Below are 72,089 nucleotides of genomic sequence, written 5' to 3'. Positions count from 1 at the left end.
GGCTTAAACTCAGAAATCGAGCTATTTGGTTTTGAATAGCAATAATTGATACGGGGAGGAGGGAGAGAGGCACAGCATGCACTATAAATAATGAGAACCTACGTAGTGGGTGTAACGTTCCCAGACGAAGAGTACCGCCTGTACTCGAAACGCGTTGGAAGTTTGACTCCCACTACAACCCGTAGCTTACTTGCGGTGACGTCACTCGCTCAGACGTGAGCACTAACCCACAGGTAACGGGAATACTCTGCCACCGGCCGGGGCAAGATTCCCAATACTTATAATTATAAATAATATTAATACCAGACAGCCTATGCTAGCCATCCCCTCCCCTTGGATCTGCTTCTCCTGCTCTATACAGAGAATACTACAGGAGGACTGCTGCAGAACGTTGCACCGCTACAAATACACGTGCGCTAAGGTAGGACCTGGACACATTGTAGCGCTTCTGCGGCATTGCAGGATTGGGCGGAGGATGGTTATGCAGTTTGTCGGCTGCCCGTTTTAATTGATAGCGCGCAGTGTTGTATTTTTCATATATACAGATCTAGGATGTGTTATTTTTGTGTTCCCTTTATTTTTTTGAGCAGTGTATATATATAAAACAATGGCAGCACATCAGGCCAAATATCAATATGGAGGTGGAGGCCAATGGATCCGGCAACAAATCTAGGACAATATAAGAATTTAAAAAAATGGCGGCACTCTTACAAAAAATGAGTGAAAAGAAAAACACCCCTGTGGTCGCAACTAGGGATGAGCGAACTTGTGTTTCAATTTTGGTGTACAAGGTTCAGGTTCGGGTTATGTAAGAATTGCGTTATGGATTCTGCTACCACGGGCCATAACTAAGGGTTCATTCACACGTCCGCATAATGGGTCCGCATCCGTTCCGTAATTTTGCGGAAGGGGTGTGGACCCATTCATTTTCAATGGGGCCACAAAAGATGCGGACAGCACCACCATGTGCTGTCCGCATCCGCACTTCCATTCCGCGGCCCCGCCAAAAAAATAGAGCATGTCCTATTCTAGTCCGCAGCCACGGACAAGAATAGGCATTTCTATCATAGTGCCGGCCATGTGCGGTCCGCAAAATGCCGCACGCACATGGCCGGTGTCCGTGTTTTGCGGATATGCAATTTGCGGACCGCAAAACAGTTGCAGACGTGTGAATGCACCCTTATGGTCCGTGGTAGCAGAGCATAACGGGATTCTTAGATAACCTGAACCTTGTACGCCGAACTTGAAAACACAAGTTCACTCAACACTAGTAGCAACGTTTTAGCTCATGGCTTGAAAAGAGGCTCTGTGAATGAGCTGAAAACAGTGCGACCACAGGGGTGAAGAAAGTGTTTGAGAGTGCGGACATTTTTTTCTTATATGTCTGTAGTGTCCCCACTAGATAAGCGTGGGCACTACGCAAGGGGTCAATTGGTGTATGCGTTACTTCTCCTCACTAGGGACAGGGATGTTATCTCTCATTGTGCATTTTATGTCATTTATAAAGTATTGTTTGTATGCAATATTTCCTTATCAGGCCTAGTCTCTGTAGTTAGACATCCCATACACTAGAGGGAGATAGAGGCCCCTAGTATAAATATTTAGGCCCAGACAGGGGAGGAGAGTTCTGAGTCAGGAGTCTGCAGAGACAGCAGCTAGAAGGCACCAGCCAGTGTCAAGCTGAGGGCCTACTCCTGACATGCAGCTGGACAGCCCAGGCTGTTAGTTGTAACCAGGGGGCTAGAAGAGGGATCCTAGCCTACCTGTGCATCAAGAGAGCCTTAGTTAGCTCTGAAGACGCCCCAGTTGCAGGATAGTACCTCCTGGGAGAAAGCTGCAGTTCCCATCCAACTGAGTAAAGACACTACCAGACAGAGATTTTATAAAGTACAGCGAGTGCCTATATTGGAGAGAATTGCGATACCAAGGATAAAAGCCAACAGTTAGGCATCCGGGCCTTGGGAACCATCTAGCTAGAATAGCTGAAAAGGATGGAGCAGCGTAGCACTGCAAAGCATTAACCATTGGGTCCTCCACGCATCTTGCCTGTTTATCATCTGTCGCCATCTACAGTCTACCTGCTTGTAAGATATTGTCTATGAGACTGCATGACTATCCCAATCTATTGTCATTGTATGAAGTAAGTTGGACTGTGTTCATCAAGTAAAGAAACGTTTGGTTTATCCACTGATTCCTCAATCCTTTCACCTATCACTACACGGTGTGCCACCGTTCAATTGGCACTGGCGTCACGTACTTTAAAGGGACCTTGCCCCCAGGCACATAAAGTACCTGCAACATCCAGGGCACCTCATCCATCACCAGGCCTGGTCCCTAAATACAGAGTGTGCCCCAGAGGACTCTTGTGCCAGCCTCTCCTTCACTGCTGTATGCCTGCCCAGGGTTTCCCTACAAAACTGTGAGTAACCCTCGCTTGCCATTAACCGTGACCTCACAATCGCAATACCCTGCAGGTCTGGCGTACCGCATGTCATTTATCAAACTGGTGTAAAGTAGAACTGGGTTAGTTGCCCATATCAACCAATCAGATTCCACCTTTCATTTTTCACAGCTTCATTGGAAAATGAAAGGAGGAATCTGATTGGTTGCTATGGGCAACTAAGCCAGTTTTCCTTTGCACTAGTTTTGATAAATCTCCCCCGCTGTATACTTCTATGCGTACATAGCAATGTGTGTCGTCACACTGTACTAATCTGTGTGGGACAAGTGAGCGCTCACTGTGCGGACTGCACACAATACTGCACTGAGAAGAGAGCGCATGTAGTGGAGAGCGTCAGTAGTGAGATCTATATCCTTCCTGCTAATAACGCCTGGTTTTGACTGTAGATCGCTGCACTAACGTTATCAGCAGAAATATCTATTGTGTCCACAAATAATGGACTTTCTACAGAATGGAAAGTGAGAAATGGATCTGCTGATTACAGGCAGTCTGTATGGAAGTGGCTGATAGCTGTGCAGCTATGTGCTATGTAACAGGTTGTGGGGGCGGGGCAGCAGAGCTTGTGCTGGTGCATGTGAAATCCACAGGAACGCCCACAGAGCTGAGGAATCATGAGAAACTGTGAGTGAATCTCATAGAAGAGCTTTTCTGAGAGCATATGAAGCAAAGCTGATACCAGTAAACAAACAAGTGCAATTTTATTATGTGCTGCATTACGGTAAGATATGGAGTTATTGATTTTTATTGCACAAAGGTGTCCATAGCCTTTAATTTAGTCATAGAAGCAAGTCTAGCAGTTAACGATCTCTCACCAAAAGATACACTACCCAAAAGTAGCCTCTGAGAGTTTTTTTATAGTTCAGTTGGTGAAGCACTTTCACACCCTCTTGTGGCAAGACCCATTGTCTATTTAGACCAGACCTGTAATGATTTACATATCTGCCTGAGACCAGTGGCATACATAGAGAAGTAAGGGCTCCATAGCAAGAATCAAACCAGGCCCCCCACACTGGACAGAAGGGTTTCCGCCTATACCCCTTTCAATGACCCTTGGGCCATTTTTCCACTGCCTCAATTGCTAAAAGTTGTTCCTTTAGACGGTAGAGTCCTGACCAAGTTTTCACCTCCAGTAGAAGAGGAGATGATCCCAACTGGGCCCCTTCTTGCCCTGGGCCCCATAGCAGTCGCATTGTCTGCCACTATGGTAGTTACGCCCCTGCCTGAGACATAACTGCAGGACAAATTTTGCCACAATGTGTCCACCCACCACTTCTACATAACATTCAAGGCCTAACTCTGCCCCCTTTTCCCTGCTCCCAGCATGAGGGCGTGCCTGTAATATTATTACACTCCAGAAATACATCCAGGCCCCTCTTGAATTCCTTTATTGTACTCACCATCACCACCTCCTCAGGCAGAGAGCTCCATAGTCTCACTGCTCTTACTGTAAAGAATCCTCTTCTATGTTTGTGTACAAACCTTCTTTCCTCCAGACGCAGAGGATGTCCCCTCGTCACAGTCACAGTCCTGGGGATAACTAGATGATGGGAGAGATCTCAGTACTGACCCCTGATATATTTATACATAGTAATTAGATCTTCCCTCAGTCGTTTTTCTAAAGTGAATAACCCCAATGTTGATAATCTTTCAGGGTACTGTAGTCCCCCCCATTCCCATAATTACTTTAGTCTGAACGCTCTCCAGCTCTGCTAGGTCTGCCTTGTTCACAGGAGCCCAGAACTGTACACAGTCCTCCATGTGTGGTCTCATCTGCCACTTATCTGCCCAAGCCTCCAATCTATCCAGATCCATCTGTGGCAGTATACTGTCCTCTTTCGTGTCAATTACTTTACACAGTTTAGTGTCAGCTGCAAAAATTTATATTTTACTGTGCAAGCCTTCTACAAGATCATTAATAAATATATTGAAGAGAATAGGGCCCAATACTGACCCCTGAGGTACCCCACTAGTGACCCAATCTAAGTGTGTACCGTTAATAACCACCCTCTGTTTTCTATCACTGAGCCAGTTACTTACCCACAGACACTTTTTTCCAGTCCAAGCATTCTCATTTTATATACTAACCTTTCATGCGGTACAGTGTCAAATGCTTTGAACTGCCGCTGTCAAGTCTAGAACTTACCTTCTCATAGAAACTGATTAAATTAGTTTCACATGACCGATCCCTCATGAAGCCATGCGGATATGGCGTTATTTGCTTATTTTCATTGACGTACTCCAAGATAGCATCTCTTAGAAAACATTCAATTTACCCACGACAGATGTTAAACTTCCTGGCCTAGAGTTTCCGGGCTCTGTTTTTGGACCCTTTTTGAATATTGGCACCACATTTGCTATGCGCCAATCCTTTGGAACACTCCCTATCAGTATAGAGTCCTTAAATATCAGAAATAAGTGTCTGGCTATGACATTACTTAATTCTCTTAGGATACGGGGGTGTATGCCATCTGGTCCTGGCGATTTGTCTATTTTAATCTTTTTAAGATGCCGCTGTACTTCTTCCTGGGTCAGACAGGGCACTTTTAATAGGGAATTAACGTTTACATTCTGCATTTCATCTGACAGTTTATTTTCTTCAGTAAATACAGTGGAGAAAAAAAAATAGCTTTGCTTTCTCCTCATCGCTCTCTGCAACTCCCCCCTCATCACTCTGTAAAGGGCCGACACCTTCAGATTTATACTTTTTACTAGTTTTGCTCTCCTTGGCAATTAATTTCTCGGTCTCTAGTTTGGCTGCTTTTATATTTTTTTTACATATTCTATTTTTTTCTTATAGTTTTTCAGTGCTTCCTCGCTACCCTCCTATTTTAGTCATTTAAATGCTTTCTTTTTGTCATTTATTGCTTTCTTTACAGTTCTTATTATCCACATTGGTTTCTTCTTGTTCCTTAACCTTTTATTCCCATAAGGTATGTACCTCTCACAATTAGATTTTAGGATGCTTTTAAAAATATCCCATTTTGTGGCTGTATTTTTTATTTTGATGACTTTGTCCCAGTTAGTTAGGCCTATGGCCTCTCTTAGTTGGCTAAATTTAGCTTTTTCGAAGTTTGGTATTTTTGTTCCTCCCTGAAGAGACACTCTTATGAATGATAATTGGAAGGTTATTACTTTATGGTCCCTATTTCCCAGGTGTCCCCCAACCTGCACGTCTGTTGTTCTGTCAGGTCTATTGGTTAATACGAAGTCCAGTGTGGCCGTCCCTATAGTCGGGTCCTGAACCAGTTGGGAAAGGTAATTAATTGTTTTTGGTTATTGCCAAGAACCTGTTTCCTTTATGAGATGTACAAGTTTCAGTTACCCAGTCTATATCTGGGTAGTTGAAGTCCCCCATAATAACCACCTCATTATGATCTGCTGACTTGTCTATCTCGTTTAGTAGTAGATTTTCTGAGGACTCTGGTATATTAGGTGGTTTATAGTAAACTCCTATTAGTAATTTATTATTGTTTTTAGCTCCATGTATCTCTACCCACAGTGACTCCACATGTTCATGTCCCTCACTTATATCTTCTCGGACTGTGGGCTTTAGACAGGACTTTACATAAAAATGATTCACCAAATATATAAAACACACACATATATTGTAAATTCAATCTTTATTATTTAAAAATATATATAAAAATACATAATTGTGGACAATTTACATTAATGGCAGTGATTACAAGACAATACTGCGACAACACGAAAAGTTCCCCCCTTACTCCTGCTGGCGACAGTACAATATTTGCAGGATCTATGCACAATATCAATAATACTGTTGTACAGTCACTAATAACCGGTAAATTCCGGATTACCGTTAGTTAACTGTGCTCGTCAAAATCAATTGATTATCACCCTTTTATACTGTCAGAGCTGAACTTATACTCCATTACTTGGAGTTACCTAGGCATACTTCCATGTTTATTATCATACGACAGCTCAGTACATGATGGCACTACATGACCTATGTATTCTAATATCAACAGTGAATTCCCATTATCCAATCACAAGTATCAGAAAGATATAATAAATATACAGTATAAGGCCTCATGCACACGACCGTTGTGTGCATCCGTGGCCGTTGTGCCGTTTTCCGTTTTTTTTTCGCGGACCCATTGACTTTCAATGGGTCCGTGGAAAAAAAAAAAACGGAAAATGCACCGTTTTGCAGCCGCATCCGTGATCCGTGTTTCCTGTCCGTCAAAAAAATAGGACCTGTCCTATTTTATTGACGGACAACGGTTCACGGACCCATTCAAGTCAATGGGTCCGTGAAAGAACACGGATGCACACAAGATTGGCATCCGCGTCCGTGATCCGTGGCCGTAGGTTACTTTCATACAGACGGATCCGAAGATCCGTCTGCATAAAAGCTTTTTCTGAGCCGAGTTTTCACTTCGTGAAAACTCAGAACCGACAGTATATTCTAACACAGAGGCGTTCCCATAGTGATGGGGACGCTTCTAGTTAGAATATACTACGAACTGTGTACATGACTGCCCCCTGCTGCCTGGCAGCACCTGATCTCTTACAGGGGGCTGTGATCCGCACAATTAACCCCTTAATTGTTAACCCTCTTCCTATTGAAAAAACAAAAGTTGGATTCAAAATGGCCGACTTCAAAATGGCCGCCATGGTCACCACCCATCTTGAAAAGTTTCCCCCCTCACATATACTAATGTGCCACAAACAGGAAGTTAATATCACCAACCATTCCCATTTTATTAAGGTGTATCCATATAAATGGCCCACCCTGTATACTGAACGGAGCAGCTGGGCTCATTTATCTGTCTGACCGCTGCTATGACACCTCAGCCCTATGCCAGTCATTGCACTGGTTGCACATACAGTATAGGAATCAATTTAAACGTCTCATTCTCACCCATTAAGCTCTCCAGAGTGCTGTACCCCTACATCTCCTCCCTCATCTCTGTCTACCATCCTACCTGTGCCCTCGGTTCAGCTAATGACTTACAACTGACATCCACCATAATCTGAACCTCTCTCTCTCTCACCTCCAAGACTTCCCACGAGCTGCACCAGTTCTCTGGAATTCCCTATCCCAAGCAACTAACATACACAGTTTCAGGCGCTTCCTAAAAACATCTTTTTAGCCGCCCCTGATCTAACTCTCCTCTATTCAGGGCCCCTTTCCCCATCATTCTAAACCTGATCCATTGTCAAATATCCACACCCTATGCACTCGGAAGCTCTCCAGATATCGGCTGGTGACGGCTCACCATACCTTATATCTACTCCCCTATTGCCTTAAAGGGGTTGTCTCATCATAAACAATGGGGAATATCACTAGGATATGCCCCCATTATCTTATAGGTGTGGGTCCCACCGCTGAGACCCGCACCTATAAACGAGAACGGAGCCCTGCAAGGTGGTGGTTGGAGAAATCTGGTCTGGCCACCACCAAGTCGGCTCCCCATAGAAGTGAATGGGACCGTAACGCGCGGCCCCCGCTCCCATTCATTTCTATGGGGCTAACGGAAATAGCAGAGCCAGTGCTTGGCTATTTTCGCCGGCCCCATAGAAAAATTAATGGACGGCGGCTGCGCATGCGCCCTCCTTCACTTGCGGGGCTCCATTCTCGATATAGGTGCGGGTCCCAGCCATAAGACAATGGGGGAATATCCTAGTGATATGACCCCATTGTCCATGATGAGACAAGCCCTTGAAGATGAAGGACCATTGTACAAAACAAGCAATTGTTACCTTGTGAGTGTGTCACCCCCTTCTCCTCATAGATTGTAAGCTCTTGCAAGCCGGGCCCTCATTCCTCGTTATAATTGTTGACCAGTTAGTTGCTATGTCATTTATGACTCTGTTTGTACTTGAACCCCCTGATTGTAAAGCGCTGCGGAATATGTTGGTGCTATAGAAATAAAGATTATTATAAAGATTATTACGCGAACCAGTTTTCTGGTGCACATATTGATAAATTATTCCCGCCTGTGGCCCACCTCCCAAAAAGTAGCAGGGGTGGAGGAAAAAGCTAAAAGTCCACAAATGTTGTTGTAATTTGGCACTTGCTATCACAAATTAATTAATCTGGGCATAAAGCAATATAATTTTCCCTGACAAAGCCCACAAATTGTAATCACCAAAAAGCAACAGCCAGGGAATAAGTAACTTAATAAATCTTTATTATACAATTATCATAAAATCACATAATTAAAATAGATCCACAGTGGTCAAGAGATACATAAAGGCACATGGCCATGGCAAGGAACACAAACGGACGGTAACGGTTGACAATTACAAGTAGTAAATAGAACCTGGTATGTTAGTCAAAAGTGAAGATATAACAAATAAAGTGCCAGTGCATACAAATATACTTCAATAGATAAAGCTTAAGTAGGAAGGACACCAGATACAACCAGGAACCAAGTCAAAATGATAAATTACAAGTATACCATACCGGCTGCAGGACCCTGCGCCCCGATGCGCGTTTCGCTCAAAGCTTCATTAGGGGGTAAGAACCAATAGCCACAGAGTACCTATATATTGATCCAATCTAAAATAATCTAAAACACCTGTTAGGCTCACCTAAATTACATCATATATGGCATCTTCTCATGCTCCACGGCACCAAACTGGATATGACATACCGGAAGTGACGTTACGAGTTTCACGCTAGAACGCATACGATGCCCGGACCGTATATATATATATATATATAATATAATTGGTGTAAATTTACATATAATACACCAATAAATATCAAAGAGCGGTATACACCAGGCATATTATAGAATGTATGTATAGAAAATTAACAATAATCTAAACAGAAGCCTCTGCCTATAGAAACTGGGCATGCACCAATCGCATCAGCCCGAACCATCTCTCTTATCTATGTTCGGCCCTCCCCCGTATGCGTTCCACAGTGGAACGCAAATAAATCTTAGTCCCATAAAGTTCTATTTTGGTCTCATCTGACCACATGACCTTCTCCCATGCCTCCTCTGGATCATTCAGATGGTCATTGGCGAACTTCAAATGGGCCTGGACACGTGCTGGCGTGAGCAGGGGGATCTGGCGTGCTCTGCAGGATTTTAATCCATGATGGTGTAGTGTGTAATCTTTGAGACTGTGGTCCCAGCTCTCTTCAGTTCATTGACCAGGCCTTCCTGTGTAGTTCTGGGCTAATTCCTAACTTTTCTTAGAATCATCCGTACCCCACGAGGCGAGATCATGCATGGAGCCCCAGACTGAAAAAGACTGACAGTCATCTTGTGTTTCTTCCATTTTCTAATAATTGCGCCAACAGTTGTTGCCTTCTCAACAAGCTGCTTGCCTATTGTCCTGTAGTCCATCCCAGCCTTGTGCAGGTCTACAATTTTTTCCCTGGTGTCCTTAGACAGCTCTTTGGTCTTGGTCATGGTGGAGAGGTTCGAGCTTGATTGGTTGAGTGTGTGGACAGGTGTCTTTTATACCCAAGTTCAAATAGGTGCAATTAATACAGGTAATGAGTGCAGAGTAGGAGGGCTTCTTAAAGAAAATCTAACAGGTCTGTGAGAGCCAGAATTCTAGCTGGATGGTAGGTGATCAAATACTTATTTTATGCAATAAAATGCAAATTAATTATCTAAAAATGTGATTTTCTGGATTTTTTTTTTTAGATTCTGTCTCTCATAGTTGAAGTGTACCTACGATAAAAATCACAGACTCTCCATTCTTTGTAGGTGGGAAAACGTGCAAAATTGCCAGTGTATCAAATACTTATTTTACCCACCGTATACAGTTAGGTCCAGAACTATTTGGACAGTGACACAATCTTCATGATTTGGCTCTGTATGTTAATACATTGGATTTGAAATGAAATAACTGAGATGCAATTGAAGTGTAGGCTTTCAAGTTTAATGTAAGGGGTTGAACAAAAATATCCTGTGAAACGTTTAGGAATCGCAACCATTTTTCTACAAAACCTCCTCATTTTACGGGCTCAAAAGTAATTGGACAAATTAACATTACCATGAATAAAATGTTCATTTTTAAACACCTTGTAGAGAATCCTTTGCAGGCAATGACTGCCTGAAGTTTGGAACCCATGGACATCGCCAAACGCTGGGTTTCCTCCTTTGTGATGCTTTTCCAGGCCTTTTTCCTGAAGCTGTCTTCAGTTGTTGCTTTCTGCCTTTTGACTTAAGCAAGTAAAATTCATGCTCGATCGGGTTGAAATCTGGTGATTGACTCAGCCATTGCAGAATATTCCACTTCTTTGCTTTCACAGTATGTTTTGGGTCATTCTCAATCTGTACTGTGAAGTCTATCCCTGTACATGTCAGAATCCATCCGGCTGCTTCTTTCTTCAGTCACATCATCAATATACACTAGTGACCCAGTGCTATTGGAAGCCATACATGCCCATGCCATCACACTGCCTCCACCATGTTTTACAGAGGATGTGGTGTGCTTTGGATCATGAGCCGCTCCAAGCCTTCTCCATACTGTCTTCCTCCCAGATTGATCTTAGTGTCATCTGTCCAAAGAATGCTGTTCCAGAACTGGGCTGGCTTCTTTAGATGTTTTTTGGTAAAGTCTAATCTGGCCTTTCTATTTTGAGGCTGATTATTGGTTTGCACAGTGTGGTGAACACTCTGTATTTGCTCTCATGGTCTTTTTATGGTAGACTTAATTAGTGATACTTCTACTTCATGGAGAGAGTGTCCTTCACTTGGGTCGATGTTGTGAAGGGGTTTTTCTTCACCACGGAAAAGGATTTTGCGACCATCCACCACTGTTGTCTTCTTGTGGACTTCCAGGCCTTTTTTGAGTTCCCAAGCCCACTCCTAAACTTTTGGCTCTCTCTCTCTCTGATGGAATTTTTTCTTTAGCCTAATGATGGTCTGTTTCACTTTCATTGAGAACTCCTTTGACCACATGTTGTGGGTTCACAGCAATGGCTGCCAAATGCAAATGCCACACCTGAAATCAACTCCAGACCTTTTACCTGCTTTCTTGATGATGGATTAACCACAGAATAGCCCATGCAGCTTTTGAGATAATTGTCCAATTACCTTTGGTCCCTTGAAAAAGAAGCAGCTACATATTAAAGAGCTGTAATTCCTAACAAGCATCTTAATGGCAAAATTCACAGCAGGTGTTTGATTCATGAATCGCCCAATAAATTTCCTGGTTTAAATAGAACTGGTACTTAAACAGTCCTCCTCATCATGCGGTTTACATTTTGACATCATGAGACCAAGACGAAACCTAAATTGATCAACAGTACCTTGCTATTGCGAGGTTTCAAGCAGGATGTTCTCAGACAGAAGTGGTCACTGAGCTTAGAGTGTCACAGAGTCTCATCAGCAGGTTGTATCAGAGATACAGAGAGACTGGAGGAGTCACAGAAAGGCATAGAAGTGGACGTCCTTTGGCCACTTCCCACAATGACGACCACTTCGTTGTGAACAATGCTCTGCAGAACCAGAGGATAAATGTCACACATCTCCAGGCACATTTAAGGGAGGTGAGAGGCCCCCAGGTGTCAACTCAGACCATTCAAAACCATTTACATCATCATGGTCTGTGTGCTAGACGACCTGCAAGGGTACCTGAACACAGAAGTCATCGTCTTGCATGGACCAGGGATCATCTACGCCGAACCAGTGGGCCTCAGTGCTGTTCATGAAAGTCGAGTAACACTGAGCAGAATTAATGTCCGCCAACGATGCATGCTTCCACTTAAATAATATGACTGTAGGCAACTTGGAGCGGTTTGCTGTGAGTCGGACCTTACGCTCCCATAATTCGCCCACTGTCCCCTGGTACTGCCCGTACGGCACAGGTAGGTTAGCGTTAGTTCCCGTGCTACTTGAGATACCTTGACAGGATGCGCGGGCTCCGGTATGTTCTTAATATAAGGATATATTGGCTAAAGTCTCATTTTAACATCAGTGTGAGGGTTTAGCCAGATTTGGTTGATTGCATCCACCACAGTAGTGCACCTATTCTTGTAAATGTTTTTTTTTTCATGTGGCCCAACATACACCATGATTATTAAGAGGCATGCATCTCTTAATAGTGTAGAATCTCACTTCAGCACAGGGTAAATTAAGATCGTCAAAAATTTTCCCATATTTAAACAGAAGATACGACAAATTAAATGGTGTCATTGAAAATGCAACTTGTCCCGCAAAAAAAATAAGCTCTCAAAATATATGGTTCTTTATAGGCAGGGAGGGACGAAAAAAACCCCACAAAATTGACCTTGTCATTAAGGGGTTAACAATACACTACAATATTGGAGAGAGCCGAGACCTGCCACATCATTCATTTAAGGCAGCTCGATGCGGTATGAAGCCCCCATTCTTGTAATAGGTGGGGGTCCCCACGGTAGAACCCCCACCTATCTAATAGTTTCTCCTTCTCCTCTGGTTACTATCTTACTATGATGAAAACAAAGGGGCGATTTATCAAACTGGTGAAACGCAGAACTGGCTTAGTTGCCCATAGCAACCAATCAGATTCCACCTTTCATTTTCCACAGCTTCTTTGGAAAATGAAAAGGTGGAGTCTGATTGGTTGTTATTGGCACCAGTTTGATAACTGGCACCCAAAATGTCTACTACTAGCCCATAAGTGTGACTGACCAACTGACTGACATCAACAAGGTACTTTATCCGTATGGTGCAGATAAGTTTATTGTCAGGGTACATGTGACTTGTATTTTTTGCTATACTGTATAGTGTAGTGTATACGTTTCATGTAATATAACACTATGTATATACCAGAAGACATGTTTAGGCAGCAGGTCCTAGAATGAAGCACCAAACCTGCCATAGTTTCTACATTCTGAACATTACAATGGCTTCTCTCCTGTGTGAGTTCTCTGATGTGTAACAAGACCCGATTTCAGGTGATAACATTTTCCACATTCTGAGCATGGATATGGCTTCTCTCCTGAGTGGATTCTTAGATGTCCTACAAGAGATGATTTCTGATTAAAACACTTCCCACATTCTTGACATAAAAATGGTTTCTCCCCTGTGTGAGTTCTCTGATGTCGATCAAGATGACATTTTTTACTAAAACATTTCCCACATTCTGAGCATGAAAATGGCTTCTCTCTTTTGTGAGTTCTCTGATGATGACGCAAAGCTGATTTATGGGTAAAACAAGCTCTACATTCTGAGCATGAAAACGGCTTCTCTCCTGTGTGAGTTCTTAGATGTTCCACAAGAGTTGATTTTTGATTAAAGCATTTCCCACATTCCGGACATAAAAATGGTTTCTCCCCTGTGTGAGTTCTCTGATGTCTATCAAGATCTAGTTTTTGACGAAAACATTTCCCACATTCTGAGCAGGAATATGGCTTCTCTCTTGTATGAGTTCTCTGATGACGAACGAGATCTGTTTTATAGGTAAAACATGTTCCACATTCTGAGCATGAAAATGGCTTCTCTCCCGTGTGAATTCGTAGATGTTCCGCAAGAGATGATCTCTGTCTAAAACATTTCCCACATTCTGGACATAAAAATGGTTTTTCCCCTGTGTGAGTTCTCTGATGTCTATCAAGGGCCGATTTGGGACTAAAATATTTCCCACATTCTGAACATGAAAATGCCATTTTAGGTTTGTGACTTCTCTCGTGCAAAGAAAGATTAGAACAGTTAAGTCCAGTTATTTGTTTGCCAGTGAGTGATTGCTTAGATGAAGGTTTCCAGTGACCAGCGGTATCGGTGGATAGATCTCTGCTGTGTAGGACTGAGGGTACATGAGGAGTTACTGAATCATTTTGTGTGGTATTATATTCTGCTTCATGATGGGATGATAAATGGAGATGTCCATGGGAGCCGCTCATCCCGCCTTCACCTGGAAAATGAATCAAATGTTCTTATTCTACCAAATAACGTAATTCATCTTTTTTTAAATCTTTATTGAGATAATAGCAAGCCCAGAAACAAAGTATATAGGAGATGTAATAAAACCGGATAATGTACAATCTCAGTAAGTCAGATATACTTTTAAAAAATAAAAATTAAAAAAAAAAAGGAAGAAAGACATAGAAAACACCACACATTTTCAAGCCTCATTTTGCACAAATAAAAATTGGGTACTTTTTCCCTTGCCTCTGGGCAGGGTCGTGTTCATAAGATCTCTCTCTGTAGAGGTCCCAGAATATAATCCCTTGTAGAGAAAGTGATTAAATCCTTACCATGCAACAAAGTGAAAAAAAAAAAAAAGAAGTTCAAGGAGTCCACAAAAAGGATCTGAGGCTACCACAGCATGTACTGAATATAGGTGGCAATGGTAATTTATTGCAGTCAATTGGACAAGTGATCTAACATTCACATGTTCAAGTCCCCTCGGGGAACTTAAAGGGGTATTCCCATCTTGGACATTGGGGGCATATAGCTAGTGTGGCCACCGCTCTATTCACTTCTATGGGGCTGACGGAAATAGCCGAGCCAGTGGACAGCTATTTTCGGAGCTCCCATAGGAATGAATTAAGGGTGGACGCTTATGCGCAGTGAGCATTCTTGCACTTTGTGGGCTCCTTTTTAAGTATAAGTGCAGGTCCTATCAGCAATATGGCGCCAATGTCCGAGATGGAAATACCCCTTTAATATGTGTAAAGAAAAAAAAAAGTTCTAGAAAAATCTAAAACATGCAAATCACCCCTTTCTCCCCCATAATAAAAATAAACAATAAAAAATAAAGACTATTTAACCGCCGTGCCCTAAAACACCCATACTACTGAAATATAAATATATTTATCCAGCACTGTCAACAATGTAACGGGGGAAAAAAAAATATATAAAAAAATCAAAATTGTACTAATTACCCCCGCTGTTATTTTTTCTTAGCCTCTGCAAACCCCCCCCCCCCCCATTCCTTAATGTCCTCTCGACAACACTGGAGCCTGGAGAGGTGACCACTGGAATCCTGGTAGGAACAGGAGTTGTCAGCCTGTTACTAGACTTAGTGGCCAGTGTGAAAACTGCTGAATTTTTTTTTTTTTTTTTTTTAAATAATAGATTGTGACTTGGAAAATGAAAAACCACCATAAATCCTTAATAAACATGTTTAAAGGGAAACGTCACCATAAAAAGCAGTGCAATCTGTAGGCAGCATATTACAGAGCAGAGGGAGCCGATCAGGCCAATAACGTTTCAATATAACTTGGCATCACTCTTATGGGGGCCCTTTCTGTGGGTGTCACTCTTATGGGGGTCACTATGGGTGTATTTTGACCACACACAAACAAATGAAATAGACCCAGATGAAGCCATGTTTTTTTGCTAGTTACATGTAGGTGAAAAATGGCTACGTGTGACGAATGTTTTTGTAACAGCCGTAATATGGCCATTTTTAGAATCAATTGAAGTCTATGGGGCTATTCACATGCCTGTTTTTTGATGGGCAGTGAATAGTTGGTGTCAAAAAATAAATAAAAAATTCCTATTTTTGCCCGTTTTTACAGCCAGGCGGACCCCACTGAGATCAATGGGTCCATTTTAACTGCCGTTTAGACAGAAGTGCACACATCTAACGGCCATTTAAAATGGGTACTGTGATGGTGCATTGTGATTCTCAGTCATGTTTTTTGTGATCCCTAGTTATGTCATCCTCTGCGTATATGGAGTAACCATAGGTTGAAAAGGCATTGTCCAAAAAGGATAACCCTTTTAGAGAGAGGTGGGACTCCACATGTCTGTTTTACCACCTGCACACTAAAATAATAACAAAGATTGAGCAACTTTTTTTTAGAATTTGGCTTTATGCTGTTCCTGTTTTTCCTCCTGAAAATGTATGAATCCTGTACCTGTATATACTTATGGATAATATATGGTCCTTAGTGTGCTACCTTGTGCACCTACAGTATGTCTACCACATGAGTTTTTTGGGAATCAAAAACTGGCTACAATCTTGTTTTATACTATAACATGCCCTGTTTATGGATACGCTGTGACAAATGGCCCCATGGTCGGCCTGAAACAAGTAGGTGATCGTGTCTTTGTTGTGTCTTATTTGGATATCCGTTCCTCACCATGGAAATTGCAGCACCGAGAAGGACAAGCCGCAAAGTTTGCAAATCTAGGAAGTAGCGCCTAGCTCCAATCTGTGGTATGTGCAAGGGGCATCAAACCCAGATTGAAAGCAAAATACAATGTACAATGCAAACTGAGAGTGACAGAGTCCTCGAACTGAGAGGCCTTGGTTTATCACTGTGGCAGATCGCTACGTATCTAGGACAAGATGTAAGCACTGTTCAACGCTGCGTGTCTTGATGGTTGGGAGAACAACAACTAACTGGAATGACAGTAAGAGGTGCAGAGAGGAGAACCTCCGCACAGATGGATCGTCTGATTAGAAGAATGGCGCGTAGTAATCTTTTCTGACCTGCAAGTGAAACTGTCACATCTCAAACCCAGGGCAGCAAAGAGTGTCTACACAAACCACCTGAAGACATTTCCACTGACATCATGCCAACGCTCACAAAGACTAGCATGGCATGATGGAAATGGAGGTCTATCCTCTTCGGTGACGAGTCCCACTTTTGACACAGTGATAGCCGTAGATTGGCCTTGAGACCATGTGTGCAAAACCATGAAGACATCTTCACATGGGAACGATACGCTGGTCCTACCATTAGGACTATGGTGTGGGGTGGCATAATGTCCGGTAGCCAGATCCCTCTACTCTTCATTTTAGGTACACTAACATCTCAGCCTTACATTTATTTGGTTATGGAACCGGAGATACGGCCATTTCTCCAAAGTGTCCCAGGAGCCACATGATCCTTGTGCTACTGTGAGCAGCGTGTGTGTCCTAAATGTGCTACCACGGCCTGCATCATCTCCAGACATGTCTCCTGACTTGTCTCTCATAGAGCACAGCTGAGATGTTATCGATCAACAATTACAAAGGGAGCTGCCAGCAGCGGATTTTGAGGATTTGCAGGCTCAAATCCATTCAGCATGGCAGAACATTCCCCAAAAAAATGTTAACAAGTGCGTATTTCTGTGCATAGTGCTCATTAATTAATATTGAATAAATTGAGATGTTTTGAATATTTAGTTTCCATTTTTTAGCATTTGCATATCATTAACATGTCTATCGATCCTGTGATTTCCATATTTCCACGAGTTTTCCTTTTTGGGGCTGCAATTTCAATGTTGTGCTTAATGTGTGTCAGGGGCGTAGATCTAGTGGAAGCAGCTGCTACGGGGCCCAAACTCAGAAGGTGCCCATCCAGGAGGAGGGCTGAAAGATTGTATTGTCAAAGCCTCCTCAACAGCATTATACAGTGACACTATACAGTATATACACTGTATAAGTGTGGAAAAAGGATGGACTGGCTGCTGGGCCACGGGAGTGGAGGTAGCATGGGAGGAGGAGGAAGGGGGGTGTAGAAGTTGCTGGATGGGAGGGGCATTAAAAAATTTGCTGTGGGGCCAAGTAATTTCTAGTTACACCACTGATGTGTATCATGAAAACTGAAGTTTTATTATGTTCTTTGGATGCTGGACCCTCTTCATTAACCAATAGGAAACACACACAGTGACTGAATACATTGTCTATATGTGATGATCAGATGATGGAGGAATCTGACTCTCAGAACTGTTCTCTCCTCTACAGTCATGGAAGGTCTCCTCTTACCCGGTGATGTGAGGGACTGGTGATTCTCCATCAAGACGTCCTTGTACAGATCCCTGTGTTCTTCTAAATACTCCCACTCCTCCATGGAGAAATAGACAGCGACATCCTGACACCTTATAGGAACCTGACAACACAAGGATACAGTCATTACCAGTCCCCTCCCTTTGGCGTTATTGTTTAATGTCCCAGCATTCCCAGCAGCGCTCACCTCTCCGCTCAGCAGCTCAGTGATCCTGGTGGTAAGTTCTAGGATCTTCTGCTCATGTATCAGGGAATGAGGTGGAGGCTCGGTGATGGGGCTCTGGGTCCTGCTCCATCCTCCTGACACACGGGGTGTCACACACTCACCAGACGACTTCTTCACTACTGTGTAATCCTGTGTATGGGGAGACGCCGATCACTACAGAGATTCTAAGAATCCTTCACCTTTCCAGACATTTCCCTGTTTTATTACTAGAGATAAGAGTGATGTCATGTGAGACTCTCACCTCTCCAGTTATCAAGGAGATGATCTCTAGGGTGAGGTCCAATATCCTTGCAGCCATGTGGTTTCTGTCCTTGTACAGATCCTTGCATCCTTCTAAATACTCCCACTCCTCCATGGAGAAATAGAGAGTGATATCCCGACACCTTATAGGAACCTGACAACACAAGAATACAGTTATCTGGATCACGGACTTAGATTCAGGATGGTTGCCTGCAGAGTCACGCTGGACCTACCTCTATCAGCACTCCGTCATCCGAAACTAATCAATCTTAGCTTCCACCACTCGTCATATCAGGCTGACGAGACACCTTGCATTAAATAACACCTACATACTCTACAACTGCTAGCATTCACAGGTTAATACCACACTATAGGTATCGCTTCTTCTAAGGTCATGGAATCGTTAGAACACAAGAAGGTTCTTATTAAAGTGAAGTTATAATATTAAAAAAAGGACAGTGAATATAAACAATGGGGTCATCATAGAAAATACAACATAAAATATACAGACATATAAACACAGTGCAAAATAACAGTTTGGAAAATAAAAGGGATAAAAACAGAACTTAATAAGTTACGAAACGGTTAAGTCCGGTTGCCTCGAGAAGCAGAAATATTGGTCAGCCATCAAACTTGTGATCCCCAATGAAATGACAGTTTGCTTTTCTCCATGCCCGTGTTAAAAAGGGTCTGTAGATTCCCCCATAACATCCCCCCCCCCCTCCCCCGGTAAGTGTAATCTTAAATTTCCCTTACACCCAAGACAGCACCCTTGAGAGACGACTAGAATAGTAATAGCTTGGGGGGCTACAGCCTGCAGGACTTTCCTGCCAAAAGATAGCCTGTCCTTAGAGTCTAAATCTAATCTGTAGTGATGAAAAAAAGTACATGGAGACTTCCAGGTAGCAACCCTACAAATTTGTTCTAGAGATGCATTAGACCTCTCTGCCCAAGAGGTAGAAATGGATCTGGTTGAGTGAGCACCAAATCCCAAAGGAGGAGTTTCCCCCGCTGAGGAATAGGCTAAGGTAATAGCACCCACTATCCATCTAGTAAGTGTTCTAGAAGGAGCATTGAGACCAAATTGTACAAAAAGTCTGGAGGATTTTCTCCATTGACTAGTGAGTGACTTTCAAGTATTCAGACAGGCATCTTTTCACGTCTAGACAATGGAGCCTCCTCTCTTTCTCATTCTTTGGGGGCTGACACAAGGATGGAAGAACAATGTCTTGGGTTCTATGAAACAGTGAGACCACATTAGGTAGAAAGGAAGGAAGGATCTGGTTTAATGAGCGCTCGATCCTCCAAGATGTTAGTATAAGGAGGAGAGGCTGAAACGGTAGAAATCTCTCCCACGCTCCTGGCAGAGGTAATTGCCACTAGAAACACGGTTTTAAACGACAAATTTTTAATAGACAAGTCCTGTAGTGGTTCAAAAGGAGGCTCCATCATTCTAGACAAAACTAGATTAAGATCCCACGGACGAACTGAGGGTCTGATCACAGGTTTAATCCTACTAATTGCTTTAAAGAATCTCCTAATCCAAGGCTTATTGGCAATAGGGAAATCAAAAAAAGCACTAAAGGGCAGAAACTTGTACCTTTAGAGTGCTAGGTCTTAGGTTCTTATCGAGACCCCTTTGTAAAAAATCTAATATTTTAGACATAGGAGGAGAACTGAAGGGATCTACAGGGTTTTTAGAGAAGTTTAAGAAAGTCTTCCATATTCTGAGGTAAATGGTAGAGGTTACTTTTTTTCTACATGATAATAGGGTAGATACAACTTCCTTAGACAGACCTCTGCGCTCTAGGATTTCCCTTTCAAATACCAGGCTGTTAGATGAAGGTGTCTCACTTCTAGATGGAAGACAGGACCCTGAAACAACAGATCCTGCCTGTCCGGAAGAATCCAAGGATCTGTTAAGAAAGCTTTCTCAACCAGGTGAACCATGTTCTCCTTGGCTAGAAGGGGGCGATCAAAATGATACTCATCTGTTCCTGCCTCAGCTTTTGTAAGACTCTCAGAAGAAGCCTCAGCGGAGGGAAGGCGTACAGAAGCTGATTCGGCCACGGAAGGGGGAAGGCGTCTGTTGGAGAGTCTTCCGATTTTAGGGAAAAGAATAGGTTGCATTTTTTGTTTTCTCTGGTTGTGAATAGGTCTACTTGAGGATGGCCCCAGAGCTGAATTATCTGGTTGAAGACTTCTTGGTTTAAACACCATTCTCCCTGGTCTGCTTAGATAGTCTTCCAGCTTGTTTTCTGTTCCCTTTAAATGTACTGCTTTGATAAAAGGAACATAAGGAATAATCAGGGAAAAAATTTCTGCGGCTAAGGACATAAGATTTTTTGATCTGGTCCCTCTTTGACGGTTTAGGTAGGATACCACTGTGGCATTGTCTGAGAAGATTTTTATTCCCCTTCCTTGTATTATGGGTAATTCTCTTAAGGCAAATAAAACTGCTCTGAGCTCTGATCTTCTGGGAGTCCTGACTCTCTATTGAGCTCCATACCCCCTGTCGAACGCCCCACTGACTACAGGCGCCCCACCCGGTCGGACTGGCGTCTGTGGTGATGGTTATCTGCTCCTGTAGATCCCAAGGGAGGCCCTGAGACAGATTTGAAGGATCCAGCCACCCGATTAAGGATTGTATCACCTAAGGGGTGAGAGGAAGTGGGGCATTCAATGGGGATAGTGATTCCTGCCACATCCTTAGAATCTGCCATTGAAGTGTTCTGGAGTGAAACTGGGCCAAATTGACTGCGGGAAATGTGAAGATCATTCTGCCTAATACTGCCATTCCCTGTCTGATGGTTCGATCTTTTGAGGCTACCAGGGACCGCACATCTTCTCTTAAATCGGGATATCTTGTGCTGAGGAAGGATACAACGTAGGTTTACCGAGTCCAGAATCCGTCCTAAAAATACACAACTTTGGGAAGGGGGTCAGTTTTGACTTTCCCCAGTTTATCTGCCATCCTAGTTTTGTCAAAATTTGCAATACTTCTTGGAGATGAGAGGTTAAAAGGTTTTCTGATTCTGCCACCACTAGAAGATCATCCAAATAAGGAATAACCAAAATGTCTCCTTCCCTTATGTGGGCCATAACCTCTGCCATCAACTTTGTAAAGAGTCTGGGGGCCTGAGATATTCCAAACGGAAGTGCTCTGTATTGTAGATGATGGACTTGGCCTTCCATGGAAACTGCCACTCTGAGATATTTTTGGAAATCTGCATAAATTGGGATGGGGTAATAGGCACCTTTTATATCTATGGTGGCCATGACACAGTCTTTGAATAGATGTTTTATTGCAGACTGTATAGATTCCATTCAGAATTTTTTGTATCTTAGGAACGGATTTAAGTCGCTCAGGTTTATGATCATTCTGAATGCTCCTTCTGGTCTGGGTACAAGAAAAAGGGACGAATAAAAACCCGTCTAGAACCTTTTTCTCTAGAAGGGAAAAAAACATATTGTTTTAGTGCTAGGTTTCTCGTAGAATTTTACATAAGATTTGTACTCTTTAATCTTTCCGGTGGGGGAGAGAAACTCTAGACGGAACCAGTCTTTTATAATACCAAGAATCCACAGGCTTGATGAGATTTTTTCCCAAGCCCGAAAAAAAAAAATCACGGGACAGAAACAATCATTGTTGACCAACTTTGGACCCTGAAGTGGACTGTGAATTAAAGAGAAATCCTTTTATCCTTCTTATTTCTGTTTTCTTGTCGAAAATTCTGTCATTTGTCTCTATTGAAAAAAATATATATTTCTACGAAAAAACTGTTGTCTTTTGGGAGGTCTGGAGACAGAAAACCCCTTTTTGTTATCAGAGGCCTTCTCTAAAAGGTCATCCAAGACCGGTCCAAAGAGATAATCTCCCTGGCACGGAATAGAACAAAGTTTATTCTTTGAACCCATGTCACCAAACCATCCCTTAAGCCAAATAGCTCTCCTGGCAGAATTAGATAGAGCTGCTGACCTCGCATTTAATTTGAATGCATCCGCAGAAGCATCCGAGATTAAGTCTACTGCTTTAACCCCTTAAGGACCCATGACGTACCGGTACGTCATAACTTGAAATCTGTATTCCGGCGCCCCAGGGGTTAATCGGAACGGGATTTCGGCTGAAATCATTCAGCCGGCATCCCGTAACAATGCAGGGGGGGGGGTCATTTGACCCCCCCGCATCGGCGATCGCAGAAAACCGCAGGTCAATTCAGACCTGCGGTTTGCTGCGCTTTGTGCAGTTTCTGATCCCCGCGGGTCCTGACCGCGGGGATCAGAAGCTTTAGTGTCCCTAAAATATATATTTTACACCCCCCCCTGCACCCCTGCATGATTTTTTGCCGGCGGGTGGTGCAGGGGGGGGAGTTGGGGGCGGTGCGGGAGGCGGGCGGTGCGGCAGGCGGGATCGCGATCCCCCGCCCGCCTCCCCTTGTATAATCGTTGGTCTCTAGTGGGTATACCAGGGTGCCAGCACATTGCTGGCACCCTGGTATAAACGGCTGACATCGATGATGCGATGTCAGCCGTTTAACCCTTTCCATACAGCGGTCCGTAAGAGGGAGCTCCCTCCCTCTCCCATCGGGGGGCTGCTGTGCTTTTGCAGCCCCCCGATGGAGAGGGAGAGAGCCCCCAGACAGCCCCCCTCAGCCCTGTGCTTACCCTTCCCCGTCTGCAAAGTTCTGACAACTACTGAGCAGACGGGGAAGGTTCCCATGGCAACAGGACGCCTCTCAGGCATCCTGCTGTCCATGGTGCTGTGAACAGATCTGTGCTAAAGGCATAGATCTGTTCAGACAAAGTGTAAGTAAAATACAGTACTGTACAATATATATTGTTCTGTACTGTATTATACAGACATCAGACCCACTGGATCTTCAAGAACCAAGTGGGTCTGGGTCAAAAAAAAAGTGAAAAAAAGTGAAAAAAAAGTAAAAATCCAAAAACACATTTATCACTGATTAAAAATGAATAAAATAAAATTCCCTACACATGTTTGGTATCGCCGCGTCCGTAACGACCTGATCTATAAAACGGTCATGTTACTTTCCCCGCACGGTGAACGCCATAAAAATAAAAAAATAAAAACTATTAGGAAATTGAAATTTTGCCCACCTTACTTCCCAAAAAAGGTAATAAAAGTGATCAAAAAAGTCGCATGTACGCCAAAATAGTACCAATCAAACCGTCATCTCATCCCGCAAAAATCATACCCTACCCAAGATAATCGCCCAAAAACTGAAAAAACTATGGCTCTTAGACTATGGAAACACTAAAACATGATTCTTTTGGTTTCAAAAATGAAATCATTGTGTAAAACTTAAATAAATTAATAAAAAGTATACATATTAGGTATTGCCGCGTCCGTATCGACCGGCTCTATAAAAATATCACATGACCTAACCCCTCAGGTGACCACCGTAAAAAAATTAAAATAAAAACGGTGTAAAAAAAGCAATTTTTTGTCATCTTACGTCACAAAAAGTGTAATAGCAAGTGATCAAAAAGTCATATGCACCCCAAAATAGTGCCACTCAAACCGTCATCTCATCCCGCAAAAAATGAGACCCTACTTAAGATAATCGCCCAAAAACTGAAAAAACTATGGCTCTTAGACTATGGAGACACTAAAACATTTTTTTTGTTTTAAAAATGAAATCATTGTGTAAAACTTACATAAATAAAAAAAATTCTATACATATTAGGTATCGCCGCGTCCGTGACAACCTGCTCTATAAAATTACCACATGATCTAACCTGTCAGATGAATGTTGTAAATAACAAAAAAAAAAAACGTGCCAAAATTTTTTTTTCTTGTTACCTTGCCGCACAAAAAAGTGTAATATAGAGCAACCAAAAATCATATGTACCCTAAACTAGTACCAACAAAACTGCCACCCTATCCCGTAGTTTCTAAAATGGGGTCTTTTTTTGGAGTTTCTACTCTAGGGGTGCATCAGGGGGGCTTCAAATGGGACATGGTGTAAAAAAAAACAGTCCAGCAAAATCTGCCTTCCAGAACCGTATGGCATTCCTTTCCTTCTGCGCCCTGCCGTGTGCCCGTACAGCAGTTTACGGCCACATATGGGGTGTTTCTGTAAACTACAGAATCAGGGCCATAAATAATGAGTTTTGTTTGGCTGTTAACCCTTGCTTTGTAACTGGAAAAAAAATATTAAAATGGAAAATCTGCCAAAAAAGTGAAATTTTGAAATTGTATCTCTATTTTCCATTAAATCTTGTGCAACACCTAAAGGGTTAACAAAGTTTGTAAAATCTGTTTTGAATACCTTGAGGGGTGTAGTTTCTTAGATGGGGTCACTTTTATGGAGTTTCTACTCTAGGGGTGCATCAGGGGGGTTTCAAATGGGACATGGTGTCAAAAAACCAGTCCAGCAAAATCTGGCTTCCAAAAACCATATGGCGCACCTTTCACTCTACGCCCCACTGTGTGGCCGTACAGAGGTTACAGCCACATATGGGGTGTTTCTGTAAACGGCAGAGTCAGGGCAATAAAGATACAGTCTTGTTTGGCTGTTCACCCTTGCTTTGTTAGTGGAAAAAATGGGTTAAAATCGAAAATTAGGCAAAAAAAAGAAATTCGCAAATTTCATCCCCATTTGCCAATAACTCTTGTGCAACACCTAAAGTGTTAACGAAGTTTGTAAAATCAGTTTTGAATACCTTGAGGGGTGTAGTTTATAGAATGGGGTCATTTTTGGGCGGTTTCTATTATGTAAGCCTCGCAAAGTGACTTCAGACCTGTAGTGGTCCCTAAAAATTGGGTTTTTGTAAATTTCTGAAAAATTTCAAGATTTGCTTCTAAACTTCTAAGCCTTGTAACATCCCCAAAAAATAAAATATCATTCCCAAAGTGCTACAAACATGAAGTAGACATATGGGGAATGTAAAGTAATCACAATTTTTGGGGGTATTACTATGTATTACTGAAGTAGAGAAACTGAAAGTTTGAAATTTGCTAATTTTTCTAAATTTTTGTTAAATATGGTATTTTTTTATGCAAAAAAATTAACTTTTTTGACCCAATTTTAGCAGTGTCATGAAGTACAATATGTGACGAAAAAACAATCTCAGAACGGCCTGGATAAGTCAATGCGTTTTAAAGTTATGAGCACTTAAAGTGACACTGGTCAGATTTGCAAAAAATGGCCAAGTCCTTAAGGTGAAATAGGGCTGAGTCCTTAAGGGGTTAAGGATGGTGGGGAACACTGCTAGTAATTGGTTTCTGGAGGTTTTACTCTGGTAATGGGACTCCAGTTCTTGTAGCCATAACTTTAACGATCTGGCAGTAGAAGTGGTGGCAATATTCGGTTAAAATGCCTGGGTAGAGGCCTCCCATACCTTTTTAAAGGTAAACTTCTGCTCGTCTATCCACAGGATCTTTTAAGGTGCCAAGATCTTCAAATGGCAAATTTAGGAGGCCTGTCCCAGCAGGAGGACTCAGCCTCCTCAAAGGGGTATTTTCTTTTCACATTTTTGGGAATAAAAAAATGTCGTCAGGTTTTTTCCATCCTTTCTGAATAAATTTTTTTATGTTTTCATTTAATGGAAACATTCTTGATCTTTTGTGCCCCAGATCACCAAACATTATATCTTGGACAGACTTTTGTTCTCTACATTCATCCACTTTCACAATAGCCTTCAGCAGAGATTTCGTATCCTCAGGGAAAAAATAAAGGTCTACCCGTGGTTTCTTCATCAGAAGAAGAGTTTGAAACTTCTAAGATTTCTCCATGCTCGTTCTCGTCTGAAGAACCTGAATCAGATACCATGGCAGAGTGACTCAGTTTGCATGAGGCTGAGGAAGGGAGACTCTTCTTAAACATTTTTATTGAATCAGAAACTTCGGATTTGACAATATCCTTAATACTCTGAAGCAGAGATGGGGATTCCTCTTCTACCACCTTATCCACACAATGCAGACATAATAACTTAGACCAGGAAGGGGCGAGCTTTTTCTTGCATACAGAACACGCTTTCCCTCTGGTCTTTGTGGTAGCTTTCCTAGGGCCCTCTTTGACACTCTAAAATTAAAAAAATAAGAGAACAAGCCCTATTAGAACCTGACAGAGGAAAATAGAAGTTGGGGATTGACCCCCATACCCCACCAGTAGTATGGGTCTGGCGTCATGACCCTTCTGGACGTCGGCGCGCTGACTACTCTCCTCCTCCATTATAGCAGACAGGGATAGATCGTCTTCCATAAGAGATCCACCAATGCTTATAGGCTGGCTGGGTTCTTTCTAACCACGCGCTAAAGGGTTTTAAATACCCTAGGTCGGGTCCCTGCCGATGCTCCAATGCGGCCTCAGTAGGAGAAGTCCCTCCCCACTTCCGGAACGCTCACCGCTTGCGTTCCAAATACCATAAGTTGCGCAACTACCGGTTCATGCACAGGGCACGTGGAACAAAACTCTCCCCCCGCCTCTCTAAGTTTCCCAGGCAGGGAGGCAGGCAGAGAAAGGCCCCTGACTTCTTAAACACCGCCAGGAAGATTCGGCATGTCAGCATCACCTCACGGTAATGCTGGGACTGCCCAGGAACACCGGCCCGATGATGTATCTAGGACCCAGAAGGAAGACCCCAGACTTTGCAGGTGGCTCCTAGTGGAGACTTACGCCGAACCAGGTAACCCCTATCAAGAGGGTCTTCAGGGGCTCCTGCAGCCTAAATCTTGCTCTCCACAAAATATCGTCCTATCCATAGGACAGGAAACAGGAACTGGTGGTATAGGGGCAGGGCCCCTCCTTAAGAGCTCTCCACGAAAGTTCTTGTTTCCTGTCCTGGATGTAGGCGGTCTCTCAAGGGTGCGGTCATGGGCGTAAGGGAAATATTTGTATTGCAATATCTGTTCGGATTACCTACATCCACTCCGTCCTAATGTCCCGCACAAGTGCGTAACAAACATGGCGGAGGTAATGGCAGGATGGCTGGAGTTATCCAATTTCTCCCCGTTACTGAGCTGGGATCTATTTGATTTTGATACCATGAAAGCATATCCATGGCCTGAGTTCTTAAGAGGAAGCAAGTGGACCAAATATGGATTAGGCCACGTATTTCTTTGATGTATATTTCAAGATAGGGGGTTTCATGTGTGACCTCGGCTGGAGCGGACACTAGCCTTTTCCTGACCCCTCTATCGGTTCTGGTCTGTGTAAAGTTTTGTATATGAACCTCATGCCATCTTCATATTTAGGGGTCTCTGAAGTTGCTCCATCTTACTGATTTTATGGCTACAATCTCCTGACCTGGCTTTGGAGAGGGAACATGGACGAGGTGATGACCCAATGTAAAGGGAGGGGTTGCCTACTCCTAACAATAGTTTGGATATTTGGATACCTCTATCACCACAACAGTCTTTACCAGACCCCTCCCTTGGCGTTATTGTATAATGTCCCAGCATTCCCAGCAGCGCTCACCTCTCCGCTCAGCAGCTCAGTGATCCTGGTGGTAAGTTCTAGGATCTTCTTCTCATGTATCAGGGAATGAGGTGGAGGCTTGGTAATGGGGCTCTGGGTCCTGCTCCATCCTCCTGACACTCGGGGTGTCACACACTCACCAGACGACTTCTTCACTACTGTGTAATCCTGTGTATGGGGAGACGCCGATCACTACAAAGATTCTAAGAATCCTTCACCTTTCCAGACATTTTCCTGGTTTATTACTAGAGATAAGAGAGATGTCATGTGAGACTCTCACCTCTCCAGTTATCAAGGAGATGATCTCCAGGGTGAGGTCCAATATCCTTCCAGCCATGTGGTCTCTGTCCTTCTCCATCCTTGGTGGGTCATTGATGGAAAGAGTCCTGTAGCTAAGGAACGTGAAGGAAATAGGAAGGATTGAGAGCAAAATCACATTGGAAGAACATCTCATGAAGTAAAGAGTTTCAGGAATTGGGAATTATTAAGGGCCAAAGATAGAGCACAATGGAGATGACTTAGCTATTGAGGTGTCCTACATATATCAGACTGTTGATCATGAAATGATACATCAGCCAGTCGGCCACCCCTGCTATATGTGTAAATACTGTGACACAGGACACATGGCAGCGTCCCACATACAGCAGACATAGCGGCCTGGAAGATGATCTCTCTCATATCCCTTTACCCTGAAGTATTAGCATAATCCTCCAAAGACATTAGTGGAAATGTTTCCAGCCCTGATCTGCCCTTCAGGAAGCTCCTTACCACTCTCTACCATTTACCTTCACCTTGTGTATTTCTAAATTAGAAGACAGAGCTCCAGTAGTAGGGGCAGTGATACCGACCATTTTTGTAATATACTTTAATTACTAAAATTGTACATTTCTATTAGAAAAATAGCTATGAAGTGGCCCATTTTGCGCCTTGGCAACGCCCCTATCTTCAGCCAATGTTGAGCGTGTCTCCACATTTGAGTAAACAGAAGGGGGGGGTCGGCGTCACTTTAGAGCAATTTTTCTAATAGAAATGTACGATTTCAGTAATTAAAGCATATTACAAAAATGGTCAGTATCACTGCCTCTACACATTACAAAAAGAAATAAAATGAATGACTGTTACACTTTAAATGGTCAAACTTTTCACACAACTACACTTAAGTCAATAGTAGAGCTGAATGTAAGAAACTTTGTAATATATCTTATCAGAGAAAAATGCATCTTTCTCCACACATCAGCTCGTTGCTTCCTCTTCTCCCCCACGTCCTCCAAAATAATATTTTGCAAGACTGTAGTTTTTTTTGAGGGAACGACTTATAAACTAAAAACATGAGTAAAAATTTTATACAAATCATGTAAAAAACATAGAAAATGTTCCCTTTTGAAAGACCAGCCATCCCTGTCCCAAGGCTTGCTCTGATAGACGTGCAATATATCAAATAGAATGGAATTTTAGGGGAACGCTATAAGATTACAAAATTAATTTGAATAAATAAAAATAAATAAAAAATAGACTTTTGTATTTTTTTTTTTCCAAAACTATAAACTTAAATATTCTTTACCATACAGTCCTCCGTGTAAACCCTCAGCCTTCTCTCCTCCTGGATGCACACGTAAAGCACAGTCCTGTAATGGTCGTGTCTGATATAACTGATCACATGACTGACATCAAAGGTCCTACAGCTACCAACATTTATATTTCTGATCACATGACGGTGACATCATCAAAGGTCCTACAGACAGTAACATTTACATCCCTCCCATGTAACCGATCACATGACTGTGACATCATCAAAGGTCCTACAGCCGCTAACATGTACATCCCTCCCATGTAACCGATCACATGACATCATCAAAGGTCCTACAGCCACTAACATTTACATCCCTCCCATGTAACTGATCACATGACTGTGACATCATCAAAGGTCCTACAGCCACTAACATTTACATCCCTCCCATGTAACTGATCACATGACTGTGACATCATCAAAGGTCCTACAGCCACTAACGTTTACATCCCTCCCATGTAACTGATCACATGACTGTGACATCATCAAAGGTCCTACAGCCACTAACATTTACATCCCTCCCATGTAACTGATCACATGACTGTGACATCATCAAAGGTCCTACAGCCACTAACATTTACATCCCTCCCATGTAACTGATCAGTGACTATCTGAACGTAATAAGGAAAACAGCCGATCGGAGGAGCCAATCATTACCTCAGACCATTCAGGAGGAACGGGGCTGCCGCAGCTATGTTCCTATAAGGACCCTATGGCAGGGCTCCATAGGAACACCGTGAAATGCTCATTAAAATATTTATCCCATACCACGTAACGGAAAAATACATCAAAACGGCTGATTCGCCTTTTTTCCATTGCTTCACCTCCAAAAAATGGACTAAAAAGTGATAAAAAAAAAAAAAAGTCCCATGTAAAACCATCACTCCTCCACCTACCCTGTTGTGACGTCAGAAGGTCCTTACGGCGCATGGCGCTTACACATTACCTTATACCACTCTTCTCTCTCCCCTGGCACACACGCGAGCAGCTCTTTCCTTATCCTAGGAGACCCCGCCCCTTCACCCGAGAGGCACGCCCCAATCGCCTATCAGACCCCGCCCCTTCACCCGAGAGACACGCCCCAATCGTCTGACAGGCCCCGCCCCTTCCCGTGGCGTCATCACGGTCATGAAGCAGCAGCTCCAGGCCAGACAGGAGCGCGTGGACAGGCGGTGCCCGCGGCTGTGACGTCACTCATACAGTACCTGGCCTGTGTGAAGCCATGCACAAGCACGTGTTTCTGACCGGACCTCCAGGTGATGTGATGACGTCATACCTGCTGTAGTCACTTAGTCCTTTCGGGCGTCAGTCAGGAGGATGGGAGTGATAATGCTGCTGGTAATATAAGGGCAGGATACTCAATCACCTTGGAGATAGTCCCCCCCCTCCCCCAAATAATCTGCCCCATAATAAGTACATATGGCACACCTACCTCCAATTGTAATACTGCCCTGACATGACGAATAGTCACCGCCGTACACACACCTACTGGTCAGGTGATCTGTCCTGTAATTCCAGGTGATTTTCCCTTCTGGCCCAGACCACCATGACGACATTTCCCAGCAGTGACACGGCTCTGTAGTTTATTACATCGCACACTGGCCACGGCCACCAAAATACTGCTCGCAATGCGTGTAAACGCTGTACAAAATACAAATCCTCCCCTTTCTCCTGCTCTGTACACGATGCAGGTATACAGCATGACGCCGCTGCAGGTGTTGGGGCAAAACCCCCACCTCTATGATTGTCGGGGTCCCAGTTGTAGTTTTCTTTATGAGCGCTCAGGGAGCTGACACCGACACACTGCTGACTCAGATCCTCTCCTTTATTCCACATACGTCTACATCTATATAACACCACAGATAATCACAGACAAATCCGGCCCACCACCAAGGGGGTGCAAATCGAAACTAATGATTTCATTCGTTATATATAAAAGGCAATACTTCCGCACTATACTAACAGAATTCTAATAGTAAAAAAGTTTCTGCAGCATCTTATCTCAAAGTTGACATTCTTCAGCAGTACATCCCTGAGAAAACAAAACTTTCTTGGACATCAAACTCTGATAAGGGGAGCGAGGGAGCTGCTTACCTTGGCCTTGTAGCTAGAACATTTGGTTTATTCACAGAAACACCCCCCACCCTTCACAGGCAATCGCTGTCCTCATTACTATACTGCTGCAGACTATCACACAGTTCTCAGTACTATACTGCTGCAGACTATCACACAGTTCTCAGTACTATACTGCTGCAGGCGATCACTGTCCTCAGTACTATACTGCTGCAGGCGATCACTGTCCTCAGTACTATACTGCTGCAGGCAATCACTGTCCTCAGTACTATACTGCTGCAGACTATCACTGTCCTCAGTACTATACTGCTGCAGGCGATCACTGTCCTCAGTACTATACTGCTGCAGGCGATCACTGTCCTCAGTACTATACTGTTCCAGGCAATCACTGTCCTCAGTACTATACTGCTGCAGGCGATCACTGTCCTCAGTACTATACTGCTGCAGGCAATCACTGTCCTCAGTACTATACTGCTGCAGGCGATCACTGTCCTCAGTACTATACTGCTGCAGGCGATCACTGTCCTCAGTACTATACTGCTGCAGGCGATCACTGTCCTCAGTACTATACTGCTGCAGGCGATCACACAGTTCTCAGTACTATACTGCTGCAGGCGATCACTGTCCTCAGTACTATACTGCTGCAGGCGATCACTGTCCTCAGTACTATACTGCTGCAGGCGATCACACAGTTCTCAGTACTATACTGCTGCAGGCGATCACTGTCCTCCGTACTATACTGCTGCGGGCGATCACTGTCCTCAGTACTATACTGCTGCAGGCGATCACTGTCCTCAGTACTATACTGCTGCAGGCGATCACTGTCCTCAGTACTATACTGCTGCAGGCGATCATTGTCCTCGGTGGTATACTGCTGCAGGCGATCACTGTCCTCAGTACTATACTGCTGCAGGCGATCACTGTCCTCAGTACTATACTGCTGCAGGCAATCACTGTCCTCAGTACTATACTGCTGCAGGCAATCTGTCCTCAGTACTATACTGCTGCAGGCAATCTGTCCTCAGCAAAAAAAACACAGAATACAGCGATAATTTATTTTAAATGTTGCAACATTTCGGGAGCATTGCAAGAATTTGTATTTATCTCAGACAACACCTTTATTTTAAAGTGGTTTTCAGTGATACATGGTGAAAGTGTAAAAAAATCTAAGCAATTTTTTTTTAATTTTTATTTTTTCCCACTTTTTAATAGCACAAAATACAACTATTTTAGAATAATGTCCACTTTTTGTTATGGTCATTTTGATATAGAGGCAGTGGCGTATCTATCACGAGGCAAACAAGGCATTTGCCTAGGGCGGCACTTGCCAATGGGGCGGCAAAATGCCTTGTTTGCCCCTTGTCCCATCCGTCTTATATGCCGGTATACTCAGAAGATCCGATGGTATATTCTAACCCCCAGGCGTTCCCATGGTGACGGGGACGCTTGCCTGGGGGTTAGAATATACAGGGCCCCACCGCTCACAGGAGTACATTTATAAACTGTTATCGGTAACTTTAACTTTAATCATTACTGATCTCTTTACTTGGATACCTTACTCTGTCTTAGCTCCGGTAACAGCAGGCAGTGCGGGAGGGCGGCGCTCACTCACTGACGTCACGCGCCTGCTCCTCCCACTAGGCGGCGCAGGCGCACCTGCCCGCACTGCCTGCTGTTACCGGAGCTAAGACAGAGTAAGGTATCCAAGTAAAGAGATCAGTAATGATTAAAGTTAAAGTTACCGATAACAGTTTATAAATGTACTCCTGTGAGCGGCGGGGAGGGGGATCTGTGGATGGCACTGTTTAGGGGAGGGAGATCTGTGGATGGCACTGTTTAGGGGAGGGAGATCTGTGGATGGCACTGTTTAGGGGAGGGAGATCTGTGGATGGCACTGTTTAGGGAAGGGGGATCTGTGGATGGCACTGTTTAGGGGAGGGGGATCTGTGGATGGCACTGTTTAGGGGAGGGGGATCTGTGGATGGCACTGTTTAGGGGAGGGGGATCTGTGGATGGCACTGTTTAGGGGAGGGGGATCTGTGGATGGCACTGTTTAGGGGAGGGGGATCTGTGGATGGCACTGTTTAGGGGTGGGGGATCTGTGGATGGCACTGTTTAGGGGAGGGGGATCTGTGGATGGCACTGTTTAGGGGAGGGGATCTGTGGATGGCACTGTTTAGGGGAGGGGGATCTGTGGATGGCACTGTTTAGGGGAGGGGGATCTGTGGATGGCACTGTTTAGGGGAGGGGGATCTGTGGATGGCACTGTTTAGGGGAGGGGGATCTGTGGATGGCAATGTTTAGGGGAGGGGGATCTGTGGATGGCAATGTTTAGGGGAGGGGGATCTGTGGATGGCACTGTTTAGGGGAGGGGGATCTGTGGATGGCACTGTTTAGGGGAGGGGGATCTGTGGATGGCACTGTTTAGGGGAGGGGGATCTGTGGATGGCACTGTTTAGGGGAGGGGGATCTGTGGATGGCACTGTTTAGGGGGGATCTGTGGATGGCACATAGGAAGGGGTGGGGTTTAGAGAGGAAGGGGTTTGGCCTTGACAGGAAGGGGTGGGTCAAATTTATATTAGGGGGGTGCCCGAGTTTAGTCTTGCCTAGGGCAACACAAAACCAAGATACACCACTGTATAGAGGATATATAGTTTACATTTGCCAGGGTGTGGGCAGTGTGGTGGGGTTTATATACAGTACAGACCAAAAGTTTGGACACACCTTCTCATTCAAAGAGTTTTCTTTATTTTCATGACTATGAAGGCATCAAAACTATGAATTAACACATGTGGAATTATATACATAACAAACAAGTGTGAAACAACTGAAAATATGTCATATTCTAGGTTCTTCAAAGTAGCCACCTTTTGCTTTGATTACTGCTTTGCACACTCTTGGCATTCTCTTGATGAGCTTCAAGAGGTAGTCCCCTGAAATGGTCTTCCAACAGTCTTGAAGGAGTTCCCAGAGATGCTTAGCACTTGTTGGCCCTTTTGCCTTCACTCTGCGGTCCAGCTCACCCCAAACCATCTCGATTGGGTTCAGGTCCGGTGACTGTGGAGGCCAGGTCATCTGGCGCAGCACCCCATCACTCTCCTCCATGGTCAAATAGCCCTTACTTTCAAAGTTTTCCCAATTTTTCGGCTGACTGACTGACCTTCATTTCTTAAAGTAATGATGGCCACTCGTTTTTCTTTACTTAGCTGCTTTTTTCTTGCCATAATACAAATTCTAACAGTCTATTCAGTAGGACTATCAGCTGTGTATCCACCTGACTTCTCCTCAATGCCACTGATTAAACCTGACAGGGCACACCTGTGAAGTGAAAACCATTTCAGGGGACTACCTCTTGAAGCTCATCAAGAGAATGCCAAGAGTGTGCAAAGCAGTAATCAAAGCAAAAGGTGGCTACTTTGAAGAACCTAGAATATGACATATTTTCAGTTGTTTCACACTTGTTTGTTATGTATATAATTCCACATGTGTTAATTCATAGTTTTGATGCCTTCAGTGTGAATCTACAATTTTCATAGTCATGAAAATAAAGAAAACTATTTGAATCAGAAGGTGTGTCCAAACTTTTGGTCTGTACTGTACTTCCTACAAGTTCTTTTAAAAATGTGATTTTTATGTGGTATTTTTTTCTTCACGAGTGTGAAATGCATTTTTCCATATAGAGAAGGGATTGAAAAAATGAAGTTATTTAAAAAAAAAAGGAAGAAAAAAGTAACAGAAAGGCGTAAATCTTGATTGTGGCATTGCAGTTATGTAACATTCTCTTTACCCCTCCACGCATGGAGGTGCACAGTTTTTAACTAATTCTAATAGGGGGTGTCCTCTGCTCCCTCTCCGGCATTCCCCTAGAGAATAAATGGGGCAGACAACCGTTCTCAGGATCTGGTGCCATCAGCTGAGCTGCCTGATGGAAACAGCAAAAATACAGAGCCTTCTACTAGAGAATCTCAGGGCTATACAGAGAAAGGGATTTAACATTTTTTTGGCGATGCCTCTCTGGCGACGCCTGCTGGTCAATGTGAAAATAGCATTGCTATTAAAATGCAATGCATTATAGGGATAATGCATTGCATTTTAAAAGCAATCAAAATACTGTCTATTATAGTCCCCTTGTGGGACTATTAAGTGGTAAAAAAATCCATTAAAAAAAAAATACGCTTTTCAATGAAAAAAATAGCAAAAAAAAAAAAATCTCCTCCGTATATTTGGTATTGCTGTGTCCGTAACGACCCGTACTACATAAATATCACATAAATTATCCCCTATGGTGAACGCCGTAAAAAAAAAAACATAATAACAAGTGATCAAAAAGTGCCATTTACTCCAAAATTATACCAATGAAAGATGCAAGTCGTCCTGCAAAAATCAAGCCCTCACGCAACTCCATAGAAAGAAAAATAATTTCTTTTAAAAAAGGGGTTTCATTGCAAAAAAAATTGTAAAACCTAAAAAAAAACTATACGTATTTGGTATCGCTATAATCGTACTGACCCAGAGAATAAAGATATTATGTTATTTATACCGTAAAATGAACGGCGTAAAATGTATAACTTTAACACGCATGGCAGCATTTCAGTTTTTTCCATCTCCCTCCCAGAAAGAGTTAATAAAAGTTAATCAGAAAGTTATGTACCCCCAAAATGGCGCCATTAAAAACTACAACTGGTCCCGCGAGAAACAAGCCTTTATAAAGCTATATAGACGGAAAAATAAAAAAGTTATAGCTCTTGGAACGCGACGATGAAAAAAGGAAGAAAAACGCTTGGTCAGTAAGGCACAAAACAGGCTGGTCACTAAGGGGTTAAATGCCTTGCTGGACAACACATTTGTCATGGTTGGCCTACTTACAGTTGAGATCCTCTCTGGGCTCTTTTCAAAACAGAAAGACCTGCAGAATCAGGATTGCACATCATTGGAATCCATGGTGTAAGGTATCGTTCACAACACGGACACCTACTGTGTGCGTGTGATTAAAAATTCCTATTCTTTAGGCGACAAGAATAGGACATCTTTTTTGCGGGGCCGAGGAAAGGAAGTACCGATGCGGACCATCTTTTGCGGGCCCACTGAAATACAGTCAGGTCCATAAATATTGGGACATGGACACAATTCTAACATTTTTGGCTCTATACACCACCACAATGGATTTGAAATGAAACGAACAAGATGTGCTTTACCTGCAGACTGTCAGCTGTAATTTGTGGGTATTTACATCCAAATCAGGTGAACGGTGCAGGAATTACAACAGTTTGCATATGTGCCTCCCACTTGTTAAGGGACCAAAAGTAATGGGACAGAATAATAATCATAAATCAAACTTTCACTTTTGTAATACTTGGTTGCAAATCCTTTGCAGTCAATTACAGCATGAAGTCTGGAACGCATAGACATCACCAGACGCTGGGTTTCATCCCTGATGATGCTCTGCCAGGCCTCTACTGCAACTGTCTTCAGTTCCTGCTTGTTCTTGGGGCATTTTCCCTTCAGTTTTGTCTTCAGCAAGTGAAATGCATGCTCAATCGGATTCAGGTCCGGTGATTGACTTGGCCATTGCATAACATTACACTTCTTTCCCTTAAAAAAACTCTTTGGTTGCCTTTGCAGTATGCTTTGGGTCATTGTCCATCTGCACTGTGAAGCGCCGTCCAATGAGTTCTGAAGCATTTGGCTGAATATGAGCAGATAATATTGCCCGAAACACTTCAGAATTCATCCTGCTGCTTTTGTCAGCAGTCACATCATCAATAAATACAAGAGAAGCAGTTCCATTAGCAGCCATACATGCCCACGCCATGACACTACCACCACCATGCTTCACTGATGAGGTGGTATGCTTAGGATCATGAGCAGCTCCTTTCCTTCTCCATACTCTTCTCTTCCCATCACTCTGGTACAAGTTGATCTTGGTCTCATCTGTCCATAGGATGTTGTTCCAGAACTGTGAAGGCTTTTTTAGATGTCGTTTGGCAAACTCTAATCTGGCCTTCTTGTTTTTGAGGCTCACCAATGGTTTACATCTTGTGGTGAACCCTCTGTATTCACTCTGGTGAAGTCTTCTCTTGATTGTTGGCTTTGACACACATACACCTACCACCTGGAGAGTGTTCTTGATCTGGCCAACTGTTGTGAAGGGTGTTTTTCTTCACCGGGGAAAGAATTCTTCGTCATCCACCACAGTTATTTTCCGTGGTCTTCCGGGTCTTTTGGTGTTGCTGATCTCACCGGTGCGTTCCTTCTTTTTAAGAATGTTCCAAACAGTTGTTTTGGCTGCGCCTAATGTTTTTGCTATCTTTCTGATGGGTTTGTTGTGTTTTTTCAGCCTAATGATGGCTTGCTTCACTGATAGTGACAGATCTTTGGATGTCATCTTGAGAGTTGACAGCAACAGATTCCAAATGCAAATAGCAGACTGGAAATGAACTCTGGACCTTTTATCTGCTCATTGTAATTGGGATAATGAGGGAATAACAGACACCTGGCCATGGAACAGCCGAGAAGCCAATTGTCCCATTACTTTTGGTCCCTTAACAAGTGGGAGGCACATATGCAAACTGCTGTAATTTCTGCACCGTTCACCTGATTTGGATGTAAATACCCTCAAATTAAAGCTGACAGTCTGCAGGTAAAGCACATCTAGTTTGTTTCATTTTAAATCCATTGTGGTGGTGTATAGAGCCAAAAATGTTACAATTGTGTCCATGTCCCAATATTTATGGACCTGACTGTAAATGGGTCTGCATCTGTTTGGAAAAATTGTGAAATTGATGTGGAGCCATAAATGCGTTCATTCGAATGTACCCGAAGGGCACATTCACACGAGCGTATCCGTTTTGTAGTTTTTGCAGATCTACAAAGTACTACGGATGTGTTTTTCGTGGGCCCTGTTGAAAAATGCCTATTCTTGTCCTCAAAATGGAGAAGAATAGGACCTGTCCGATAACTTGATGCACGCAGCACACGGATGATAATCATGTGCTGGCTGTGTTTTTTGAGGCCCCATACAAATGAACGGGTCCACGTGCAATCCGCACGGATCGGACACAGTCTGAAAATACGGTCTCGTGAATGCACTGGTTTTCCTTTTAAAACACTGGGACACAATTACTAAGACCGGCTTTTCCTCCTTGCGCTGTCGTAAGATTCGTGTAATTTATGAGGAGACGTGTGACTCGTCATCAGTTAGAAGCATTTATGGCAGTCCGGACGCTTGGCGAAAAAACGACTCCAGCTTCCATACTCTGCTTCTGATAGCTGTTGGGGTACGGCCATCTGTGTCGGGTCCAGTGTAAAATCCACAGTGAAAAAATCCAAACCAAATAGTACGAATTTGCCGCGATTTGAGGTGCAAAAATACTGGGATTTGCAGCTAATGTTATCGCTAATGCTGTAGACCCCCCCCCCCCCCCAGACATCAATTGATATTATACATATAAAGTCCATCCTGCATGCCACGTTATGTGCGGATTTTACAATATTACAATCTTGTCCGCAGTGCATGGAAGAACATTTGTAGGTCTTGTCTACTTCGATGCTAATGTAAAAGCTGCTGATTATCCACACGCAGTTCCACAGAATTTATGCTACATGTGGCTATGCCATTAACGCCTTCAGGACCCTGCCATTTTTCACCTTAAGGATCAGGCCATTTTTTTGCAAATCTGACGTCACTTTATGTGGTGGCAACTTTAAAACTCTTCTACTTATCCAGGCCATTCTGAGATTGTTTTCTCGTCACGTATTGTACTTCATGACAGTGGTAAAATTAAATTAAAAAAAAGTATTTTTTATTTATAGAAAAAATGCAAAATTTACCAATACATCCCCCATATGTCTACTTAATGTTTGGATCATTTTTCATTTTGTGAATGCCATTTTATTTTTTGGAGACGTTAGAAGGCTTAGAAGTTTAGAAGCAAATCTGTACATTTTTCAGAAAATTTCTAAAACCCACTTTTTCAGGACCAGTTCAGGTGTGAAGTCACTTTGTGAGGCTTACATATTAGCATTTTTGAAAATAGAAAATTTGTCTTTGTGTTGCCATTTTCTGAAAGCCTTTTTTTTATGGCAATTGTCTTATGTGGGATAATTTTTTGCGGGATGTGATGGTTCCACTAGTATTTTTGGGTGTATATGACTTTTTGATCACTCACTATTACGCTTTTCGTGAGGCAAGGTGACAATATATATTTTGGCGCAGTTTTTTTTTTTTTTTTTTAACGGCATTCACCTGACGGAGTAAATCATGTCGTTACGGACGCGGCAATACCGAATATGTTTTTTTTATTATTATTATTATTATTGTTGTACATGATGAGTGTTTTGTTTTTTACTTGAAACTTGAATTTTTTTATTATTGAAAAATACTTTTTTCAATTTTTTTTAATTTTTTTTTTTTACTGTTTTATTGTCCCACTGTGGGACTTCGACTTTTCAGGGTTTGATCCCTGTGTCAGTGCAGTACAATACATGCTGTTTTGACCTCAGAGAACTGGCAGAGGAGCCATCTTGAGAAGATCCTCATAATGTAGGATTCAAAACAGCCGTAACTAAGGGGAAAACTCAAGAAAAACAGTGGTAAGTGAAGAAACTAAAGATTGCTTTATGCATAATGCTGCTGCAGCAGTAACATATGCTAAAATAGATTTTTGATGAAAATATGACAGTTATCCTTTAACTATCAGTGTAAGACATTGACAGTTGCCTAGAACACCCAGCCTGCGGGGCTGGATCCCCCTAGGCTTCCGTAGCTGGCAGGCTCCAGTGCCTGTGCAAGGCATTGGGGCTGCCATAGCAACCATCGGCCCCCTGTCAGAGCAGCGCCGGGGGCGGATGGGGTCAGAGAGGGAGCCAACTGCTCCCGCCCGATTAGATCACGTACATGCACGTGGGGATGCGGCAAGAGACCACAATTCCCCCACGTACATGTATGTGAAAATGCGTGTTTTTCCCACTTAGGTGCAGCGGATACTGCAGATGATTACTCGGGTTGCTTTTCTTCGAGATGGAGCGATGTGTATATTTTGACTTTTGTTTTTGTAAAGGTATTGGAAAGACAACTTTAATTCAAAAAGTCTCTGAAGTGCTGACGTCCTCAGGCGTTCCTGTGGATGGATTTTACACAGAAGAAGTCAGGCAGGGGCCTAGAAGAGTCGGATTCGATGTTGTTACCATGTCTGGAAATCGAGGAAAACTGGCAAGAATTAGGTACGATAACTATAGACAGAGGAACCTTTCTGTGTTCCAATTTACAGATTATTATTTTTTTTAAATCTACCAATAGGATCAAGACAATTTCAAAATGGCGCAGGTAAAAAAAATAATTGCTTGCCACAGGTCCATATGGTGCTCATTTTATCCAGGCACAAACCCTTTCAGATTGCTGCCACCACATCGATCAGCTGATCTCCACAGATCCCAGTCTCCGCAGCGGTAATCGACTGCCTGCCAGGCATTTCCCCTCCACAGCCGCCGCACAGAAAAGGTGGTATTACATGGCGGCCATTCAGTCGAACAGCTATCCCTGTACGAAAAGAACTCAAGTCCAGAATGGGAGCCAAGCTTTTGAGAGGGTCTTAAAGGGGACTGTTGTCCCACCAGTACTTGTCATATTTATTTTATATGTCAAGAAAAAGTACATTTGCCCTTTACAAGCCGTTTGAAGAGGACCTTTTATGTTTTTTTTTTGGTTAGATAAACACCTTTCATTTTCGGGGTCCCCCCGCTGATGCTGCCACCCTGCCTGTTTTTTTCAAATATCGCTCCTACGCCCCGCCGTGCCCCCCTGCAGTTTTCCCGCTCAGTATGTTACTACTGAGCATCGGTACAGGGAGGAGAAGACGCCCATTGAGAAACCCTGGTGTCTCCTCCTCCCTGTACCGATGCTCAGTATTAACATACTGAGCGGGAAAACTGCAGGGGGGCACGGCGGGGCGTAGGAGCGATATTTGAAAAAAACAGGCAGGGTGGCAGCATCAGCGGGGAGGGGGGGGGGGACCCCGCAAATAAAGGTATTTATCTAAACTAAAAAAAAACATGAAAGGTCCTCTTTAAAATGAGTTCTGACATTTGCTTTGTACGGCAGATTATGATTCGTGTTCTCCTCTTTTAGTGGGAGCAATGAGAGCAGTAAATACAGAGTTGGCCAGTATGCCGTGGACATCGCTTCATTTGAGCAATTGGTGATTCCGCTTTTGGACAACCTTGTAGGTTTTTTTTCTATTTAAGAGTCTTATTTTAGATTGTAATTTTGAATTCTTTTGCTGAAAGGAAGTTAAAAGCAGAAGCTCTGATTACAGTTTTTATAGTCTAATTAAAGGGATTTCTGGGTTTAATATTGATCACCTAATCCTGAGGACAAGTCATCAATATCAGATGGCCAGGGGTCCAACTCCCAGCATCCCCACCGATTAGCTGTGACCGCTTCAAACAACTGATCCCGCAGGGGTGCTGGGAGTCGGACCCCTGACAATCTGATATTGATTAACTGTCCTGAGGACAACCCCTTTAATAAATCTCCCCAGTGTATGTACAATGTGTGATTAAAGTTTGTCTCCTGTGACGTCATGCTGTGCCTCCATATGTAGTGAGAGTCTAAAGGGAACCTGTCACCGCCTTATCATCCCACCCACCACAAGTACCTTATAGTTTTCTTGACCAAGTCCCTATTCATGTTAATTGTAAATTTCTCATTTTATTTTTATTTTTTGTAAAAAAAAACAAAAAAAAAAACATTTTTATATTTCCTGAGCGATGTATGCAAATTATGCCTCTGAAGTCAAGGGGTCTGCAGAGCTCTCGCTTTAAGTCAAGCTTGCCACGCCCCCCAGACAGCCTCTTCACTGGTGGCGGATGTCTGTAAACCAGCAGACGTCAGATGCGGTGCGACCCTGCGCAAGCGCCGTTAGATATTTTTCTTGGTGCCTGCGCTGTACGTGCAGTCTCTTTGACTTCAGAGGCTCACTGTGCCATATCTCAGGATCACACGCACCCTGGAATGTGGAGCCTGGCACTAAGAAGGATAGCTAACGGCGCTTGCGCAGGATTTCCCAGGCGCATCAATAAGCAGTGAAGAGGTTGTCTGGGGACGCGGCAAGCTTGGCTTGCACCGTGAGCTCCACCAACCTCTTGACTTCAGAGGCTTAATTTGCATACTTTACTCAGGGGTGTATAAATAAGTTTTTCTACAACAAAAAAAGAAAAAAAAAACAGGGTAATTTACAATTAATATGAATGGACACTTGATCACAAAAACTGTAAGGTACTTGTGGCAGTGGGGGGGCTGAAAAGTTTTTTCACCAACACTGCAGGATTTTCTGCTATTCTGAGGTTGTGGTCCTGGCTAGGCTTGAGCGAATCGACCTTCAGATCATAGATCTGAAGTCGACTCGTTCAAAAACTTTGATGTTAATGCTTTTTCCGTACATCATTAAAATGTATTGGCTCCATGGAGCCAAACTTCGTCTTGCCCGACTTCGGTGAATTCCTACTGTGTTTTCTTATCTGCGTGTTTAAAAACAGTTTTTAAAATAGGAATCCGAAGTGTGGTTTGGTACCGAGGTATCAACCAGTACCAAAAGCCCACTTTGGATTCCTATTTTAAAATATATTTAATTACGCAGATATCAATACAGTAGGAATTCACCGAAGTCTTGAGCGACTTCGGGCGAGATGAAGTGTGGCTTTACGGAAACAATACATTTACGGAAACCCCATTAGCAAAGTTTTTGAACAAATCGAATTTGGATCTGTGATCCAAAGGTCATTTCCTTCAAGCCTAGTGGTGGCGGCTTGCGAGCTGCGTTGTGACCCTATTCTGTTCAGTAGCTGCACTGCTATAGGGTAATTTTCGGTCATGAGACGAGGGTCTCAGCCAAGATCACCATTTTCCATTTCATCCACCATGATGGCCACAATGAGATTGACCCTTGACCTCTGTAGGGGCAGGAACACCTGGAGAGAGTTTAAATTCCCCCCACCCCTCCACCTCCTCGGTGCTTTCCTGCCCCTACAGGGGCCAACATGTGGAGAGAGCCCTCCTGTCGGGAGGGTTGAAGTATCCTATTCAAGATTGTTTCCTACAGGAATCTCCTGCTGTCCTCCCGCGGCAGGGGCTAAGGCTGGACAGTATGGAGCAACAAGGACCCTCGTCCCGGCCTATTCTGGGGCCTGCGGTCCTCCCTTACCTCGAGACCTCCTTCCTCGCATCAGGAAGCAGTGGGGTGCCGGCTTCACACAGAGGTTCGCGCGCTGTGTTCGGCGTCCTCCTTACATCCACGTGACCGGCCAGGGGAGTAGGTGTGGCGCATGGAGCGCAAGCATTAGGAGGTGGGCCGCGCCCACGCACCTATACAGAGGTTGCACACGCCGACAGCCCGGGGCGCAGCTTGATGAAGTCAAACACCGGGGCTGCTGAAGAGATCGCGGTTCCAGCCAGCATTTGCCTGCAATCACCACTATGTCAGAGACACCTTCTCCCCGCCAGGAAGGTCCTGATCCCTCTGCCGTCAGTACTGTGAGTTCCCCCCCGGGGAGTTGTGTTGTTAAAACAGCACTTGCCCTTAATTGCTAACTGCGGTATATTTGGTTGTTCCCTCACTTCCAGGGTACTAAAGAGTCTAAAGCAAAAGTGAAGTTACTAAAGTGTAATGCTTGCTCAAAAAGGCTACCGGAGAATTATAAGAAAAGACTTTGCAAGTCTTGCACAGCTGAAATCTGGAAGGAAGAACAACCAAATATTCTTACAGAGATGAAATCCTTCATTCTGGACGAGATTAAAGGGTTTCTACCACTTCGTTTCACATATTTAGCTGTCAGACACTAGCGATCCGCTAGTGTCTGCTCTAACAAACCATCCTAATATAATAGGTTTTGGGGCAGCCGTTTCGCTAAAAAAAGAACTTATATCGATATGCTAATGATCCTCTAGGTGCTATGGGGGCGTCATTAGCACCTAGAGGCTCGGTCTACCTTCACAAACTGCCGCCGCCCAGCGTGTCCCTCCAGCCCGCCCATCTCCTCCGGAATGCGATCCTCCCTGTGAGCGTATGTATTCGGCGCATGCGCAGTGAATGTCTGACCGCTTCCCTGCTTAGACATCTCCACTGCGCCTGCGCCGATGACGTCATAGTGCTCCAAGGAACAGGCGCAGTGGAGATGTCTGTGCAGGGAAGCGGTCAGACATTTACTGCGCATGCGCCGAATACATACGCTCACAGGGAGGATCGCATTCCGGAGGAGATGGGCGGGCTGGAGGGACGCGCTGGGCGGCGGCAGTTTGTGAAGGTAGACCGAGCCTCTAGGTGCTAATGACGCCTTCATAGCACCTAGAGGCTCATTAGCATATCGATATAAGTTCTTTTTTTAGCGAAACGGCTGCCCCAAAACCTATTATATTAGGATGGTTTGTTAGAGCAGACTCTAGCGGATCGCTAGTGTCTGACAGCTAAATATGTGAAACGAAGTGGTAGAAACCCTTTATGTCTTCCTTGGCTTCTATGTCGACTGCCGGCAGTACTCCTAATCCTCCCAAGAAACGCAAGCTCTCCGTTATATCCTCCTCAGATGCTGAGGATGCGGAAGAAGCCTCCGTCTCATCCAGACAAATTCATAATGAGGACCCCCTATCAGAGGGGGAGATTTTGGATGAGAATAAAAAATATTTTTTCTCTTCGGATGAAATGGAGGAACTGCTAAGGGCTCTCAGGTCTACAATGGGGATTGAGGACACCCCTAGACCCCGTACTGTCCAGGATGAAATGTTCGGGGGTCTTAGATCAAAGACATCCATCGTTTTCCCAATAAACGAAAATATACGGGGAATGATTATGGAAGAGTGGTTTGATCCAGAAAAGAGGCTAGGGGTCCCTAAGGAGTTCAGAAACAGACTTTACTTTGACCAGACGGAATGCAAGATATTTAATGAAACCCCTAAGGTTGACATACAAGTCGCCAAGGTGGTAAAGAGAACAGCTTTACCTTTCGAGGACTCCTCTCAGCTTGGCGATCCGATGGATCGAAAAGCGGACGGGCTGCTAAAAAAGTCCTGGGAATCTGCGATGTTTGGGATCAAAACAAACATAGCAGCAACATCCGTGGCCAGGGCTATGTATATCTGACTAGGAGAGCTCGATGAACATCTAAAAAATAAAACCTCTAGAGAGGGGATTCATGATTCTATCCCGCTTCTCCGATCCACCACAGCATTTCTAGCTGATGCCTCCGCAAAAGAAGCAGCTTTTTCCAATGCCGGGCGCTATGGATGAAAGCCTGGTCGGGGACAAAGCCTCCAAAGCCAAACTCTGTTCTATCCTATTCTCGGGAGAATTTGTATTTGGACCCACTCTAGACAAAATTCTAGAAAGAGCTGCAGATAAGAAAAAGGGTTTTCCTGAGGATAAAGAGACTAAAAGTGAGCCCTTTCGTCAGTTTCAACCCCAACAGAGATCCTATAGGGGTAAAGGAAAATCTGGAAGATGGAGCTACCCTAAAGGAGGAAGAGGGCAAGGCTTCATCCTTAATCCTCAAAACAGACAGGCCAAACAGCAATGACGCCGAGGTAGGGGGCAGACTGATGCGCTTCCTATCTTCTTGGGAACAGATCACCTCAAACCCCTGGGCACTAAATATCATCTCCCAGGGTTACAAGATAGAATTCACATCAGTCCCCCCAAAGAGATTCCATATCTCTTCCCAAAACAGGGCAGAATTACCAAAGATATGGCAGGGCGTCCGAGATCTTCTGAGTCTGGGTGTAATCCAAAGAGTTCCAAAACCAGAAGAAAAAGGGATTCTACTCCAACCTCTTTCTGGTAAAGAAACCAGACCAGACCTTCCGGACTATAATAAATCTAAAGCCATTAAACAGGTCCATTCTGTACAGGAAGTTCAAGATGGGGACCATCTCATCCACAATTTCTCTCATCCAAAAGGGTGGCATTTATGTCGTCAATCGACCTCAAGGATTTCTATTATCATATCCCTATTCACCAGCTCTCTCAGAAGTACCTACGGTTCGCACTAAAAGGTTCGGACGGTTCGATCCACCACTTCCAGTACATCGCTCTTCCATTTGGCATCTCCTCTGCACCCAGAATTTTCATGGTAGAGATGGTGGCTTATCTTCGCCGAGAGGGCATAACGATCATTCCATACCTCGACGACTTTCTGATTCTCGGCAGGACAGAAGAAGAAAACCTATTGGCAACTCACAGGTTTTCGGAAACTCTAACGCATCTCGGTTGGATTATAAACAAAAAGAAGTCCACACTCACTCCATCCAGTAGAATAAGGTTCCTAGCGGTAGAACTGGACTCAATCTTACTAAAAACCTTTCTTCCTCAGGACAAAACAGAGATTCTGATAAAGAAGGTCGTGGAGTTTCAGAGATCTCACAAATGCTCCATCAGAGAAGCCTAACCACCTGCCTACCTTCAGTACCTTGGTGCCAGAGCCACACGAGAATAACCCAGGGCTGGATCCTGATGGAATGGAAGACAGGGAGACCTGGACAGACGGATCTGGATACCACAGTCTGTGAAATCAGATCTCAACTGGTGGAAACAAAGGAAAAGACTACTCAAGGGACTGGATTGGCGGAACCATCCAGAGGTTCAAGTAATAATGGACGCAAGTCTCGAGGGCTGGGGAGCCAAAATAGGAGACTCAAGGCCATAACAAAAGGAGAAGGTTTGTTAAAAGATCAGCATCTAAAGATCCTGTCCGACAACACCACAACGGTGGCATATCTGAGACACCAGGGAGGGACAAAGTCCAGCCTGCTAGGAGAAGTGGCAAAAAGAATCTTCTCTTGGGCAGAAAGAAACACTTTATCGCTCTCCGCTGTCCACTTGAAAGGATGCGAAAATACAGTGGCAGACTACCTGAGCAGAGAGAGAATAGATCCGGGAGAATGGTCCCTGAACAGGAGGATCTTTCAAAGGATATCCAAAAAATGGGGTCATCCCGAAATAGATTTATTTGCTTCCAAACAAAACACTCAGGTAGATCTCTTTTGCTCCCTAAATCCAAGGGACAGACCTTGGGCGATAGACGCTCTATCAATACGCTGGAAATGGAGACTAGCGTACGCGTTCCCTCCAATACCTCTAATCCCTCGAGTCACCCAGAAGTTCCTAGGAGAAACAACCACTCTAATCCTGATAGCTCCTCTATGGCCAAAAAGGAGCTGGTTTTCCCACACTGAAACAGCTGTCGTTGGAGGGTCCTTGGGAGATCCCCTTTCAGAGAGACATGCTAGTCCAGGGCCCTCTTCTACATCCCGACTCAAGAATATTCAGACTAGCTGTTTGGATCCTGAGAGCGAGACCTTAAGAAGTAGAGGCCTTTCAGATAGAGTAATCCTCACCCTCAAAGCCAGTAGGAAGAAAGTTACATCTTCCATCTATCTTAAAATCTGGAAAATATACTGTTCCTGGTTAGGGGTGGATCACCCTGACACCTCCTCTCCTCCCATCAATAAAATCTTAGATTTCCTTCAGAACGGTTTGGAATTAGGGTTGAGACCCAGTACCCTGAAGGTACAAATATCGGCTCTTAGCACCTTCTACGACTCCAGCCTAGCCGATCACAGGTGGGTCAGGAGATTCATTAGAGCAGCAATCAGACTAAGACCTACTCTTAAATCTAGGGCTCCCACTTGGGACCTAAACACCGTCCTAGAAGGTTTAACAAAACCTCCCTTCATGCCGCTGTCTGATATTTCTTCAAAGCACCTTTCCCTAAAAACAGCTTTCCTGATAGCAATAACCGCAGCCAGACGTATCAGAGAACTTCAGGCCCTTTCCTACAAGGAACCGTATCTCCAGATCAAAGAGGATCACATTTGTTTAAAGCTCGATCCCGGGTTCCTCCCTAAAGTGGTCTCCTCCTTCCACCGTGACCAGGAGATATTTCTACCCTCCATTACCAGGTCCCAGGATAGAGGGACAGACGATAAAATACGCCTATTAGATGTCAGAGATACAGTCATTCAATATCTTGAGACTACCAAGGAATTCAGGAAGGATAATAATCTTCTAATACAGTTCTCAGGGAGAAATAGGGTAAAAAAGCTCTCTAAATCCTCCATAGCTAGGTGGATTAGATCCACCATTGAGTGTTGCTATTTGATTCAGGGCAAATCCAGCCCTGGGGTCATTAAAGCCCATTCCACTAGGGCCACTGCCTCCTCTTGGGCTGAGAAAGGAGGTGTCTCACTTGACACCATCTGTAAGGCTGCAACCTGGTCAAGTGTAAATACCTTTGTGAGACACTATCGTCTTAGTCTTCCGGACTCTAATGAGACTCTTTTTGGCCGGCGGGTTCTCCAGGCGATATCCCCATCCACTTAGTCATTTGTTACCTCTCATTGTGGCCGTCATGGTGGATGAAATGGAAAAACCGCAATTAGACTTACCGGTAATTCCGTTTCCTTGAATTCACCATGACGGCCCGTACTATTCCCGTTCCAAAAATAATAATAATAATAATAAAAAAATAAAATATATATATATAATATACGGAGGAAGATATAGTTGATAATATATTAGGGGATATGAATCAATATTCTTTATTATGTTGTTCCACCTATTCAGGTAATTTGTAAAACACTGAAGAGGTGGAGGGGTGGGGGGAATTTAAACTCTCTTCATGTGTTCCTGCCCCTACAGAGGTCAAGGGTCAATCTCATTGTGCCGTCATGGTGGATTCAAGGAAACGGAATTACTGGTAAGTCTAATTGTGGTTTTTCCAATGGGTGCAGGTCCCACCTCTGGGACCCACATCTATCTCTATAACAGGGCCCCCAAAGGGAACAAGGGCGCCCCAGGCAAGGAAGGCCACATTCCATTCACTTGTGTGGGAGTGCCGAAAATTGCCAAGCACCAGCTGTAGAGGCGGCCACACTTTCCTGGTGCACTCTCCATTCACTTCTATGGGAGTTCCGGAAATAGCCGAGCGTGCATCCTTGGCTGTTTTTGAAACTCCTATAGAAGTTAACGGAGAGCACACCGCACATGCACGGTCCACTTTCCTTCGCTTTAGGGGCCCCATTCTGGAGATAGATGCAGGTCCCAGAGGTAGGACCCGCATCTGTTGGATATTGGTGGAGTATTCTAGCGAAATGGGCCAAGCCTTTTAAAAAGGGCTTATTATTCACATCTTAGATATTCATTTCTGTAAACAATTTTCAGCAGTTTATTTTATTTTTATTTTTTTTAATAATCAGAAGTCACCCAGAAGCTCACCACGCAGACCTGTGTGTGTTATTGATGAAATTGGGAAAATGGAGCTATTTAGCCAACCATTTATTTCGGGTGTGAAGAAAGTTTTGGATAACTCCTCTGTTGTAGTGTTCGGAACATTGCCAGTATCCAGAGGGAGAACTCTGCCGGTAGTTGAGGAAGTAAGACATCGACAGGATGTTAAACTGTTCACTGTAAGTGACTTTTTTTAAACATATTTTATGTAATGTTTGTAATCATTTTTTGGAGGTTGTTTAAAACCTCTTGGTGAACTAAGCCCAGATCTTCTGTGGATGTAGGCTTGCTCAAATCCTTCTTTCTCGTCATGTAATCCCAGACAGACTGGAGGATGTTTAGATCAGGACTCGGCGGGGGCCATATCATCACTTCCAGGATTCCTCCTTCTTCTTGTTCTTTACACTGCAGATATTTCTTAATGATATTGGCTGGATGTTTAGAATCTTAAACCTTTGCACAGTACTGGAAGGCTGGGTTCACATGTGACTGAAAGTCGAGTAGAAAAAATCGGCTGCGCTTTTTGCTGCGTTTCCACAGAGGACTTCACCCCCTCCATTGCAAAGGGTGAAAACCGCAGGAGAGATCCGCAGCATAAATTGACATGCTGCAGACTTCAAGTCCACACCGCAGGTCAATTTACGCTGCATTTTTTGTACACAGCGTGGGGATGAGAATTCAGAAATTCTCATCCACTTTACTGGTACTGTACAACGCAGCGGATTTGTCGCATAAAAATCCACCATGGTAAATCCCCAACTAACCTGTCACATGTGAAACCGACCTAAAAGATTTCACTTTGGCTCAAGTAGTCTATTTAGTAATCTCTTTTGTTCGTTTTTTTGCACTTATATCAAAAAGAGTTTGTGCAATCGGAGGGTTGGCCAACATTAAATAAGATATACAAGGTCGCTGGACGGTGTTTAGCGCACACCTTGCAGTTCCATCCCTGCTGCTTCCAGTCCCCACTGGACTTGCAAGTTTTGATGTGCCATATGCACTCATGTGACCACTGATGGCCAATCAATGGGGGCCTCTAGGGTGACGTGCATGAATTGCACATGTGTAGGGGTCCAAACAACCCTTATTTATAGACTGACGTCACTGAATTGTAGTACTTCTGGTACATCTTCATATAATGGACTTTTGTCTCACAAAGTGCAAAGTTTAGGAAAATTTATTAAGGGCTCGTTCACACGACCGTATGGGGTTTTTTTTTTCAGTGTTTTGTGGGCCGTTTTTCCCAGATTCGTTTTTCAGTTTTTTGTTTTTTTTCCAGTAGTGTTTCCGGTTCCGTTCCGTTTTTCCGTATGGCATATACAGTAATTACATAGAAAAAATTGGGCTGGGCATAAAATTTTCAATAGATGGTTCCGTAAAAATGGAACGGATACAGAAGACATGAGGCGTACATTCCGTATGTGTTCCGTTGTTTTTTTTTTGCGGACCCATTGGCTTGAATGGAGCCACGGAACGTGATTTGCGGGCAATAATAGGACATGTTCTATCTTTAAATGGAAATGCGGAAACGGAATGCATACGGAGTACATTCCATTTTTTTACGGAACCATTAAAATGAATGGTTCCGTATACGGAAAAAACGGCCCGTATACGGAACGCAAAACACGTTCGTGTGAGCCCTAAGGATGAGGAAAAAAGTTTTACAGAGATAGTAAAGAAATTAAGGAAATAGAAATAAGGCTACTTTCACATGGATCATCAAAAACGCTTCCGTCTCAATAATACAACCACCTGCATCCGTTCTGAACAGATCCGGTTGTATTATCTCTAAAATAGCCATCCACCTTTAAAACTATTGTGAGTCAATGGGGACGGATCCGTTTTCTTTTGTGTCAGAGAAAACAGATCCGTCCCCATTGACTTACATTGTGAGTCATGACGGATTAGTCTTGCTCCGCATCGCAGAACGCACTCAGAAACGCTGCTTGTATCGCTTTTGTGTGCGTCATGGGAACGCAACCAAACGGAACAGAATGCATTCTGGTGACTCCGTTCCCTTCAGTTCAGTTTTGTCCCCATTGACAATGAACGGGGACAAAACTGAAGCGTTTTCCTCCGCTATTTAGATCCTATGACGGATAGAAATAGTGGAAAGGTAAAACGCAGAAGTGAAAGTAGCTTAAGTAGGAAACGTGCAAAGAAGCCTCTAATCCAAGAGAAAGATGGTCAAGCAGTCTGCCTCTGATCTGAAACAAGAGTCATCTGCCATTTAAAGTGGTGATTTGTGAACCCTTCAGAATTTTCCATATTTCTCTATAAATTTGACATAAAATTACATCAGATTTTCACACAGATCCTAAAAGTAGAACCAAATGGAACAAATGAGTCAAAAATATTAGAACTGGTCATTTATGTATTGAGAAAAATGATCCAATATCACATGTCTTTGAATATGTGAACCTTTGCTTTCAGTACTGTATCTGGTGTGACCCCCTTGTGCAGCAATAAACTAAATGCTTCATGTGATTGTTGATTAGTCCTGCACATTGGCTTGGAGGAATTTTATCCCATTCCACCTAATTAAAGACCTTCAGCTCTGCTATGTTGGTGTTTTCCTCCTGTTAACTGCTTGCTTCAGGTCCTTCCACAACATATCTATTGGATTAAGGTCAGGACTGTGACTTGGCCATTCCAGAACGTTAACATTATTCTTCTTGAACCATTCTTCGGTAGAACGACTTATGTGCTCAGGGTCATTATCTTGCTGCATGACCTACGTTCTCTTGAGACTCAGCTCACGGACCCATGTCCCTACATTTCCCTTTAGAATTTGCTGGTATAATTCAGAATCCATTGTTCCATCAATGATAGCAATCCATTTCTACCACCGTTTGTCACAGATGGAATGAGGTTTTTATCCTGGAACGCAGTGTTTTCCTTTCTCCAAACATAATGCTTCTTATTTAATCCAAAAAGTTCTATTTTGGACCCATCTGCTCACAAAACTTTGTTCCAATAGCTTTGTGGCTTGTCCAAGTGATCTTTACAAACTGCAGATGGGCAGTAATGTTCTTTTTGGAGATCAGCAGCGTTCTTGCAATCCTGTCATGCACACCATCGTTGTTCAGTGTCCTCCTGATGGTGGACTCATGAAAGTTACCATTAGCTAATGTGAGAAAGGCCTTTAGTTGCTTAGAGCTTACTTTAGGTTCCTTTGAGGACTATTAGGCCTCTTTCACACGGGCGAGATTTCCGCGCGGGTGCAATGCATTCATTTCTATGGGGCTGTGCACATGAGCGGTGATTTTCACGCATCACTTTTGCGTCACGTAAAAATTGCAGCATGTTCTATATTGTGCGTTTTTCACGCAACGCAGGCCCCATAGGAGTGATTAGGGCTGCGTGAAAATCGCAAGCATCCGCAAGCAAGTGCGGATGCGGTGCGATTTTCACGCACGGTTGCTAGGAGACGATCGGGATGGGGATCCGATCTTTATTATTTTCCCTTATAACATGGTTATAAGGGAAAATAATAGCATTCTGAATACAGAATGCATAGTACAATAGGGCTGAAGAGGTTAAAAAATAAAAAATTTAACTCACCTTAATCTACTTGTTCGCGCAGCCGGCATCTCTTCTGTCTTCTTTGAGAAATAGGACCTGTGATGACGTCACTACGCTCATCACATGGTCCATCACATGATCCATCACCATGGTAAAAGATCATGTGGTGGACCATGTGATGAGCGCAGTGACGTCATCAAAGGTCCTATTCATAAAAAAAAGAAGACAGAAGAGATGCCGGCTGCGCGAACAAGTGGATTAAGGTGAGTTAAATTATTTTTTATTTATTTTTTAACCCCTCAAGCCCTATTGTACTATGCATTCTGTATTAAGAATGCTATTATTTTGCCTTATAACCATGTTATAAGGGGAAATAATACAATCTACACAAGCTTGAACCCAAACCTGAACTTCTGTGAAGAAGTTCGGGTCTGGGTACCCCATTCAGTTTTTTATCACGCGCGTGCAAAACACATTGCACCTGCGCGATAAAAAATGAACAACGGAACGCAATCGCAGTCAAAACTGACTGCAATTGGGTACCTACTCGCATGGGTTTGCCGCAACGCATCCGGACCTTATCCGGACACGCTCGTGTGAAAGAGGCCTTAAACGCCTTGCTGTTGGCATGATCTTTGATGGTCGACCACTCTTGGGGAGGTTAATAATGGTCTTTAATTGTACACAACCTGTCTGACTATGGATTGGTGCAGTCCAGAGATGGCTTTGAAATCTTTTCCAGCCTGATGAGCATCAACAACTTCTCTTCTGAGGTAGATCTGAGAGATCTTCTTTGTTTGTGCCATTATACATTTCCACAAACATGTATTGTGAAGATCAGACGTTGATAGATCCCTGTTCTTCACATACCACAGGTCGCCTGCTCACACCTGATGATCATCCCATTGATTAAAAACACCTGACTCTAATTTCACCTTCAAATTATCTGCTAATCTGTCACGGATGTAGTAGGGGTGAACACCAAAAGACAATCAAGAAGGAAGGGGAAAGACACTAGGCCTCACCGCTAGGGAAGGAAAAGGGTCACCACCTATAAAACCCTGCTCCTGGCCCTAACTCCTATCCGTATTGGCACCTCTCGATGGTAGAGATACCCATACACGGGAACCTAGAAAACCCTGGTGACCCTCAGATGCCCTAAAAATAATGACAGGGCAGAGACCACCTGTTCCTTCCCTGGTGAAGGAACTAGCGTCTCACTGAGGCCTAGTAAACAACCGGGGGGTGGGGGGGGAATACAAAACACAACAAGCGGAACACTTAACTTCAGAGGATGAAGGATGAACAGGACTTCAACACGAACCACACTCCAGCTCTTCCAAGACCAAATTAAGCTATCCCAAGCAAGGAGTGATGGGAAAAGTCAGACTAAATAGGGCGAGTTAAAGGTCACATGATGCACACCTGAACAGGAGGTGTGGACATACCAGCAACACACAGACAAAGTGAAACCGAAAGAGGCTGTCAGATCACTAATGGGTAGATAATCTTTCAGACCTTCTGGGACCTGTCACAGATGTGACATAATCCTAGAGGTTCACATACTTTTGACTCTCACAGACGTGTGATATTGGATCATGTTCCTCAATAAATAAATGAGCAAATCTAAGGTCTGACTCATTTGTTTGATGTGGTTATCTCTACCTGTAGGACGTGTGGAAATCTGATGTCGTTTTAGGGTACTTTCACACTTGCGTTAAACTTTTCCGGTATTGAGTTCCGTCCTAGGGGCTCAATACCAAAAAAAAAACTGATCAGTTTTATCCCCATGCATTCTGAATGGAGAGCAATCAGGATGTCTTCAGTTCAGTCACTGTACGGTTTTCCGGAAAACTTGCCGGACTGCCGGATCCGGCATTATTTTCCATTGAAATGCATAAATGCCGGATCCAGCCCCAAGTGTTCCAGCGACTGAACTGCCTGCCGGAATCCAACAACGCAAGTGTGAAAGTACCCTTAGGTCAACTTTATGCAGAAATACAGAACATTTTGAAGGGTTCACAAACTTTCAAGCACCACTGTATGTTTTGCGTTTAATTGGTTATGTAATTATTGTATTATAAATTATATATTATATTGAGATTTAGTTTGAAGTTTATTGATTTACTGTTTGTACGCTTGTATTTTAGGTTACAAGAGAAAATAGAGAAGACATATTGCATGAAATCGTGACCTCAATACAAGACTGCTGTACTGGAAAATCCAAATGAGGATTAAACATTGTACTGATGAACACGAAATAAACCCACGCTACATAACATTGTCAAGATCTGTATGGCGATGTCCTCATATCAATCTGTGAAGATAATATGACACTAAAAGGGGTTTGTTAATACATGGTTGCACTTAAAGGGGTATTAACAATTTACATGCTATGGATAGGCCATGAATGTCCAAGTGTGAAATACACTTCTTACACCTTAAAGGGGATGTATGTTTTATTTGTTTTATTATTTGTTTATAAAATAGAAAATCATACGGTTTTGTAAGATTTATGCATAGTTGCCATCAGTCCTGAATTTTCAGAAACAGTCCCTGCAAATTTGGCTTGTCTCGGGCCTGAAAATAGGTTGGGGTAAGGTCTGCCTGTAAATGGACAGTCCAAGTAGGTTTTGGGATGAGACCTACTTGTCTGTAATTTACCAACTGCAATGTTGGTAAGCATGTTTATGTAATTAAAATTTCTGCGAGACAGTGAGGTAGCCCGTCTGCCCAGTAGAATGGCAGAGTTCCCAACAGTCATCAATTTGCGTGGACTATCCCTAATATTTTGAGTCAGTCCCGGCAAATTTTCAAGGGATCTTGTCTGGTTTGTTTCTGAGAGGGATTACAGGAGGAGGAAACCAGGAGAGAGAGGCAACGTGGCCAGCTTGCAGTGATCGTCTGTGTGCTCGTGTGGAGATGAGGAACTTGGTCTTCCCAGATGCTTTGGATTTCTGGTTCGGGATATCGGCAGCGCAGATCTAAATACCTGAACTTGTTTGTGGTGAAGGTGGCCTACTGCTATAGATCCTGCAGCGCCAAGAAACAGTGGACTCTGGACAATAAGGTTTTTTATTCTTAATATTCATGTTGATGCCCTCGTCATGTGGCTGAGGTAGTAACATAAGAGCATGGACTCCACAGAGAGCAGGAGACCGCACATTAGGGTTAGAAGCCAACAGTGTAATGGTTGTATAAAATACAGCGTCATGTACCAGGCATCTAACCCCAATGTCTGTTCTGTTCACTGTGCTGCGCAGACCTTTGTTGGGTGCTAAGGGTTAGGCCCCACGCAGATGACCATATGGCCGCCATGCACATGTTGCACAAAACACGGTCAAAGGCTGCGTAAACTCTGTGCTGCGTTGTGGACCCATTGACTTGAACGGGTCCGCGATCCGCAACATACGGCAAAAGGTAGGTCATATCTTTTGCGGTGCGGAGGCATGGATTGCAAGCCCACCGAAGGGCTTCTGTCTAAGTGAACTTCTGATCCGTGCCTCCACACCGCAAAAGATAGGACACGTCCTATCTTTTGCTGTATGTTGCGGATCGCGAACCTGTTCAAGTCCATGGGTCCACAACGCAGCATGGGGTTCACGTGACTGGTGCCCGTGTTTGTGGTCCGCAACACAGGCATGACAGCCATACGGTCGTCTGAATGGGGCCTTAACGGTATGATCTATGCCTAGAAGCTGCTATCCATGAAGGCCATCCTACCCTTGGGACCAGAAGGATTGAGCTGCTGTGGACTGCAGAGAGAGGAGCACAACATAATGAAGATTGTGCAGATGACATAGACTGGGGGTAACTCCTTGGAAAACACAGGAGCCCCATCCCACCTTGTTTCTTCCAGTGGGCTTTTCACCCACATACAGGTAACATGTTCCCCCTCCTTGGCTTTGCCAGCTGCACAGACACACACTCAAACATGTCTAGCACTCTGTGTGCTGTCCGCATCCGTTTCTCTGTTCCGTGGCCCTGTAAAAATTATGAGTCCTGCCCTATTCTTGTCCGTTTCGCGGACAAGAGTAGGCATTTCTATAATGGACCTCCTGTTCCGTTCTGCAAATTGCGGAAGGCACACGGGTGGTATCCGTTTTTTGCGGACCGCAAAAAATGGCATGGTCTTGTGAACGAGCCCTAACTTTTAGGCTGGTATCTAAACTTTTAGGTGTACTTGACGATGAGTACTGATTGAACAAATAGAAACCTTCTGGTTGATGGTACAATGGGGGAACAGCTGGTAACAGGTAGATAGGTAATAGGGAAAGTTGTTCAGCTTGAGAATAGTAATTAAATAGCAAAAAAAAACTGTAATTGGAGGTACACTTTAGGGTGAAGTCAAACAGTCCAGCCAGCTGCATGCAGCAGTCCACTACCATCCTTGACGGGTGATGTTCACATAAAAAACTGTACAGCCAGAATGATTGGCCTTCCTTTCAATTCGCCTGCCTCAGTGTCAGCAGTAGGGCAACTTTGGATCCTGATATTCAGCATACTCCTGTATGTCTGGCTCACTGAAGCAGGCTCTTATTAAAGCCCGGCCACTGCTGTGTCAATATTCGCATTGACGTCACTGCAGCCAATGACTAGCCGCAGCAGTGACTCCCCCCCCACCTTATGTCACGTCAATTCGTCATGTGACACAAAGTGGCCAGGTCACTGCTGTGGCCAGTCATTGACTGCAGTGGTATCAAAGTGGATGTTGACAGTGGGGGATCTGAGCGAGGCAGTGGTGGCTGGGCGGCAGAGCCAGGACCCAGCGGTGCAGAACAGGTATGTATGCTTCCCTTTGCAAGTCTGGCCAGAGAAGAGAGTCTCCTCAAATCCCCCAAAATCTGAATCACACCAGCACAACCATGGAGGTGACCCCATTGCTGCGGTGCAGCGTTGCCCTTACCTTGCAAAACATTGTCCCAGTCTGCATTGAAAGACGTAGTGTCCCATTGTCATACAGCAACAATTCCAATGAGCGGTCCACTTCCCTGCCATGTGAGAGTACATGACAAGGATCCCACGCCATCGGGTGCTTAAAAGTAGTGGAGTCAACTAAGAGGTGCAGTAGCGACTGCATTGGCACAAATCTGTCCAGCTGTGTGCAGTGGCACACAAGTGGATTACTGGGTGAGCATTGTTGTTTCCTGCACACACATTCTGTTATGGATGACTTTCGATGGAGTAAAAGATGAGGAGAAATAGATGGAGCAGTAGAAGCATTAGCTGATGATGTTGACAATGAAGAGGGCCACAACACTGTACCACTTGTGGAGGTGGCCTGGCTACTAGAATGATGACAGGAATAAGGTGGACAGTCTTGTTCACATTGCTGGCCAGTTCAATTTTTCGATGTGAACAGGTGATTCCACCTCATGTGCAGAAGGAAAACTGTAGTTTCTACATTTGTACTTGTCTGTGAAGGTTCTCATTTATCCAGGTCATGGTATATCTGTAAAGAATAAATGAAGGCAACTGGACTTACTGTAGATTTCTTGAAAACGTTTCACTCGTTCTTCCAACGAGCTTTCTCAATTCTGAGTACATTTTCTACTTGAACAGATATCTTCTTTTCTGCCTGCAGAGCTTGCACACTGTGATGGTTTTGCCAGCTGGCCCCCTAGAGAAAAATTCCCACATGGGAGTTACCCACACAGAGCCACCACCAGCGACAGTCACAATATTACTGCCGCCTCCATTACAACCACCCAAGTTGGCCCTCGGTCTCACAGCTTTTGAGACTGCTCCAAGAGCAGCAGCACCTCCTCCCGAGCTGACCACTGTAAATGCAGATCTTTGGTCACCTCAATCCCCCAAAAAGTTTAATAAAAAGTGATCAAAAGGCCACATGTGCCCGAAAATGGTACCAATAAAAACTACAGCTCGCCCCACAAATATCATGCACTCAAACAGCTCTGTAGACTGAAATATAAAAAGTTATAGTTGTTAGTAAATGACGAAGCAAATCATTTTTTTTAAAGGATTTATTTTTTTAATGTAGTAAGACATAAAAACTAAACACCTTTGGTGTCGGCATAATCATACCAATAAATAAACCTGTAGTCATGTCATTTCTAGTGCACAATCAATGCCATAAACACAAAAATATAGCATTTTCTTTTTCAATTTCAATCCCTCCTTCCCCCCCAAAAAGAGTATATTTTCCAAAACATGGAACTCGGCTTGGTGATTAAAGAGTTAGCCATACACTGCAATACTGGAGGTAGCTGAGAACTGTTGTCGGCTATTTCTGGCACGCCCCGACCCATTCTGCAGCCATTTTGGGGGCCCTGCAGTGTATGAGGCTCCCGTTCTCTTGATCAATGGGGACCCCAACTGATGTACTAGTTACCCCCTATGTTCTGGATATGTTCCTACTATGATGCATACATAGGAGGGGCATTTATTATTTGTATCACACCACATTTTGGGGTAAAGGGGTTTTGCGGCCGAATTTGCAACTTTTCCGAGGGGGCGGGGAAGAGGACCGGCCGGTCTGCCTCATTCACCATTTACCACGCCAGTTTATGGCATCGAAAATTATCTTAACCTACACCAGCAAGGGATCTGCCGTAGTTTAAAGCATGTGACACGGCCAGCAGCACCAAGCCCCAAAGCTATGTAGAGGCCTGCGCCTCTACATAACTTTAGCACATCCAGCGCAGGGGGATCAAGACCAGTCTTAATAAATGACCGCCAAAATGTCTACTGTTGGTCTATGAGTGTGACTAATCAACTGACCGTGTCATCAACAAGGATCCTTTAGAAATAAGATGCAGCTGGTACAGATGAGTTGATGATCAGAGGACGTGTGACTCGTATTATTTGTTATTTTGCATAGTATAGTATAGTGTATAAGGTTTGTGTAATATAGTGTTATGCATACATCAGAAAATCCACAAGAAATCTGCACCAAAAACCGCACATAAGTCCGCCCTATTTATCGCAGGTTTGGTGCATTCTTTGTGCAGTTTGGAATGCAGTTTTTGGTGCGGAGTCTCCATCAGAGTCTAGGGGGAAAAACCACTCTACAGAAGGTGCGGAATGGCACAAAAAATTAACATGCTGCAGGTTTAAAAATCCGCTCAACAAGTCAATTTCCGCTCCTAAGAAAAAAACAAAGCAACCATGAGATTGGTCAAATCTCCTTCACTTTGCTGGTACTGCATTACACTGCGGTTTTTCTGCACGAAATCCAAGCAAAGATATGCACATAATCCGTATCGTGTGCAGCCCCCGTTAGGCAGCTGTTCCCACAATGACGCCAAACGAGCGAGTTTTCCGTGCAGGTGCAATGCATGAATCCTGACCCATTCATTTCTATAGGTCTGTGTACATGAGCGTTGTTTTTCACACATCATCTCTGCGATACCTGAAAATCGCAGCATGTTCTATATTCAGCATTTTTTTCATGCAGCCCTAGCCCCGTAGAAGTGAAGGGGGCTTCCGTGAAAAACGCATTGCATCCGGATGCAATGCATTTTTCACTGATGATTGCTAGGAGATATAGATTATTATTCTTCAGGGGGTTTTTTTATGTGCGTAAAAAACGCATTAAAAACTGATCCGCGTGAAATAAAACTGAAAACACTCAACACAATCATAGACAAAACTGACTGAATGTGCGGTCAAAACCATCAGTTTTTTCCTGAACAGATCCGGATACAATCCAGATCATGCGTGGGAAAGGGACCTGAATCTCCACACCTGCCACATTTCTTACAATCTGAACATTACAATGGTTTCTCACCTTTGTGAGTTTTCTGATGTCTATCAAGACCGGATTTTTTACTAAAACATTTCCCACATTCTGAACATAGAAATGGCTTCTCTCCTGTGTGAGTTCTCCGATGATGAAGCAGAGCTGATTTATGGGTAAAACATGTTCCACAATCTGAGCATGAAAACGGCTTCTCTCCCGTGTGAATTCTTAGATGTTCCACAAGATTTGATTTCTGGCTAAAACTTTTCCCACATTCAGGACATAAAAATGGGTTATCTCCTGTGTGAGTTCTCTGATGTCTATCAAGATCTGACTTTTGAATGAAACATTTTCCACATTCTGAGCATGAAAATGGCTTCTCCTTTGTGTGAGTTTTCTGATGTCTATGAAGATATAATTTTTGACTAAAACACTTCCCACACTCTGAACATATAAACGGCTTCACTCCTGTGTGAACTCTTAGATGTTCCACAAGAGATGATTTCCGACTAAAACACTTCTCACATTCAGAACATGAAAATGGCTTCTCCCCTGTGTGAGTTCTCTGATGTCGAACAAGATATAATTTTAGACTAAAACATTTGCCACATTCTGAGCATGAAAACGGTTTCTCCCCTGTGTGAGTTCTCTGGTGTATATCAAAATACAGTTTTTGACTAAAACATTTCCCACATTCTGAGCATGAAAATGGCTTCTCTCCTGTGTGAATTCTTAGATGTTCCACAAGAGATGATTTCCGACTAAAACACTTCTCACATTCAGAACACGAAAATGGTTTATCCCCTGTGTGAGTTCTCTGATGCCTATCAAGATCTGATTTTTGACTAAAACATTTTCCATACTGTGAAATCTGATGATCGTGAAGAGCTATGTTATCTGCAAAACATGCTCCACATTCTGAGCATAGAAATGTCTTCTCTCTTTTGTGAGTTCGCTGATGATGCATCATAGCTGATTTATGGCTAAAACGTGTTCCACATTCAGAACATGAAAATGGCTTCTCTCTTGTGTGGACTCGTAGATGTTCCACAAGATGCGAGTTCTGACTAAAACATTTCCCACATTCTGAGCATGAATATGGCTTTTCCCCTGTGTGAGTTCTCTGATGTCTATCAAAATCAGATTTTTGAATAAAACTTTTCCCACATTCTGAACATAGAAAAGGTTTCTCTCCAGTGTGAGTTCTATGATGTCTATCGAAATCTGCTTTCCGACTAAAACATTTCCCACATTCCGAACATGAATACGGTTTCTCTCCTGTGTGAATTATCTGATGTCCAAGTAGATTGAATTTCCTTGTAAATGATTTTCCACATTCTGAGCATGAAAATGACCCTTTATCTCTGTGATTTCTCTCATGCAAAGAAAGATTAGATTTCTTTTTAAACTGTTTCCCATATGAAAATATTTCCTCCCATTTATGTCCAGTTATTTGTTTGCCAATCAGTGATTGATTAGATGAAGGTTTAGTGTGAGCAGTTGTATCAGTGGATAGATCTCCGCTATAAAGGACTGAGGGTACATTAGGAGTAATTGAATTAGCTTGTGTGTTATTGTTATCTTCTGCTTCATGATAAGGAGATAAATGGAGATGTTGATGGGAGTCGCTCATCCCGTCTTCACCTGGAAAAAAAACAAAAATTCCTATTTTTCCCAGATAACCTAATACACCTTTTTTTTATTAAGCATTGAAGCTTTATTGAGACAATATCAAGCCAGGAAACAGAGGATGTAGGAAATGTAAGAAAACCAGATATTGTACAATTTCAGTAATTAAATCATATATACTGGTAAAAAAAAATAAAAGGAAGAAAGACCATAGAAAACACCATGGGGGGGGGGGGGGGTCAATTTTTCCAAGACCCATTTTGGGCAAAATTTAAGAATTATGGTTGGTTTTATGCTAGCGGACTTTGCACTTAGACCAGTGTATGAAGCGCTAGTCTTAGTATTTTTTTCCCATACTGTTCATGAGATCTTTCTCTGTAGAAGTCCCAGAAAATAAACCCTTATAGAGATAGAGATTCTATCCAGACCATACAACAGTTTAAAGTTTAAAAACATTCAAGAAAGTCCACAAAAATTGTACAGTATATAATAGATAGGAGTGGGAGCAAATGCTGCATGGTAGCCTGAATACAGAGAGAGACCAATTATCAAACCTATTCTTACAGCCGGGGGTGGATTTTAGAGTCTAGGCTGCTTAAAATTGGTGGACATCCCTCCCAGGGGTGGGCTGACCATTGACACTACAAGGAAAAAACCCAATGGGCCCTTTAGATTGTGATATCAAGCACCACCAGCAGTTTACTCTTTGTCAATATTAGTTTTCCTGGTGTTCTCTCTTCATGTTCCACTAGTGTCATCCGATGGGAAACGTTTCAATGTAAATTGAATTTGAATAATTAAAATTTCTGCTCTTTCTTAGCTGAATAGTCAAGTGGGCGGTCCTATCAATGATTGACATACATACTTATACAGGGGAGGCTGCCCTCCCACTTGGCCGCTGAGCTCAGAAAGAGCAGAGATTTTAATTAATAAACTAAAGGTTATGATGAATCCCACTTCATGGTGACAGGTTCCCTTTAATTTAACTTTAAATTACGTTTTTGAGGACACATTCCCTTTAACCCTTTAAGAACATATGACGTAGCTGTATGTCATGGGTCCGATCCCTAAACATGGCGCCCCCTCGCGCGTGCAGCGGGCGCCTTACCGCGGGGTCTCTGCTATATTAAATAGCGGAGACCCGCTGCACATGTATGCGATCAGTCATAAGGCTGATCGCATACATCTTACCTTTCAGATGCCGCTGTCAAATGTGACCACCGCATCTGCGCAAACCGGAACTGGAAGTCGTGCACTTCCGGTCCGGTAACAGCGTTCCCCGGCTGAGATCGGGGGACTTGTTACCTTGTGCTAATTGACCAAAGCCTCAAGCAGGCTTCAGAGTCAATTAGATGTATATATCAATACAGGCCACTAGGTGGCAGCCTTGTATTGATATAGTGCAAATTAAGTCTTCAATGATGGCTATTTAGCCATCACTGAATACTATGGGCAATCAAATGATTGCCAGGTATTGTCACCCAAGGTGACTTAAAGTAAAAAAAAAAGTTTTTACAAATAAAAAACAAACAAAATAAAACCTAAAAGTTAAAATCACCCCCCTTTCCTTAAAATAAAAATACTTAACCAACAAAAAAAATAAACATCATGGGCATCGCCGCGTGCGAAAATGCCCATACTATTAAAATATAACAATATTAATGGCAAATGGCGTAGCGGGAAAAAAAATTAAAACTGCCAATTCGCCATTTTTTGTCACTTCAACTGCCCAATAATTTTTTTAGAAAAAGTGATCAAAAAGTCGCACACACTTAAAATTGGTATCAATGAAAAGAACAGATCGTCCCACAAAAAAATTGAGCCCTCACACAGCCCCGTACACATAGCTACAAAAAAGTTATAGGGGTTAGAATATGGTTATGAAAAAAAATAAAAAATTTCCTCAGTTTTAATTATTTTTTCAGTATTAAAAAGCAAGAAAAATTACACAAGTCTAGGTATCATTGGAACCGTACTGACCTGGAGAATGAAGATACCAGGTCAATTTTACCGCATAGTGTACAGTGTAAAAAAATAAAAGCCTTTATCAGAATTGCATTTTTTCCCAATTCTACCCCATTTGGAATATTTTTCCTGCTCCCTACTACATGGTATGCAACTGTAAATGGTGCCATTAGAAAGTACAACTTGTCCCGCAAAAAATAAGCCCTCATAAGGCTTTGTGAACGGAAAATTAAAAAAGTTAAGACTATGGGAAGACGGGGAGTGAAAAACGAAAACGCAAAAATGGAAAATCCCAGGGTCCTTAAGGGGTTAAATCTATGTCTAATGACAGAAAACAATAGAATAACTACAACATCCCGTGGTCATGGAGCTAATCACCAGCTCAGCACGCAACCTGCAACATGTAGGATACACGATGGGGAGTTTAAAAATACGTATAAAAGACGACATCTCTCTGACGTCCTAAATATGGAAGGAGAAAAATGTCTGCACATTTTACACAAATTCATGATGAGGACATTTTGTCTTTCTCCATTAAGGGTACTGAAAGAATGAGCTCCTCGACATGTGAAGGGTCTACAGACAAAAATTAATTATGAGAAATTCTGGATGATCGTTTTAACTATTCCCAATCCACATGGTCTCAATCGAAGATCTATCCAAAATTATCTATTGACACCTTTTTATTCCTTACCGATACACTATAGAGGTCATAAACTAAAGACCATTGTCTCACATGCCAGTCTTAGTAGAAACCACCCGGGTGCACACATATTCTGTTGTCTGGGCACCAGAGCTAAAATCTACATGTGTATGTCTAACGTCCCATTTGGACTACATAATTATTGTATCCATAGAGTGCAGACTTGCTTTCAGTTTATTGTTTGTAGAGGTCACGTGACCGCTCGGGACGGTACTTGTATATGTTTATACACAATATGTGTGCTCTTTGGGTGGTACCTTATGTCTACCACAAGGTGAATCAAGGGGACTCTCAATACTGTTCTCTCCTCTACAGTCATGGAAGGTCTTCTCTTACCTGGTGATGTGAGGGACTGGTGATTCTCCATCAGGACGTCCTTGTACAGATCCTTGTGTTCTTCTAAATACTCCCACTCCTCCAAGGAGATATAGACAGCGACATCCTGACACCTTATAGGAACCTGACAACACAAGGATACAGTCATTACCAGACCCCTCCCTTGGCGTTATTGTATAATGTCCCAGCATTCCCAGCAGCGCTCACCTCTCCGCTCAGCAGCTCAGTGATCCTGGTGGTAAGTTCTAGGATCTTCTGCTCATGTATCAGGGAATGAGGTGGAGGCTCGGTGATGGGGCTCTGGGTCCTGCTCCATCCTCCTGACACACGGGGTGTCACACACTCACCAGACGACTTCTTCACTACTGTGTAATCCTGTGTATGGGGAGACGCCGATCACTACAGAGATTCTAAGAATCCTTCACCTTTCCAGACATTTTCCTGTTTTATTACTAGAGATAAGATGTCATGTGAAACTCTCACCTCTCCAGTTATCAAGGAGATGATCTCCAGGGTGAGGTCTAATATCCTCGCAGCCATGTCCTCTCTGTCTTTGTCAGCCAGGTAAGGAATATGATGTTAACCCTCCGTCAACCTTACTGGAAGCGACACGCACACCTATAAAGCCTAGAGGCTGTAGGACCTTTGATGACATCACATTCATGTGATCAGTTACATGTTAGTATCTATAGGACCTTTGATGATGTCACAGTCACGTGATCATTTACATGCTAGTAGCTGTAGGACCTTTGATGATGTCACAGTCACGTGATCATTTACATGCTAGTGGCTGTAGGACCTTTCATGATGTCACAGTCATGTGATCAGCTACATCACACACGACCATTATAGGACTGTGCTTTATGTGTGTATTCAGGTGAAGAGAAAAAAGTGAAGGTTTACACATGGGACTGTATGGTAAAGAGGGAGAAGGGATGGATTTCGAGGAAAGTGTTTTACTTGGGACAACTGGAGGGGGCTGAAGTTTTTTTTTTTTCATGGGACTGTATGTCGGAGGGAGTGAGGCTTTTACACTCCCTTTTTAGTGAGCCCGATCATTTGGTTCATCTCAGTAACAAGATCCGGCTCTTCCCGGTCTCAAACATCTATTTATTTAATAGGCGTCTCTCCCATTTTAACTCTTTAAGGATGTGGTCTAGTTTGGTACTTAAAACTCAGCGTCTCCCTTTCCCACCCCCATCATCTGTCTCTATTGCTGCAGACCTCCCAAGTGTCCCTCTTTTTGACCGAAGTCCCTATGTCCCTCTTTTTGATCTGAGGTATAGATTTGCATTATTACATTTGCAATATTTACCCAGAAAGTGTTTGTCTGGTTCCTCTTTGTATATTATTTAATTATTTGTTGCAGCTGGGATTTTAGAAATTTCTATATACAGATTATTTTTGTGCCATTTTGTAAGAAAAAACTATTGAGGCGCATAGATATGCAGGAAAAATTGATCTTTCACAGAATGAACCATAAGTGTCCCTCCTTGACCGTCCAAAAAGTTGGGAGGTATGTTGCTGTGTTCTTGGATTATGCTTACTTTGAAAGATTAGGAATGTTTGCAAACATCCCAACCCTCCTGGATTCGGCGGGACGTCCCAGATTTCGCTGGCTGTCCTGCGGTCCCAGAACGGCTGAGTAGTGATGGCCTTGCGGTTCACCCGGCGGTCGGTTCGCGCCGAACTTTGCTCGTTCGCGATTCGCTGAACGTGCGAACATATGGCGATATTCGCGCCCGCCATATTCTTTTACATTGTGAAGAACTTTGACCCATGACACATCCATCAGGTGGTACAGGACAGCCAATTGAGACGTTTCAGCACATGGACACAACCCCTACCTTATAAATAGACCCGATCTGGCCGCCATTTTATATTCAGTCTTATGTCAGTGTAGGGAGAGGTTGCTGTGTGGAGCAGGGACAGATTGTAAGAGACACCAAATGCTAGCTAATAGGGCCACAAAAGTCCTTTTAAGGACTGGTATAGGTGTGCTATCGATAGGTGTGCAGTACAGAGGGGTGTGATGCACTTATAATTTACTTTCTAACATAGAAAGTATATTATAGTGGATTTGTATTGTGCAGCAGTTGTGAGCGGTTCTGCTGCGATACCGCAGCTACACAGAGGGACAAACGCAATTAGAAAAAATAATTATAACTGGTGTGATATACCAGTCGCCCCCCCAAAAAAAACTGATAGAAGCGGGGTGTTATATACCAATATACTTTCTATATAGTGCATTTGGGTACTGCAGCATTTGTTTGCGGTTCTGCTGCGTTCCCTCTGCTACACACAGTGACAAACAGTATTGGAAAAAATAATTCTAACTGGTGTGCGCCTGTGCGTACGCGAAAATTATATTGCCGATATTTCGCATTAAAAAAAATAATGAATGGAGATCGCAAATTCTAATAATCCATCTGGTATGTCACTGTCCATGTTGTGGGACTATTTGTGCACTTCTAGTAATTATTTCTTGGCTGCAAATATGAGCTGAAGGTTTTTCAGGTTCGCCTGCCATTAAAATTAATGGGACCCGCCGCGAACTTGCGGTTCGCGAACATTTGATCGCAGGAGCGCGTTCGCGAACCGCCCCGGCAGAGGTTCGTCCATCACTACGGCTGAGGTATGTCCCGCCCTCAGCTGACTGTAATGGTGAAGCAGGAAGCCCCCCGCTCCCCCGCTCCATCATTCAGCTCAGCGGCCAGTGCTCCCCAACAGGAACGATACTGTCACACATCGTGCTGCTGGACTGTGTAGGATGGTTAGAGGTTTCAAATACTATCACAGAACAAAAGTTACCCCTCATTAAAATATACCTTTTATTAAATTCTTTCTAAAATAAACCATAAATCACCACATCAATAGCACTATACTTACACTCTTAATTCTGGCACTTGTCATACTCTATATATGTTATTTAGATAAATAAAGTCACGGTGTAGCCAGAACATATGTCCGGCCTTTCTTTACTCGCGGTTGTACTAATCAAGTTTCAGGCTTTTTGAAGAAAAGTGGGGTCCATGGTCAAGTCAGGTCTCCTTTCCCTGCTTCCCTGCTTGTCCCTTCACTACCCCTACCTACCGAAAGGGGCGACCCCACTTCTCGGTGGCTAAGCCCTCAATGCCCCTCTCTCTAGCCCTATCAATTGTGCCTAACCTTACTTGGATCCCCAACTTAGATAGAAGTCTCGACGCGTTTCTCCAGGGACCTTGAATTAGCTAGGCTAAACGGACAATACTGTGCCAAAATCCACTGGCCACCTCAGATGGAAAATGGTGTGCCTTTTCGATAGGTCATTTTATAACGATATTAGGAGTGCCTGGAAGTGGAGGGCAGCAACATAAGCCACAGAAGGGGACCCAGGAGTCAAAACACCACCATCAGAGGGGTTCTTATCTCAATTAAATGGACAAAATGTGGTATCCAGGATGTCTCCATATCAACATTCATTAGTGACTCAGGATCATCCCTTCTAGATCACTCTAGTGGGTAATTTCCTACCCGATGTCCCCAACCCTCTCATTTATGGATCCTTTTATATTATATATAAGTAGCTGAAGGATATATCAACACTATCCACTATAACAGTGACATCTACAGCACCACACCCCTTAACACTGACCCCCCCCACAGTGCCCCATACCTTAAAATTGGACCTCCACAGCAGCCCACCCCCTTAACTTTGACCTTTAAAGCAGCCTTCGCCTTTAACAGTGACTTTCCCAGCATACCACCCCCTTGACAGTCACCTCCACAGGGGCCCGCCTCCTTAACAGTGGCCTTTACTGGATCGAGGCCGGGTCCTTTTGAACAGCTCACTCTAAGACAGCAGCACTGTACTGTCTGAGTGTGAGCTGCAGGGAGAAACTCACCCTCCCTCCCACCTCTGCAGCTGACAGAAGTTGATTTTTGCCTTAATTTTTTCAATCCCTGTCGGCTGAGGAGTTGGGGTGTGTGGCCTAATCAGATCAGGGCGTGGCTTAGCACAACCTAGAAGTTGATTTTTAACTTAGTTTTTTCAATCTCAGTCGGCTGAGGACTGGGAGTGGGAGTGGCCTAACCAGATTAGGGGCGTGTCCTTTTGAACAGCTCACTTTAAGACAGCAGCAATAACTTAGAGGATAGTACCCCGCAGGAGGGTAGGGGCCCTTTTTGCAACGCTTAAAAACAAAAGCTCCAAAATGCCACCTATAGGAGATCCTTCGTGCATTGATCTGTTTGTGAACCAGGTTACATGTGAAATAGAGGAGTTTACACTGAAGCAAAAGAGATTCAACTGCACAAAAGCAGAATTTAGGGCCCTGCTAAATTTAGAAAAGGACAGGGAGATAACAATTAAGCCCTCAGATAAAGGAGGCAACATCGTGATAATGGACACCGCACAATATAGAACGATGTTCATGAGTCTCCTACGAGACAAAGAAACCTATGAAAGGCTTCAATCTAATCTCACAGGACTATACCAATCGCAATTAGTTAAAATTCTACGTGAAGCTAGACTTAATGATTTGATTTCCGAGGAGGAATTTGACTTCTTGAACTGTAAACACCCCACAGTGGCTACTTTCTACAGCCTACCGAAAATCCATAAAGGGGTTACACATAGGGCGTCCTATAGTGTCGGGAGTCAACAGCCTCAGTCAGAACATTGGGATCTACATTGACACCATTCTGGCACCTTTCTTTAAATCATTACCCTCCTATATTAGGGATACGGGTGACCTATTGGGTAGATTGGAGGGTGTTTATCTTGACGAAGACTCAATGCTTGGGTCCATCGATGTTGAGGCTATTTATTCTTCAATCCTGCATCACCTTGGGATAAAAGCAGTCGAATCATTTCTGGTGACAAGAGGCTGTCAGTTTCAGGCGCACAACTCTTTTATCCTAAGACTATTGGAATTTACTCTCACATGTAACTACTTCCTTTTTGACGGTACCTTCTACCACCAGCTCAGGGGCACCGCGATGGGGAGTCCATGTGCTCTATATCTATAAATTTGTTCCTGGGCTGGTGGGAGAAGAGTATAGTGTTTACCGATCTCCCCGACCCACATACAATAGATATTGTTATGTGGGCAAGATTTCTAGACGACATCTTTATAATCTGGCGGGGAGGGAGGGAGAGATTCAAAGACCTTCTATCAGCCCTAAATAAGAACAATATAGGCCCGAGATTCACCTCCGAAATTGCGAGTAACCTACTTCCCTTTCTGGATGTATTGATTGAAAGGGGCCCTAGGGGGGAGATCCAAACAAAAACTTTTAGGAAACCCACAGCTACCAATTCTTTACTTAATTGGGAAAGCTACCATCCTAGACCACTAAAACAGGGGATCCCCACGGGCCAATATTTGAGGATGAAAAGAAATAGTTCCACACTTGGGTACTTTAAAGAACAAGCAGGGGATCTTCGTGTAAGATTCCGGGAGAAAGGGTACCCAGATTATATCTTGAGGAAAGCATATCAAAGAGATTTAAAAAGTGGCCGCATGGAACTCCTGCATCCTAATAAGGATCAAAAAGAGAAGGAGTCAATCCGCTTGATAGCCACCTTTGATGGCGGAACAGACGAAGTTAAAAAGATTATTTCCAAACACTGGGGTATTTTGCAACTTGACCCAGACATTAGGAGTGCCATCTCAGAAGCCCCACAGATCACATATCGCAAGGGACGGAACATACGGGACCGTTTTTGTCCACAGTCACTATAGTACACCGAAAAAGAGTGACGGTCGGCTTCACCCGATATGTGGTTGTTATCATTGTAGTGGCTGCATAGCCTGTGCATACATTATTCAGGGTCACACATTCACCAGTAATGTGACATCTAAAAGATACCCCATAAAAGGTTTTAGCAATTGTCGTTCCAAGGGGATCATTGATAAAGCAAATTGTGTCTGTGGTTTGGAATATGATTTTTTGCTTTATGGTTGTTTTTGTTTGTTAGGCTACTTTCACACTGGCGTTTTGGCTTTCCGTTTGTGAGATCCGTTCAGGGCTCTCACAAACGGTCCAAAATGGATCAGTTTTGCCCTAATGCATTCTGAATGGAAAAGGATCCGCTCAGAATGCATCAGTTTGCCTCCGTTCAGTCACCATTCCGCTCTGGAGGCTGCCTGCAGCGTTTTGCTGTACGCCTGACGGAAGCGGAGCCAAACGGATCTCTGACACAATCTGGCACAATGGAAAACTGATCCCTCCCCTATTGACTTTCAATTGTGTTCAAGACGGATCCGTCATGGCTATAGAAGACATAACACAACCGGATCCGTTCATGACGGATGCAT

The 72,089-nt window shown here is 43.5% G+C and overlaps 2 protein-coding genes and 1 long non-coding RNA gene across 3 annotated transcripts; 1 reads left to right on the top strand and 2 right to left on the bottom strand.

The window, feature by feature from the left end:
- Positions 1 to 14,226: 14,226 nt before the first annotated feature.
- LOC120999766 lies at positions 14,227 to 18,336 on the bottom strand. The gene is made up of 3 exons (XR_005778629.1): positions 18,294 to 18,336; positions 18,086 to 18,209; positions 14,227 to 14,293 (listed from the first exon to the last, which is right to left on the bottom strand). It is a non-coding gene; the product is annotated as an uncharacterized LOC120999766 (long non-coding RNA).
- A 12,351-nt stretch (positions 18,337 to 30,687) lies between these two features.
- On the top strand, positions 30,688 to 56,674 carry LOC120999723 (cancer-related nucleoside-triphosphatase homolog). The gene is made up of 5 exons (XM_040430746.1): positions 30,688 to 30,838; positions 40,715 to 40,877; positions 41,782 to 41,875; positions 49,897 to 50,106; positions 55,603 to 56,674. Exons 1-5 carry the CDS (start codon positions 30,805 to 30,807, stop codon positions 55,681 to 55,683), a joined length of 582 nt encoding a protein of 193 aa, XP_040286680.1. The 5' UTR covers positions 30,688 to 30,804; the 3' UTR covers positions 55,684 to 56,674.
- A 4,431-nt stretch (positions 56,675 to 61,105) lies between these two features.
- Positions 61,106 to 62,607, bottom strand: LOC120999717 (gastrula zinc finger protein XlCGF17.1-like). Its single transcript, XM_040430740.1, has one exon. The coding sequence runs from the start codon at positions 62,122 to 62,124 to the stop codon at positions 61,186 to 61,188; it is 939 nt and encodes a 312-aa protein (XP_040286674.1). The 5' UTR covers positions 62,125 to 62,607; the 3' UTR covers positions 61,106 to 61,185.
- Positions 62,608 to 72,089: the final 9,482 nt, after the last annotated feature.

Source organism: Bufo bufo, chromosome 4 (genome assembly GCF_905171765.1).
Source record: "Bufo bufo chromosome 4, aBufBuf1.1, whole genome shotgun sequence".
NCBI lineage: Eukaryota > Metazoa > Chordata > Amphibia > Anura > Bufonidae > Bufo > Bufo bufo.
This window is presented reverse-complemented; position numbering and strand designations above follow the sequence as displayed.

Bases quoted from the DNA above. Each gene is read 5' to 3' on its own strand.
- LOC120999723 (XM_040430746.1), top strand. From the start codon at position 30,805: ATGCACAAGCACGTGTTTCTGACCGGACCTCCAG. The intron at 40,878-41,781 runs GTACGATAACTA...CTCCTCTTTTAG, and splicing joins GGAAAACTGGCAAGAATTAG to TGGGAGCAATGAGAGCAGTA. The intron at 41,876-49,896 runs GTAGGTTTTTTT...TTTAATAATCAG, and splicing joins TTCCGCTTTTGGACAACCTT to AAGTCACCCAGAAGCTCACC.
- LOC120999717 (XM_040430740.1), bottom strand. From the start codon at position 62,124: ATGATGCATCATCAGCGAACTCACAAAAGAGAGAAGACATTTCTATGC.